General features: G+C 37.8%; 2 protein-coding genes across 2 annotated transcripts; both read left to right on the forward strand.

Moving 5' to 3' along the window:
- The first annotated feature begins 24,294 nt into the window (after positions 1-24,294).
- Positions 24,295-26,619, forward strand: LOC113311391 (aspartic proteinase CDR1-like). Its single transcript, XM_026560231.1, has 2 exons — positions 24,295-25,663; positions 26,483-26,619. The coding sequence occupies exons 1-2, from the start codon at positions 24,295-24,297 to the stop codon at positions 26,617-26,619; spliced, it is 1,506 nt and encodes a 501-aa protein (XP_026416016.1).
- A 1,113-nt stretch (positions 26,620-27,732) lies between these two features.
- Positions 27,733-32,336, forward strand: LOC113311392. Its single transcript, XM_026560233.1, has 4 exons — positions 27,733-27,896; positions 27,989-29,174; positions 29,550-30,227; positions 32,313-32,336. Exons 1-4 carry the CDS (start codon positions 27,733-27,735, stop codon positions 32,334-32,336), a joined length of 2,052 nt encoding a protein of 683 aa, XP_026416018.1.
- The last annotated feature ends 39,753 nt before the right edge of the window (positions 32,337-72,089 follow it).

A 72,089-nucleotide genomic window follows, 5' to 3' on the forward strand; every position in this document is an offset into this window, starting at 1 on the left:
ATTTGGATTGTTTTTAAATTCCTATTAAAGGGCAAGGCCTGGCCAATACAAGATAACGGTTCAGATTTCATCATCGCTCCCTTCTTGCCCGCCTTAGGAAAACGAAACTTAACGCGAACCCAAGCTTAAAATTTGGAATAGAACGAGACCGATAGGGTAACGAGCTTAATAGGAAACTCGTTCGAAAAATATTGGTTGCTCTTTAAGCACACTCCAAAGTTCATGATGGTTTCTGTGAGTTGAATGCGTGACTGCGCCGCCTTGTGATAGCGGTGAGGCCTTGGGTATCAAAGCTCCACTCATCTTCCCTCGCCTCAATTCAACTTACTTTGACTCGGATTAATTCCAGAGGGGTTTGCTCAAATTGCAACGAATTCCCTTTCGAAAGATAGAAGCTGGTCTAGAAAAAATCTAAATGGAGCCATCATGCTTTTTGTTTTCTAGAAATCTTTAGGCTTGTTTTGGTGGAGTCGAGTCGGCCTTGTTTGTGGTTGTGTAGAATTCCCTTGCAATTAAGAATGTCGAACTGGTCTGATAGAAGCCAATACAATGAGTATCGACCTGAATTTGAATATGGACATCATCAATTTTATGACCATGGTGGGAATAGTAGTTGGGAACGCCAACCTTTTCAAGGTTATGGTTCATACCATAGTGAGCCCAATTACTATCCACACACGAATTGGTCTTACGAGAAAGAAAATCAGGAATATTATAGTACTAGTTATGCGTTTTTGGAAAATTACTTAAAAACTAGTCCTGATTATGACATTTTTAAACCTGTTCAATCTCTAGAAGAAACCTACCAACAAATTCGAAGGGAGTATGAACGTGCAGTTAGTTCAATAGAAGAGAGTACACAACGGTCTAAGATATTCAATGAGACTTGTGAACGTATAAGTGTTACGCTCAGTGAAATTCAGGCACGTCTAGAGGCAGAAAATGAACAGTTGGCTAATGCTGCTCGAAATAATCTAAATTTCCAAAATAGGGTTTCTAATTCTACCCTTGATATCAATAGTGAATATTTGCCTAATTTAGAGGATGAGGCTAGAATAAAAGACACTACTTATTTAGATAAGGTTCAATCATCTTTGTATTATTATGATGATGAGGATAGTAGTAATGAAGAATCTGAAATATGTAGGCATAGTGATCAGGAATCTATTAATACAATTGAGCTTTACAATGATAATATTATTTCTATTTCAAATCCAAATAATTTTAATAATTATTCACCTATTCAAAAGGACGAGGATTTGACTAGAGATACTCTCGTTTTAGACGATGTAGTATTTCCTGTTTACAAAGCCGATAATGATTTAGAGGAACGAGTTTATTCTGAGAATAATGTTTTAGAGTCTAGCGATTTAGAAACAATAGTCTTAGACGAAGAAGATGAACTCGTAGAGCTATTAAATATGAGTGAGGATGCGTTACTTGAGTATAAACTCGAAGAAACAATTGACTATTTTCAGGATTCCAATGATCTAGAAATTAAGGAAATTGTATCTAGTCTATCTAGGTGATTATCATTCTCCTTGTGCCATACCTTTAGCTCTTACAGAGATCCCTCATTTTGGACTTGATATCTCTGCCTCTACCATTTTACAAGATTACCTTCATACTCGTTTTCCCGAACCTAATGATGTCCAGGAAGAAGTTCAGTCGTTAGAAACCCATCCTCTGGTTGATGTGGTTTGCCCAGGCTATGATCCCCAGATTGACTTTGTTTTCCCACCAAATAGTTTTCTTCCAACTGTGGGAACGTTTATATTCCAAATTTTTCGAATATTAAGTTGTGAGACTAAACCTAAATGCTTTAGGAAATTAGAATCGACACATTTTCTTAAGAATGACCACTACTCTCATTGTGGTCAATTATGCGACTTAGAGGATCCTCAGTTATTTAGGTTATTATTGTGTGCTTCTAAGATCATATTTGAGTTTTTCCAGACTCTAGGACCTAATGATTCGGATCCCACCTATGAAGAAACGCAGCCAATGAAAATTTTCTATTTAGACCCTTTCATAGAACCTGAACCTGAACCACAATTAGATATAAATTTCTTAATCAGGAAACTAAGTAAGGGCATGCTAGTCTTGTTCACTTTCTTGGTTCATTGCAGTTTCCTTTGGTCATCTCTATTTAGTTTCGAAGACCCACAGTTATTTCGACTGCTACTTTATGGTTCGAGTTGACTAATCCTTTCCTAAGTCTGGATGAAGACTTTAAACTTAGAACTTCTTGGGAGGTAACCCAATCTCATGCAACACGGTAATATCTTTCCTTAACTATTTTGCTTCAAATGGTAACAGTTTCTCCTTGTTCGTGCTTTTAATTTTATCTTTAGAACATTGAGGACAATGTTAGATTTAAGTTTGGAGGTATGGGAGAAACTTTTTAGTTGCAATAAATAAACTCCAGAGCCTAGAAATTTATGCGTATTTAGGATGGCACTAACCAATCTAAGTGGATGGAAGCATTTTGGTTGTAGGAGTTGAGGAACCAATCTGATTAGATGGAAACATCTATAGAGTCTATTCATAAAATCACAGAGCTCAGGTGTTAGAAATAACATGATAGTTGTACCATATCTCGTTGAGTCCTTTTCATTTTTTTTTTTTTTCATTTTAAACTATGTTTCTCTAAGTGATTAGGTGGGGCACGCGATTCAAGTTGTTACCACTGCTAGGGTGAATTAGAGTGTCTGAGTTACTAAAAAAAAGGCCGGATCAGTTAGACCAATCGGAATAAGTATTAACACTTGGATAGCATATGCGTGTGTTCTCCCTGTTTCCGTCGCCTAAGCAAGCGTGGAATGCAGGACCCGTGGGAACCATCGTGTAATCTACTGACAAGAAGCATGCGCTTGGATCAAAAAGATTTATTCATGCTGTTAAGTTAAAAAAAAAATAGTTATTGTTATGTGTAGTCAACTGCTGGTTCCCTTGTATTTGCCAGTTTGTTGATCTAGATTTAAGTTATTGACCATTACAACAAGAGTAGTAATACTACCATTCATAGATTTTATAGAAGTTGTGTTATGGACTTGCACTACACGTAATAGAAGTTGTACAAAAATTTTCAACCATTACAACAAGAGTAGTAATACTACTATTCACAACTTTTATAGAAGTTGTTTTATGGACTTGTACTACACATATTAGAGTTGTACATAAATTTTCAACCATTATAACAAGAGTAGTAATAGTGCTATTCCCAAAATTTATAGAAGTTGTGTTATTGGGTTTTACTACACTTATCAAATATTGTGAAAGCATGTATAACAATATAAATAGGAGTTGTGAAAGGATGTCATACAACTCCTGTAGGTATAGTGAAACACGGATTGACAACTCTTGTAGAAGTTGTATTAGGCTTCCAAAATAAAATCGAGAGAGAATCACAACTGAACCACAAGGTAGTCCAAACTTGAACCACAACTAGGTTTACGACTCTTAGCTGGAAGTTGCAGTAAATCGGGGACCTTCCGCAACCCCCCCCCCCCCCCCCCCTTTCCGCAACCCATCGATAAGTGTCATTGTAGATCAACCATGACACTTGTGGGGGGTTGCTAAAGTATGTTTTTCCTGTAGTGAATGAAATTATCATTTCTCTTATATCATGTTCGTAGATGAAAGATTGGTCATACTACTTAACTTTAACCCTATTTTCCGTTTCTCTATATCTATCTCTCTGTTAAATTGGTGATACCATTAATTTCATTATATCTTTTTTACTGTTGTATCGACTTTTGCTGAAAATGGTTAAATAGCTAAGCTATGGAGAAACTCCAATTGCCATCGGAGACACGATTTGTCTATTGAGGTGAATCTACTCTTATTCTAATTTGGTAATCAAAAGCTATTTCTCTTTGTCTAATTTTTACTCTCTTGGTGTAGGATCAGAATCTCGCAGCAATAATGTCTCAGCGAAATTATGAACAACACAACACAGCAATGTCGCAGAAAAACTTCAGAAACGAGCAAGATCTTTTCTGAGAGAGAAGCAAGTAAATAGGAGAGAGAAAATCTAGAGCAGTGGTTGTTTTTGATTCCTTTATCTTTTCTTGTAAGATTGTTCAAAGATTCATCAATAAAATTAAGATTATTAATCTAAAATGAGTTGAATATTAATGAAATCTTGTGAGGGGTGTAGTGTAGGATTTCCTGCAACTACATAATGGTGCTAGAAACAGGGAGAGATTAAAGATTATTCTAGAAAAAATTGAAGATTAATATTGAGATTTGTGAAGATTTGGAGTAATTGATTAAGAATTTTACATAATCTCTTGCAATTTGTTAACATTGAAGAAATGGCTATAAGAAGAAATACATCAGAACAACCAACTACTGTTAGAAGAAGCAAGAGAATTGCTGGAAGGGAAAGAAGTGAAATGGGAGAATCTACTAGAATGAGAAATAATGGAGAAAATAAAATTCAACCACCAGTTCAACAAAGACTAGTACAAGGAAGGAATACATATTATGATAGGGTGAGTATACACACTTGACAATCAAATTCAGCAGAAGAAGCAGAAGAAGAACAACAAACTAGAAACCATAGACAGGTAGAGAAAAATCAAGAAGCAGATGAAGGAATAATTCATGGAGATGAGGAAATTGGAGCGTTAGAAACGTTGAGACGAAGAATACATGAAGAAAGAAGAGCTGAGGCAGAAGAACGTGCAAATATAACAAGGAAAAATCATGAATTGAGGATGGAAAATATGGGACTACAGAGTAGAAGATCGATAAATACTACAAAATCATATTCAAGAATGACTAGAAGAGAGATGAGGCGAAATTCACCCACAATTAATGCTGGAAATAATATTCAAGAGAAATATCAAATCCTAATGAAGAACATCGCGAAAATAGAGAAAGGACTGATGATCGTTAAGTTCCACAAAATGAAACTTTTGATGATAGGCAGAATGATAGAAATCAAGAGAATGGACAACGTCAGGGACGAAATAATCAAGATGACGAAGGGAATCGAGAGGAAGGAAGGATAATTTTACATGAGAGAGAAGCTCAAAGAAATCAACAAACGATTGAAGAAGAAATTGAAAGACATTATGCTGAACAAGCACGTTTAATTTGCGAACGTGAAATATTGAGAGCGAAAATGGAAGAACAAGAGATTCAGGAGACAATTCGCCAGAACAATCATGAAAATCGAGAAAGAAGGCGTATGCAAAACCGGAATAACGGTAATATCAATGAAGAGTATGATAGAGTACAGAAGATGGCTGAAAGACAACGAATGGAATTGATAAGAAATGGACAAAATCATGGAGGGGAAAATAAGAGACATCATCATATGCGAATTCAAGATAGAGATGAGGAAGAGAATCGCAGAAGAAGACGAGATGAAGATGATGAGGAAGAAATGCAAAATTTCGCGAGAGAATAAAGATATGAACGCAGAAGAAGGGAGGCGAAATTAAAAAGACCAATGGATTAAAATTCAGGTGTAAATAAACAAATCTTAAAAGAATTAGAAGAAATGAGAGGAATGCTAAATAATAGAGGAGAAGTAGGCAGAAGAAAATCAAATGAAGATATACAAGAACCTACGAAAACTCCATTTACAAGGGAAGTACAACTAGGAGGAATACCTCCGAAGTGCAATTTGCCCGCATTAACCAGCATTTTTGATGGAACAACTTGTGCAATTCAACACATTAAAGCCTACGTGAGGTGCATGTTGCAATGGGAAAATCATGATGCCGTATTATGCAAGTATTTTGCATCTATCTTAACAGGGGAGGCGTTAAAATGGTTCAGAGTCAAGAATACGATCACAATGACTGAATTGCGAGAACTTCAGGAAGAATATATTGCTCTAGAGGAAAGGCAAAATAAAATTGAATTATACCCAGTTGCGAACACCAGTTCACAAACAACGAATAAAATCTTATTACCTAAACTAATAAACACAGTGGCGAGCACTTCGCAAGTACAACAAGAGAAGGTGACGGGCAACAATCAACAGAAACTGGTGGCTATGGGAAGCCGATATCAAGAGGAGTATGAAAGATAAAGAAATCTCTACAATCGTGGTGGAAATAACAAGATTCAAAGACTCGATCAGCCCCAAGAAACTTATAGAGGTCAAAGACAAAACTATAATAGAGGACAAGGAGGTCACAAGGTAGTATGGGAAGAAATCAAGATGCCACCTCTAAATGCAAGTGTGGAGAAAATATGCGAAGCTATAATTTTGATGGAGAATATACCAACGCCATGGAACATGGGAACGGAACCACCTCCAAACCACGGAAGTCATGAGTTTTGTTCTTAACATCATTTTCATGGACATACTACAAATGATTGCAGAAATGTAAAAAGAATTATTATGAGAATTATAGATCAAGGAAAACTAAACCACTTTTTGGTAGGGTACCCACAATCTCAACCATTGCCACCACCACCAGAGCATCACAAAGTAAACACGATGAAAAAGAAGGAAACATTCTTCATAGAAGTTGGTGCAAAAGCAAAGAATCTATTCTGTCACTCTATCGTACATTCATACAAGACAATTGAAGATTTTCATGACAATGTTTTGAGTAGAGTGTTCGCAAGAGATAATGATGGAAGAGAAATTATTAATATTGCGAAAATCTCTCCACTAGAGGAATGGCAGAAACAGATTATTTATTTTACCGCAGAAGAAATCCCCGAAACTGAAGAGGTACATGATAATCCATTGGTAGTAAAATTAGAAATTAATCCAAAACCGAAAGAAGATGAGGATGATGAAGCTGAAGATTGATGGGAAATTAATAGGATTCTAATCGATACTGGAAGCTGTGTGAACATCTTATTTTATCATACTTATAAAAATATGGGAGGAAGAGATGATGATCTTATACCATAAACATATAAGATATATGGTTTTAATGGTACTGCCAACAATCCTAAAGGGGAGGTTACTATGCAAATTCCATTGAAGGGAATATCTTCTGAAATCCTGTTCTGTATCGTTGACATAGAATCACCCTACAATGCATTAATTGGTCGACCTTGGCTACATGGGATTCTAGGTGTAGCTTCAACTTTCCATCAGTGCATCAAATTCCCTCACCCCAGCGGTGTAGGAATCATAAAGGGAGATTGGGTTGAAGGAAAGAGGTGTTACGAAACTGAGGTAGAATCCTGCGAAGGAAGAGCAAACAATAAGGAAAGTTGGCGACACAAAATCAAAGAGACACAAAGAAGTGAGAGGTTGATGGTGGATGCTATCGAACGAAAATAAGAAGAGATGTTGCGAAACTAATGCTAGCTCAGAATAAAAAATGGTGAAGATACCACTACCAAGGAAGCAGTAACAGAAAATAACAAAGAAGCAGAGAATGGAAAAGGTAATAAAAATAAGAAATGTATGAATGATTGATTTGTTGCGACACTCTCGCAATAAATAAGATTCTCAAAAATACATTTTATTGAATGAAAAAATTGAGATTGCGAAATGCAAATACGATATGATGATGTGCGAGAATCTCGCAGAGATAATGAATTCTATAAAAGACAATCAGAGAACAATGACAAAAGAGAAAGGGGAGAACCTTTATGGCGTACACCCTAGTTCGCGAATACAATTTCGCAAGACGCAAATGTAAGACCTAAAGTACGTCATATAAGGGGGTACCTGTTGCATTGCTCAGGGAAAGGCTACACCGCCACCGGAACCTGAATCATGGAGATTTGGGGTCAATAAAGCCCATCCGGGAGAGGCACCTTGGATTCTCAGCTTAAGAATTTGACTTAGGTTGGGCGACTAAGGTAATAAGGACTCTCCCAAGGAGTGCGGAATCTGACCAAGGCGCCGAGGTACACGTTTGAGTCAAGAGTTCCAGGGGCGTCTGGAGCATACCTTGCCATTCTTGACAAGTCTTGGCTGATACTGCACTCGGCCCGAAGAAAACCCCACTTAGGGTGCAGTCTCGTAACCATAAACCCTATAGGTAAAAGGGATAAGAGGCTGCGAAAACAACTGGTTGTTGTTAATACCGGATGGGAGGAACTAACCTTGTATGGTAGAATTACGCCTCCTTGAAGGGGAAACCAGGGGGGAGATAAGGGCGGCACCCTCCATTAGGGAGCTGATAAGTGTCTTAAGACGCAAATGTCATGAGGCTTTTTACTCGCAAGGGAAGGCTTGTCATATTTGTGCGACAATCCTGAAGAGGCAATAATACTAGACAAAAAGATAAGACGAGATCAATGGGTTTTCGCATGAAAGTACGAAGACGTCCTGCGATTTCGTTGCAAGACGACAATGTAATGGGGCTTTACTTTCGCAAGAATATTTAGGCCTGTCATATTGTCGTAACATTCCTGAAGAGGCAATAATACAAAAGAAAAAGTTAAGGCAAGATCAATGGGTTTTTGCATGAAAGTGCAAGGACGTCCTGCGATTTTGTCGCAATGACAAGAGGTGTCATAATAAGACCTTTAAATAGGAAGGCAAAATAAGACCACACAGGGATGAGATTTTGAAAAGAATCAAAATTCACTTCGCATATGATTGCGAAATTATACATAAACAAATGCGAAATTGAGGCACAAAATAAGAAAAATCTGCAAAATCTCTCATTTGGATACAAATAACAGAGGCAAGTATGGGAATGAATGAAATTAGAAAATGTTATTTGTCTCCACATGATAGATTTGCGCAAAAATTAAAAAAATTAATGATTATGTTGATTAACCGTATTGCAAGGAAGAATTGTTTTAATGAATGCAGGTCAAAATGAAAGAAACTCATATATTAAGGAATTTGGAGAACCAAAAGAATTCGCAAATATACAGAAAGAAGGAATAAATGTACAAGTATTACAGAAGATCAAAGAAAGAAACAAAGACTACTTCTTAGTTGATCCTTCATCATCTTCATCAGACTTGTTCCCTTCTTCGTATGCATCAGAACTTTTATCTCCATCAGAACCTTCATCACCATCAGATTCTTCATCATCAGCTTCGCTATCAGAGATGGTCAGACTAGGAATGTTCTTTGGGATCTCCTCCAAGAGACGAGGATAATCAGAGTGAGGAATACTATGGTCATCACAAACCATTTGAATATTTTGATTGCGAAAATGCAGAGCATCGTTCTTAAAGTTCGCAACAATGATCTTGATTTGACTCTTTAATCTAGAATACTTATCGTTGCGAGAAGAAAGATTCTTCGCGAGTTCTTTTTTTTCAGCTTCAAGTTCCTCAATTCTTTCACGATATCTACATTCAGAATCTGCGAGCAAAAGGCAATCAATTAATAACTTGATGAAAATTCATAAGAAACAAAAGATTAGTGAAGAAGAACAGTTAATGACCTTCTCTGTCAGAAATCATATCTCTAATCAAGGCTGTATGCTCAACTTGGAGATTAACATTTACACCTAAATCTTTTCTGGCATCGTCTAAGATTTTCGCAGCCCAAGCGAATTCATCCTCATTATTTATGAGAAGACGAGAACGAATTTGGTTTTCTCTCTCGTTAAGCACGGCATTTTGGCGGTTAGCTTCATCACGTTCAAGTTGAACTTCAAGAAGAATTTCTTGGAATTTCGCCAAAGTCTCAGCACCTTGGTTAGAAATACGATCCTTATCATCTGTGACACCGCTAATTTTGGTTCTTAGCTCATTGATTTTCTCTTTAGAATTACGAAAGAAACGCTTAAATTGGTTGTCTAAGCCTAAACTAGATCTATGGTCAATCTCTAAGAGGCGAAATTTGGATCCCAGTTCATTCAGAGAAAGAGATGAAATTTCATCATTTGAGAAACTATTTAAAGATTTATTAAGATGCCCAAGAAGGGTGTCATTATCCAACTCATTAGGAAATGAACGAAGAATGGTAGCTTCATCAGAAAGACCATACATGTATGCAAAAAAGATCAATCAAATAAGATAAAATAACAGGATGAATAAATGAAGGGAAAAGGAGAAAAGTAACATACCATAGAGTTGATTATTAGCTTGTTGAAGACTAGAGATTTTATTCTTGTGCGAAGAAGAATCAATTTATAGTTTTTTGTTCTTCTCGCGAAGACATTTGACTTCAGCTTCCAGTTCCTCATTCTTTGTACGAAATTGAAGATTCTTCTTTTCAAGAATTTCGCGTCTCCTCTCCAGATCTGAGGCAATAGCGAAAGAAGCTTTTCCAGCCTGCGAGAAAATGTAAAAAATATTAAAATAGAAAGAGATTTTGAGTTAAAATAATGTAGAAGTAAAAGGACGAAAGCATACCGGACTATTAAGAGAATGCACGAAGTTGGGAATCACCGATCTAGAAACTCCACGAAGAGAGTTATCACCATCCAATAAAGGAACATCGCAAATCGTAGCGATAGCTTTGCAGGTATTAGCGAATTGACTATCTCCCATTCCTTGCCAAGAATCATAAAAGAGGCCAGAGAGCTTAGCCATAGAAGATTCAGATGCAGAATCTTCATTCGCAGCAAGGTCATCATTATCCTCATTATCCTCATCACTCTCGGGGTTTTCATGAGAAGGAATATTTTAAGGAGAGGAAGAACGGATTTTTCTCTTCTTTGAAGGAGGAGCAGTTGGTTTTTCCCTGCGAAGAGCACCTTTGCCTTTATCACCACTCTTCGCAATATTGGCAGGCTCTTCTATTTCAGCAATAATCTTCACACACAGATAGAAATAAGAAATAGAGGGAAAAGTATACTGTTTAAAATCATAAGAGAATATTTCTTACTTCATCTGTGTATGAGCAAAGAGCTAACAAGGTACTAGCCTTCCCAGTCCTGTGATAGCTATCTTTCAGTTTCTGGATCTGTAGAATGTCGCAAGAATCAGAGAACAAAAGAATAAAGACAAATAAAGAAATATAAAGTGGGTGAAACTGGAAGATACATACCTCTTTCTCCTTCTCGGGCCAAGAGAATACCCAAGGTTGATAAGAAGCGAGATTCTCAGGAAGAACATTTGACCTAGCAATGTAAGGTCCTTTCAACATCAAGGAAAAAACATACCATTTATCATCTTTGGATTGGCGAGGAGTTGTATTCTTACCAGAGTGCCAATCAATGTCTTGCATGAGTATTTTATCTTCATCAATATTATCTTTCCTTTTCGAGCGAATACCTCAGCGAGTATTCTCTTTCTTTATGGATATTAATTCATAGTTTTCGAAGAAATTCGCTAATGTATATTTCTCATCGACTATCTCTAGATCTACAAATTTAGGGTCCCTAAGCTCTTTGGAATAAAGATATCCTTTACCAGCACCACGGTTAGTGAACTCCAGCATCAGACGGATGCAATCCCCAATCAATTGGAAGATAGCTCGCGAAAATCCCGAGTGAGCAAGAATTTCATAAAACAGAGGAATATCTGGGTCGTAAAGAGGAATGTGGAGACCTGCGAGAATTTGACCTAGCGAAACTATGATTGATTGATCATCACAATGTTGATCAGAGAAAAGTTTGATAGAAATAATTGACTTGGCACTTTCACCAGGAATGGTAGAAAGTGTGAAACCTTTTTTAGTAAGATCTTTTTGGACGTATTTTAAGGTTTCTCATGTTTTTGGCCACTTGGAGGAATATCTGAATATAGAGTATGGGAATGGATGAAAAGTAAAAATATTGAAGAGGGAAGAATTACGGTAGCAGAACTTACGGAAGAACAATAGAGTTGCAGAGATGAGAGAGTAAAAAGAGAAGAGAAAGTAAAAATAAAATGGAAAGAAGAGTAACAAGAATATATAAAGAAGATTTTTTTTTACTCAAATAAATAAACACCATTAATGCGAAAAGACGTGAGCGGTTGAAAAGCAGCGGTTACAGAAGACGTGTCAAGAAATAGATGGAAGAAAGGATACGTGTGATAAATGCAGAATATGAAGGGATGGACAGCTGCGGGATTTCTAAAATCATTCTCTACTTCGCAGAGAAGATATGAGAAGAGGCAAGATCAGAATCTCGCAGCAATAATGCCTCAGTGAAATTATGAATAACACAATACAACAATGTCGCAGAACAACTTCATAAACGAAATAATAAACGACGTCAGCTAAATCATGAGAAAATGTGATGGTCTTGCGAAAATTAGAGAGTTTGCGAGATTAACATTTGTAAGGATGCGAGAATGTCGCAAGTCATATCCGAAAATAAAGGACATATTAGATGTCATCCACTATGTAATTCCCTATGAATAGCCGCTCAGTTGTAAAGGAAAAGAGCAAGATCTTTTCTGAGAGAGAAGCAAGTAAATAGGAGAGAGAAAATCTAGAGCAGTGGTTATTTTTGATTCCTTTATCTTTTCTTGTAAGATTATTCAAAGATTCATCAATAAAATTAAGATTATTAATCTAAAATGAGTTGAATATTAATGAAATCTTGTGAGGGGTGTAGTGTAGGATTTCTCCACATTAATGGAAAAAGCTTCAATCTTATTTTCCCAGAAAATCAGCTGAAAACTCAAAAGTTTCCCATAATATTGGGCTTCTTCCACATTTCACCAAAGGTGCTTAGGCATAGAGGTATAGCTTTTAATAAATTTTCAGAGTTTTTAATGTTGTTTCCTTTGAGATGTTTGACAATATGGTAAAATAACTTGAGAACAAATATCAAATTTTCCCTGCGAAAGTAGGGTTCTAACTTTCCGTTATTCAATTTCTTCTACATAGATACTGGAATATAGATATTTGTAAAAGTAAAGTTCTAACTTGATAACCATGTATTGTTGGTGGTTTTTAGCTTAGGGTTAAAATCGTAAAACCATACATCTGACATGACGTCACTATGACCATTAGCGCATTTATTGAACCAATCAGCATGCCTACGTAAGAATTACCAGGGTACCTTTTTTTTTATATGTGTCATGTTCCATGGAAAAACCCTTAACATTGAACCAACCCTAATTCTTATGCTACCGTGCCAATGGAGAACCATGTCATCCACGTCTCCGCGCCAAGGCATGCCAACCATTCCAGCCGCACCACCGTGCCAATGAAAAACCATGTCAGCCATGTCTCCGCGCCAAGGCATGCCAACCATGCCAGCCGCACCACCGTGCCAACGGAAAACCATGCCAGCCACGTCTCCGCGCCAAGGCATGCCAACCATGCAAGCCACGTCTCCGCGCCAACGCATGCCATCCATGCCAGCCGCACCACCGTTCCAATGGCAAACCACGCCAGACACGTCTCCGCGCCAAGGCATCCCAACCATGCCAGCCTCACCACCGTGCCAATGGAAAACCACGTCAGCCACGTCTCCGCGCCAAGGCATGCCAACCATGCCTGCCTCACCACCGTACCAATGGAAAACCACGCCAGCCACGTCTCCGCGCCAAGGCATGCCAACCATGCCAGCCGCACCACCGTGCCAATGGCAAAGCATGCCAGCCACGTCTCCTCGCCAAGGCATGCCAACCATGCCAGCCGCACCACCGTGCCAATGGCAATCCATGCCAGCCACGTCTCCGCGCCAAGACATGCCAACCATGCCATCCGCATCACCGTGCCAATGGAAAACCACGCCAGCCACGTCTCCGCGCCAAGGCATGCCAACCATGCCAGTGGAACCACCGTGCCAATGGAAAACCATGCTAGCCACGTGCCCGCGCCAAAGCATGCCAACCATGCCAGCCGTACCACCGTGCCAATGGAAAACCAAGCCAACCACGTCTCCGCGCCAAGGCAAGCCAAACATGCTAGCCGCACCAGCGTGCCAACGACAAACCACGCCAGCCACGTATTTGCGCCAAGGCATACCAACCATGCCAGCCGCACCACCGTGCCAATGACAAACCACGCCAGCCACGTCTCCGCGCCAAGGCATGCCAACCATGCCTGCCGCACCACCGTGCCAATAGTAAACCACGCCAGCCACGTTTCCGCGCCAAGGCATGCCAACCATGCCAGCCGCACCACCGTGCCAATGGAAAACCATGCCATCCACGTCTCCGCGCCAAGGCATGGCAACCATGCCGTCCGCACCGCCGTGCCAATGGTAAACCATGCAATGTCGACCTTTCCTTCACGGCTACCAAAACGAAGGGTTGCAACAATCAACATCCACCCTTCCATCTGAGATGCAGATCTTAGCCGTCCAAGGTCATCAACCAACACATGGTAACCATTAGCCCAACGCCAAAACCCTACTTTTGGCCACGCATAAATCACGCCAAGGCATGCCGACCAAGACGCACGTGCCAATGGCATGCCGTGCCAGCCACCTTTCCGCTCCTAAACAATTCAAAGCCGACATTTCCTTCACGGCTGCCGAAGCGAAGGGTTGCGACAATCAACGGCCACCCTTCCACCTGAGATGCAGATCTTAGCCGTCCAAGGTCGCCAGCTAACGCGTGGTAACCTTTGGCCCAACGCCAAGCCCTAATTTTGGCCGAGCCCAAACTATGCCAGAACCCTAGTTTTTGGCCGCGCCTAAACTACGCCAAAATCCTAGCCCTGCCACGCAAAAATCCTATCCTAGCACGCCAAAATCCTAGCCTTGCCACGCCAACATCCTATCCTGGCCACGCCAAAATCCTAGCTCGAACACGCCAAAATCCTAGCCCGGACACGCCAAAATCCTAGCCTGGTCACGCCAAAATCCTAGCCTGGCCACGCCAAAATCCTAGCCTGGCCATGCCTTCATGTCGCCGGATGCCAAACGGAGGGTTGCAACAATCAACGGCTGCCCTTCCATCTGAGATTCAAATCTCAGCCGTCCAATTCTGCCACTGAACTAAAAGACTTGTGGCGACCTTTTGGCCACGATGCTAAATTCTTTGGCTTGTGCCACCAAAATCTAAATTTGGCCATCCACCATCCCTCCTGAATTCTTTCTGGTTTTTACTGTCGGGCTGTTTTCACCACCAAACGAGCTCAAAACATAAATATTCCTTCACCGGGAGATAAAGAATTTTTTTCCGACCGAAATGGAGGGCGGATCGTCAAAATCCGAGTCCGTACGTGAATTCCATGGCGATTCTACTAAAGAGCGCTAATTAGGGTTTCGGTATGTCAAACCCTAATTTAGACATAGCCGCACACTTCCGACAGCTCCCTTCCAAGCCTCAAGCGACTCCCTTGCAAGCCGCACACTACCAGCAGCTCCACTTCAGACCAAAGCCGTGCCGGCCATGCAATCATGCCGCTGGCTTTCAAACGTAGGTTTGCAACGATCAACGGCTACCTTTCCTCCTGAGATACGAATCTTAGCCATACAAACTTGCCACCAAAATATTTATGGAAATCCCTTGGTCACGATACCAACCTAGCTACGACGCCTGTCCTTTGGTCATGGCACCAACCTGGCTACGACGCCTGTCCTTTGGTCACGGCACCAACCTGGCTACGACGCCTATCCTTTGGTCACGTCACCAACCTGGCTACAACGCCTATCCTTTGGTCACGACACCAACCTGGGTACGACGCCTATCCTTTGGTCACGACACTAAACTGGCTACGACGCCTATCCTTTGGTCACGACACCAACTTGGCTACAAACGCCAAATCCTTTGGCATCGCGACACGTAGCTACATGTTTTCCACGAAAACACTCGAGACATCAACACATGTCACAAACTTGGGGATGCTCATTAGGGTATTTGTTTGGTGGTTTACAGCGTGCGGCGTACACTACGCCCGTTATAAGAAAGTATCATAAGAATGAGGCGGTTAGTAAATGATAGACGCATTTATGTGTCTATTTTGTTCTCAATGTTCTGTATTGTTAGACTCGATTAAGTACTTATTGTGTTATTTTGTGTTCTTGTAGGAAATTTTAGAGAAATAATCCCTTGCGGCGAAATGGGCTCAAAAAGCACTGTTTTATACCCCGGATAAGTGTACCGTAGGCACCCCAGAAATGCACCGGAAGCGTCCCAGAAATGTTCCGGAGGAACCCAGAAAAATTACTATTTCCACCCCAATTGATATTCGCACCCCATCACTCTGGATAAGGGGCACCTTCTTCAACAATTTGAATTTGTGTTTTTGGCAGGAAATGAAGTTTTCAACTGGCAGAATTTTGATTGTCAAATTGAATGGGTTAGAGTGCGATTCAATCGCTGAAAATTGGCAGAAAGATGTGATTTGGCATAAGGAACAAAGTTTGGGTGGTGGTCTCGATTAAATTTGGATGGAATACGTGTTTTGATTCTCGAGTTCAAAACAGGGCAAGCATGCACTGGAGGATGATAATCACGCGTCATGGAGAGTTATGGACGTGTTCTGATGATGTGGAATGGCTCGAGCATCACTTTGGGTCGTGAAGAATCGATTTGGAGCGTGGAGGGAGGAAGTTTACGCAAGAAATTCCAAGTTTGGTAAGAAAATATTCGGAAAATATTGTTATTCACTTCCCGCATAATGAAGAATTATATTGGAGTTATTGGCGAGATTTGGAGCTATTGTTGGGTATAAATAGGCTCTTTGGGTCTACTAGAGAGGGTGTCGAGAGTCTGGGGGGCTGAGGAGAGCCAGAGAAGAAGAAATTCGAGTTTTCCCAAACTCGGTTTCTGCTGCTGCTGATGTTGAACATGAAGAACACGAAGAATGGACCTGCACCAGCAGTCGTTTTTCTACAGTAGTAACGACTCACACCTGGGGGTCGTACATTAGGCAGACTTATTTGCTACAACGTTTGCGACACAGCTACAGCAGTCTTATTTTGTCACTGAGGGTCGTAGTTCTCTGGTTTTATTGTATTTCTCATATTCTCATCATTTTTAAACCATTTTGAGCATCAATGAAATATTTTGAGAGGTTTTCCAACATGATGAGCGGCTAATTCCCTCGTAACCAAGGCAATGGAGGAAGCTATTCACGCAACATAAATGGGTAACTATTTCATTTAATTATATAATTCACCTAATCGCTGCTTTTGCAGAGTTTTGAATTATTTGAATGATTGTCATAATTATTTGTTATTCAGTTTGATAGGTTATGCTTGGTTTAATCTCTTGATAATCTATGCTTAAGGTTTACAAATAATGTTTGAGAATCTGTATGATTGATAGTGAATTAAAGATAAAAGAGGACTTAAGAATTGAATAGAGTTTTGAAATATTTATCATTCAAGTTTGCATAATAGTGGAATCTAGTGTCTTGGTTACCTCTCGCACCCATTGTTAATATTTTTGTATATTTATTTTCTATTAAGCCTAAAAAAATTATCCTTCACAAGTCCGAGAGTTTGAACCTCATTACTACAACCCACGAAAAATCATTAATCAGTAAACACAAGGAATAATGCTGAAACGTTTCCTTCATTATGGAAACATCAATTCCAGGCGTTACCCATTACCATTTCCTTCCATTTATTCAAACCGTTTCCAATTCTCACGAGACCAAGGTACGTTTCGTTGCGACTTGTATAAATAGGTCTCACCTATTTCCACCAAAGGACAAGTTTTGGTCAGGAACATACAACACTCAGAAAACATTTGTTAGCTTTCCTATCTGTTAGCTTTCCACTTTCTGATACAAGTCGTTGAACAACTACTCTCCCAGAATCAACTATTTCTGGTCTCAATACTCTCTTCACTTCCCTCCCCAAAACCAACCCTTCTCCTTCACTTTGTGACCGAATCAAGTCTGGAACGACCATTTCTTGGTTTAAGCCGAATTTGTACAGATTGATCTCTCGAATCTAAAACACTCCCTTGCAGTACATTGTTAGGGTTTAGACTCATTTCTCACCCACATAGGTGATGCCCCGCCATGAATAAGTCATTTGATTGATGCTCTTCTTCCAGTCTCTTTAAATTACTTAATGTCACAACAAATAAAATATATGGCTCAAAGAAAAAGGTGCCCAATACCTCCCTCACCAAATTAAAAATGCATCACCAAAACGGGGCGGGGCGGGGCGAGGCGAAGCCGAAGCGGAACTTTACCAAATCAAAAAATGTATCGGGATGGGGCGAGGCGAAGCCGAGCCACACCTAATAAAAAATGTATCACGACGAGGCGGACGAAGCCCCAAGACACCTAATAAAAAAAATGCACGATGGTGCTAGGAGAAGCCACATGACACCAAATCAAAAATATGGTTAAAAGAAGAAGAAAATGCGCTCGGGCACAAAATCTAGTTATAACCTTATTAGTCATTCGTTTCCTGGGACTCCAATTTACGCAAACTCACACAGTAAGTCGAGTTATTTAGCTATATTACTATCGCATATTATTTCTCTTCTAAAATTTCATTCCTTTTTGTTAACAGCATGGACTGTCGCAGGAAAGTAGTTCTGAAACGAACACAGTGCATGTCATTGATATTCCGAGCATTGCAGCAGAAGTAGGGCCGACCCGGAACTTTTGGTGCCCCAAAATGGACTTTCAAAATGATGCCCTCATATGGAGTGAAAATTGGTTCTCTATTAAGTATGCCATTCTCTTTTTCATTTGATTTACAAAATGGTAATGTTAACAGAAGGGATCAAAGTCAAACACTTCGTTAGTAATTCATATGTCACGAATGTATATGGTATGAAGTTGTAGATGTCAATCTTTGATTCAATAAGGTATTTGATCGAGAATACTTTGCTCAGGGCTTTTGTTTGTCAAAGCAAGATAACCAGTGACTAAATGCAACCTCAATTAAGTTAAAATACAACCCTCGAGAAAATATTATAAACGCTATTAGTATGGGTAAACAAAACCCACTATCATCTTTAACACCGATACCCAACCATTTTTTGCAGGCGTTCAATTAATGGCGGAAACAACAAATTGATATCGATGATCATGGAAACAGTTTTGTGAGAAGTTTATCTAGAAAACAAAACCTTTGTAATCAAAACCACCTGATTGAGAGAAGAAAAAAAGAATCCGATTAAATCTCAACCCATCGAATCAAATTTCATCTCCGTCATCTTTAATCCGTGAATTACAATCAAGTTCCATCAATTTCCTTGTAAAATCACTGAGAATCAAACACTACCCTTAATTATGCAAATCAATAAATGAAACCCTTCACTTAACTGTAACCGTAAATTATTAAAGAATAGATTTTCAAATTCGGTGAAAAAAATCAGAATCCGTCCTCAAATTTTGGTTAGGGTTTGGTGAGAATTAGATCATCGGGTTTACCTTGCACTTACTAGTTGGATTCAAATGAAGAATGAAGACATAAAAAGAAGATGATAAACGGGATAACCTTCTACTATAAAAGTACCGGGTTGAAACATTCAATTGAAATATCAATTGACATTGATTTGAAATTAAGGTTAATGATTGATTTGAGAATACCAGACTCCAGAGATACTAGATGAAATAAAGGGAGAACAGAGAAGATGAAAAGTGTAAGTTTTGTTCACTCCCGTCAATGAAGTTGAAAATAATTTAGATGGGTTGCATTTAATCATTCTATGGGTTGCATTTAGTCAGTGCTTTTTAAAATCATCGTCTGATTTGGTATCTCACCCTAATATCATTTTCAATTTTCAAAAATTAGAACATAGCAAATCCAAGAAACACCAAGTTGCAGACCATGCAATTTCCGATATATATCAATGGGGATGACAACAACATTTGATTTTCATTTTCATAGAAAATGTAATTGTAATGGCTAGTATATCCTCACCTTGTACTTAAATTTACTGGATTGACTAGATAAAATAGAAGACTATTATTGGGGCGTCACACTTCAATAGAGGGGTTTCATTTGGATTCTTAATGTCCAAAAAAGTGGTTGTGGGATATCCTAATACATATATAAAATATCTAGATTACCCTTTAACTAGAAATTATTTTACGTTCAGGTTTGGATTAATTCCAACCTTATAATTTTATTTGCATGTAATTTTACGTCCAGGTTTGGATTAGTTCCAACCGTAGAAGCTCATTTTACGTCCAGGTTTCTTTTAATTCCAACCGTAGAATCCGATTTTACGTCCAATTTTCTTTTAATTCCAACTGTAGAAGTGATTTTGCGTCCAGGTTTGGATTATTTCCAACCGTAGATGTGATTTTACCTCTAGGTTTGGATTAATTCCAACCGTAGAATTTTATATGTATGTAGTTTTACGTCCAGGTTTGAATTAGTTTTAACCGTAGAAGCTCATTTTACGTCCAGGTTCCTTTTAATTCCAACCGTATAAGTGATTTTACGTCTAGGTTTGGAATATTTCCAACCGTATAAGTGATTTTACGTCAAGATTTGGATTATTTCCAACCGTAGAAGTTTATTTTACGGCCAATTTTTCTTCCCACAAAAACTTTGCCCCAGAATTCACCAAGTATACAACAAAATTCATTAATTTAATTTTTATGTAATTAAATTAAGTTAAAATTAACTAAATAAGGGTTATTTAGTCATTACAAAATTATTTGAGATAAGGGGTTTTTGATATTAGGTGACACCCCTCTAATGGAATGTGACGCCCCAATAATAGCCTTCATAAAACAGGAATGAATTACCCACATATTATGAAACTTACTTAGTATTTTAAGTTTGTCCTTTAAATCTACGATTATTTACAAAAACCTCCAGAAATAATTGAATTAAACAATAAATTTTCATGTAAAGCATGACTTTGCTGCCCCTATTTCGTGGTGCCCCGAAGTCAATTTTCGTTGACCTTCCCTGAGGGCCGGTCCTGAGCAGAAGACATCACCACTGAGCACAAATGTCCTCACTAATCCTCGAGTAGCTCCGCCACTGCATGAGATCCCACAAATCTAACAGTTTATTTTATGGATGATGTGGCACGTAATTACTTGTTTGGATCATTTAATAACAAAACGGTCAAAACATGACCACGGAATTATAGAAAAGAAAATACTGCAAGGTAGATCCCCTTCGGCGTCAACATGTTTACAAGAAGCCATCTGTCATATTCCAAAGGCTTTGAAAAGAAATCGAGTGGACAAAGGCTTTGAGTGCCGTCACGAAATTTTTTGATATACGGTAGATGAACAAGATTTAGATGTGTCGTGTCATTCCTGCTAAGATCACCACCGGCACGTCATCATAATCAACAATATAAACCTTAGATTAGATTCCTAGATTAGATTCCAATTAATTATTATAGTATTATAGTACACCTATTTCAACCCTGGTTCACATAATTGAAAATCCATTTTCTGATCAAGGTTTAATTTAGAGATTACTAATTAAGCTAATTAATTAATCATCAATATTCAAAGAGTAATTATTTTTAAGATTTTTTTTCATTAGAGAACTGGTTGGGCATCCATTAATGATCTCAGTTTATGGACGACTGTAAGAGACGACAGTCATCCAGTTATGTGAGAACAGCTTTTCGGTATACCCATTATGAGAGAATAGCTTTTTTTTTTTCTTAACAGAAGGTTATATTAAAAAAAAAAAGAGAATCAAGGATCAATCCAAGGTTAATATAACGAAAGTTACATACACATTAGAGTACCCCAATTACTCCAAATTAAACTAGGATCAACATACTTAAAAGTATCGTTGTCCCAAGACCATAAGACTACCAATTGTTTTACCAAATCAATACTTTCTTACACACTCTTGTGGGGTTCTCCAAAAACTCTTCCATTCCTCTCCTTCCACAAAATCCAACAAACCGCATAATGAAGGATTTGCCGTGCATCCTTACCTCTCCTTTGCAACACATTGTTAGACCAAGCTTCGAATAATTGAATCAAAGTATTTGGAAATGGCCAAGCTATCCTAAAGGATTTGATGAAATAATTCCAAATATCAAAAGAGTACTTACAATGAATGAACATATGATTTGCTGACTCCCTGACGTCGTTGCATAAAGCACACAACTCACTATCAATGTTTACCCCTCGATGTCGCAACATATCCCTGGTAAGTAACGAATCATGAAAAGTAGCCCAAATAATAAAGCTCACCTTGTTTGGAATGTTATCTTTCCAAAGGAACTTATCAAAACCGCACTCTTTCTAGGTTACCTGAAAGTCTTTCGTAACATCTTGAGGTATTAAAGTTCTCCGTAATCACCACCTCATCATCCGCTTCAACAAGCTCAGGGACACGATTTAAATCGCGCCTCAAAAGATCCCATTGTAATTGCTCATTAGAATTTAGGGGCCTCTTAAAATCACAAACCCAAACTCCATTTGCTATCATGTCATAAATAGTTGCATCCTTTGCCTTCGCTTTTGAGAGAATAGATTTTTGGTATATCGATTTGTCGTGTGGTTGCTTGTCAATAAACTAGTTGAGTAATGTGGCTGACCCAAATTTGCTAAGTGATAAGATTATTCCGTATTTGGATTAAAAGTAGATAGATTAGTGTCTCATCTTAACATCACATACATAGACCCATTGCACCATACGCTTAGTTCTTCATCACAGTAAAACAAATCAAATCAAATTTGAACATCAATTTTTTATACAATCACACATATATTGTGTTTGGATGTTGACTCTTTTGGATTTTATTTTGCTCGAAAAGTTAGCTGTTCTTCTGGAGGCATCCTTGCATAAATCAAAAAAGGGTTTGTGGTGTTAGTACTTGGGAAGAAGAAGAGGATACGATGGCGGTGAAAAGAAAAAAAGAGTAAGATTTTGTGGGTTTTCTTTTTTGTTTTTGATGTAGGGTGGTTTTACTGTTGGGCATAAATAAAAAGTCAAAAATAGCATTTAGGACATATGACAATTTTTATAGGTGGTATTTGGGATAATTGGGGATAGAAATTTAAGGGATGGGAAATAGGAAAAATGGGGATAGGAAATAGAGAAAACCATCCCCAAACCCTAAATCTATTATTGTCACACTCGCCAAGTTATAACTTGATTATCCTCTACTGACGTTAATTCTTCCCCTGAATCTACTATTGGCACCAAGCTGCCGCATGCAGAAACGTAAAGGTTCAACTGTGGAAGAGCAATCACATTAGTTGGAGTGAACAAATGCCTCAATCTATTATATACGCACCTCCCACATCTTTCATTCAAGTATCCAAACCAGTGGGTGGGATTAAAGATTCCCTTCCATGCATGATAACAAGGTCAACTAAGATCAAGGTGAGAAGCCCTAAAAAGAACAGCCATCTCTAAATTATAATCTAGTGTTTAGGGGGAGAATTCTAATCAAAGTTCTATTATTTTCTCCTGATTCAAAGTTTAGAAAATTTTATTGATGATCCAACGTATACTAATTTCATTGCTATTAATCGTTCCGAAATTTAATTAAAACATCCATGAGAAAGATCAATTTCAAACTTTTATACGTTAAAACGTAAATCAAAGAGATGCAAAAAATCACTACTATTCGCTTAACTAAATGATAAAATATGAAGACGAATGTATGCAGTTAAATATTTTCGGAAACTTCTTCCATTAAATTCCCTATACTTACGGTTGGTTCCTTGTTGAACGAATGAGCCAAACACAAACCAGACGTAAATTAAGTGCCTAGTCATCTAAAAATCAAGCCGTTAGATTTATGGGTTTGGATTTATGGGTTTGGACGGCTACTAAATTTTGTTGAAAGTGTTTGTCAAAACCTATTGTCAAGGAATCCCGATGAGCTTCTTTGATGGCATGTGTGCGGAGATAAATGTCAAAATCCATCTAGGATGCACATCCATTTTCTCTAAAATCATTCTCCAATCCGGATGTCAAAAATCAATGTATGCATGACTTTAGGTAAAAAATGACAACGGGAATGTCTAGTTTCTCACATTCCTCTTGACATTGTCTACCATGCCAGTCAACTTTTTTAAATTAAAAATATATTTTAATTAAAAAATTTAATTATAATACAATAAATAATCATGTTTAGATGTAATAAAATTTTAAAATTATTAAACATAAAATTTACATTTAATAAGAAAATGATCACAAACAACATCATTAGAGATGAATAAAGTTTTTCACCTAAACTTAAGGAAAATTTGGAATTAAAACGTCTTGTTTGTGTTGCCACATAGGAAATACATACAATAACCATTGGCAAAACAACTTTGCATATGAAGTATGGAGTATCTATAAGTTAGACCTCCAACATATAACGTCTAATGCATCAATTCGTATGATTTGTTGCTTCGAATAGTTAGAAGAAGTATGTCGACATGCTGAATCCTAATTAGGCAAAAGTTCCAAATCAGTAGACTACTTTCTCGATAAGGCTATAGTAAAATTTGACATTTAATGATATTTTCCTTAATGATATTTTCCTTAATTAATACACATTAATAAAAAAGATATTTCCATCATCAAAAGATTTCTTTAACTTTATTATAAGATCTATCTCTGTACAGTATTATAAATTTTAGTTCAGAATTGCATATATATGGCCGTGTCCATAAGAAATTTTCTATTTAGTTAAGAAATGAGGTGTTTGTTCTTGGTTTTTCTTCTAACAATTTCTGATGTTTCACTTCTATCAAACTCAATCATCGCGGTGAATCCAAATAAAGGGTTTAGCATGAAGATGATTCCTATACACTCCAAAGAATCACCATTATATATAGGTGATCATTTAACAAGGGTCGAGAAGCTTCAAAGACTCGTCGAACAATCCAAAGCCCACGCAGTTTACATCGAGTCACAAATATTATTCCAAAGGAATGGAACACGATCCATGAGTCCGAATGATGTGCGTATGCCTGCAATTTATGAACCATCAGGGTTTTATGTTGCAAAGGTTGGTTTGGGTACGTTTAGTGGTAGATGGAAACCATTTATAGACCACTACTTGATAATTGATACAGGTAGTGCGCAGACGTGGCTTCAATGTGAAGGTGCCATTAAAATTTTCAAACAAGATATGCCACTTTATCCTTGGAATTTGTCAGCTACATATCGCCCTATTCCTTGTAATTCGCATCATATCTGCATGGGAGATAAGTGCAATGCTGATGGCCAATGCGCTTACTCAGTAACGTATGGAAGTGGTTCAACTTCATCTGGTATTGTTGCTACAGAGAAGTTCACTTTGGGCTCCGATACCGGTGGCCTTAAAAATATTGAATTACAGATGGGTTGTGGTTTTTTCCAAGAAAATTTCGAGAAATTTATCGGCAATAATCATTTACATGGAAAACCTGATCTTATTACAGGAATACTTGGTTTGGGATCCGGACAATGGTCTTTTATAAACCAATTAGGTGCCGCTGGACAAGGTAAATTTTCCTACTGCTTTGAGGCTATTAACGGAAAACTTGAGGGATCCACCACATATTTAAGGTTTGGTGAAGACGCGAAAATTGGAGGTACATTTCAAAAAGTACATATAACTCCCATTGTTGTGACTTCGTTTCCGTCGAACTTATATTACTTAAATCTAGAAGATATTAGTGTAGGTAACAAAAGAATAGGATTTCCTAGAGATACTTTCAAGGTTAGCGATCAAAGAAAAGGTGGTGTTGTCATAGATTCTGGTACTTTGATGTCCATAATGCGTAAAGATTATTTTGATATAGTTGCAGAATTGGTAAAGGAACATTTTAACAGGCTCGGAATTGAATATATTGGTTCACAACTTGGCTTTGATGTTTGTTTCCGTCTACGTGGAAGATTTGATAGCAGTAACTATCCTTCTATTACACTACATTTTCAGCAGGCCGACTATGTTATTCAAGATTATAAAGCTAATTTCATGATGCTAACGGTAGAAATTGTCTGTTTTGGCATTCTCGAAGAGATTAAGACTAGTGGACCAGCTTTTATTTTAGGAGCAAACCAACAAGCTAATAAACGTATTTTATATAATCTCAATGATAACTCAGTCTCATTCGCTACGGAGTATTGCGAATTAGATTCATGAAGGGACAACCCAATGTAATTTTAAAATTATTCAAAAATAAAATTATTCAAAAATAAAATCATTTCTCCAGTAATTTATTTAATTATAATTAATAATTAAATTCTTTAGAACTCCCGCGTACTGGTGGTGGAGCTGGTAGTGGTGTTCGTGCTTTTACTCATTGACCTAAGGTAATTTCATCGAATGACATGATTTCCGATCTGTTTTGGGATTATTGTTTGTTGATTAAACAGTAAAAGAGAGATTTACGTTAAAGAACGATTTACTTAAGTGTTTTCCCCCTCATTTTGACGCTTATCAAGAATTGGATTTTCCAATTCTTACTAATTTTATCATTCGATACATAGGCGGACATATTATGACCAAAGCATCCCACAGTAAGTCAGTGGAGATGGTCTGCGTGTCACGTGAAGGGTTTCCTATTTACCAGGGTTTGTTGAATCCTTGCCGTTTGTATCATGCTGTACTGAGTTAAGGGGAAGACATGTTTAATTATCATGCTTGATTACTTTCCTGCAACACCGCCGCTTCTAATCAATGCATCAGATACTAAGAACTTGGCATTGCTGCTTAACTTCTCTTCAATCCCATATCTATTCTTTGAATAGTCAGAGCTATTATTTACTATATATGTTTCTACGATTTCATGCAATGTCTTTGCAAATTAGCTATTGTTGCTTATTCCAGCAGAGATTGCAATGTATAAGAACCATTCTGTCGTTAATTCAAGACCTGCACTAATTTGTTTCAGGTGGAGACAGTGAGAACGAGCTCATTGTTCTTCAAGCATTCTTTTTTACAGTTGCACTCCTTGTAATTTACGACTGCACTGGTGCTGAGATCCCTGCACTTTCAAACTCGTGTATTCGAGGATCCAGTGCTCAATGAGCAGAAACTCCCAGGCGAAGATCACTTTGGTGTTGTTCTCGGTTTCAGGAACAAGTTTCAGTGCCGCAACAGATGCCTTCTCTAGGACAACAAGAAATACAGCTTCCAAACCTAATAATTTACGGGTATACGCATTGTTGAGATATATTTCCTTCGTATCGTCTATAATAATGATTTTCCACCATCCTCACTCTATGCACTACTTGGTTAAACGTGTCTGTTCTATTGTGTATTAGTCTGTCCCTCTTATATACGGCTTCACCTTAACACCTATCTCTGTGCTTCTGCGAACTTTTTTGGGGTGATTGATACGATCTTGATTTTGGTATTCATTTCTGTTCTTTTTCTGATTGAACAACAATGATCCCTACTGATAGAAAGGAAAGTGCCAATACATGCTAGATAATGTTCCTACTTGGGCATGATCTACTTGATCGAGCAATGATTCTTGTACAGTTAAAGAGGACTAGCTGTGTACTGGTTGTTTTTTTTCTTGTCAGTTTGCATTTGTATCTCTTGTGTATATATTTTGTTTGCTTATTTACAGTTCAATATTACATATAAAACTCCTTGCTTCTGATTTGTCTGTTTTTCCCATCTATCCTCAACACATAAGATATCACTCAACAATGACAACTTACCCATAAAATGAAAATAATTGTCCCATAACTTCTTCACTGATTCTGCAAATAAGCTCGTCACATTTGTGCTTGCTTGGCCTGAAACTGTTGGAACAAAGGAGAATATTTGGTTTCTCTATTTATGATTGGCTTACACTGCAAGAAAATATTCTCTAGATATGTTGCTATCTATACGAATATGTGGCATGTATAGGATATATATATATACACGTCTTGTAAAACCTCCATTGATAATAAGAAACCCTAATCATTCTTCTCCCGTGGACGTAGGCTATAGCCGAACCACGTTAAACTGTTTCTTCTTTAATCTGTTTTAGTTAACTGCATAACATCTTATGCAGATCCAATATTGACTGCATAACATCTTAAGCATACTGCATAACATCTTATGCATAACAACATGGTATCAGGGGATCGTTGACGATCCTGGCCGTTTCTCTGTAATCAAGTTTCGTTTCTCTGTGTATTTACTATGGCACAATCAGATCATAATACTAGTTTGCGTTTAACCTCTGTCTTGCTGAACGATGTCAATTATGTCAGCTGGTCTAGGGCTGCTGCTCTTGCTCTTGGGGGTAAAAGAAAATCTGGGTATATTGGTGAGAATAGTACTTGTCCAGATGTTAAGGATCCAAAGTATGATGATTGGATTGTTGATGATCAACTTGTTCGCACGTGGCTTCTTCAGTCGATGGAACCACATATTTCAGAAATTTTCTCGTTCTCAGAATCTGCAAAGGATTTGTGGGGTCTGTTGCTAGTTTGTATGGCTTACGGAATAATGCTGCTCGGGTGTTTGAGCTGAAACGTGAGATTGCCGAGGCTGAACAAGGTACGAAAAGTTTTACTGAGCATTTTGGTTATTTAAAAAAGAAGTGGGATGAACTTGATACATATCGTCCTCATACAACTGATGCCAGAACTCTCTTGAAGAGGGTTGAGGAGGATAAAATCTTTGATGTGCTCAGTAGTCTCAAACCAGAATATGAATCTCTTAGAAGCACTATTCTCATGAGTGCTGATTTGCCAAGTCTGTCTAGTGTCTGTGCGACTGTGCATCGTGAAGAGACCCGTAAGAAAGTTATGAATCCTGTTTCTAAATGCACTGTAGATCTGGATGCTGCTGAATCCAGTGCTCTTCTGAGCTCCAGAGATGATAAACGCAGAGCCATGGACAAGAATTCTCGTGCTAAGGGTAAGAGAGAAGTTTTTCATTGTGATCATTGTAATAAAATTGGTCACACAAAGGATCGTTGTTGGGATATTTATCCTCATCTTAAAGCTAATTTTGACAAAGATAATCTTGCTCGAGCTGCTGTAGCGGATAATTCATCCTTTACTATAGACCAGTTGAAGGATTTCTTTCACCAGTTGGGTAATACGAATGAGCGCAAGGCCAACCATACTTCAGGTAACCTGCTAGCCTTTCTTACTACGCCTGTTTCCAACCGCCATATTTGGATTATTGATTCAGGAGCTACAGATCATATGGCAAATGATCCTTCGTCAGTTTATGCATTTATTCGCAGCTCTCACAAAAATGTGTCTGTTGCCAATGGCTCTATTGCTCCTGTGATGGGCAGTGGGAAAGTGCATTTTTTTCCAGATTGTTCGCCATCTAATGCACTTGTTGTTCCCTCGTTTCCTACTCAGTTGTTATCTGTTGGTCAAATCATTAATTCTCTGAATTGTGATGTTACATCTACCCCTACCTCGGTCATATTTCAGGATCGAAAGACGAAGAAGACGATTGGTAGAGGCATCTTTTCTCATGGATTGTACCTGTTACGCTCTAGTGACATGGCATGTCTCACTCACAGATCAACTCCGCAGTTTCTTTATCATCAAAGACTTGGACATCCTTCCAGTCGTGTTTTGTCTAAGATTTTTCCCACATTTTCTGTTCAGTCTCAAGTCTGTGATGTTTGCCAGTTTTCTAAACAATCTCGTTTTCCATTTCCTAACTCTGTGACTCGAGCTACAATGCCTTTTGAATTAATCCATTCTGATTTATGGGGTCCTGCTCCAATTGATGCTTATCATGGGTATAAATATTTTTTTATCTTTATAGATGATTGGTCACGTGCTACATGGATCTATTTACTCAAATCCAAAACTGAAGTTTCATCTGTATTTGTGAATTTTCATTGTATGATACGCAACCAATTTGATGCACAGGTTAAAATTTTTAGATCAGATAATGGCACTGAGTTTGTCAAAGGACCTCTTCCAGGTTATTTGCGTAGTCATGGTATTATCCATCAAACTAGCTGTGTTGGTACTTCACAGCAAAATGGTGTTGCTGAAAGGAAACTCCGTCATATTCTGGAAACAACCCGTGCTCTTTTGATTCAGATGCATGTTCCAAAGAAATTATGGTCTCATGGTTCTCTGACGGCCACTTACTTGATCAATCGTCTGCCTAGTCGTGTGCTTGAGTTCAAATATCCATTAGAGGTTTTAAAACATCATCAGCCTGGCATTTCTCATCTTAGAGTTTTCGGTTGTGTATGTTATGTACATTTACAGGAAAAGCATCGTGATAAACTGGATTCACGGGAAACTAAGTGTGTGTTCTTTGGTTACTCTTATACAAAGAAAGGATATATTTGTTATCATCCACCCACTAGAAAGCTACAGATTTCTCGTGATGTTGTGTTTGATGAAACAATGGCTTATTTTCAGTGTGATTTTGGCAGTCGGTCTCAGGGGGAGTGTTATACATATTTGGCACCACTTCCAGTTATTAATGAGATACCTACTGCAACCTATTCCCACAGAGATAATGGTGATGGGGTAGAGTTGGTGGACTTACCTACTGCAGTGTTGGATGTGCATAATGAAGCAGTTCATGAAGAAGCTTCAGACAATAATGTTAATGTTACTGATGATAATACAGGACTACAAGATGTGCTGCATCAAGTTCCGAAAACTGAGGTTTTGGTTCCACAAGATCATCAACCAGTGGTACCAATTGTCAGAACCTCAAGTCGTGAGAAGAAGGCTCCAGAGAAATACAAAGATTTCTTTACATATCATTCCGCTGCGTATCCTATACAAGCACATTTAACTTATGATCATGTAGGTTCTTCACACTCTGCATTTCTAAGTGCTATATCCAGTCATCAAGAACCTAAAAACTATAATGAAGCAAAGTCTAATCCAAAATGGAGGGCACCAATGGAGAATGAGTTACGTGCCTTATATGTAAATAATACATACAGTATTGTCAAGTTGCCTCCCGGGAAGAAGACTGTTGGATGTAGATGGGTGTACAAAATTAAATACAGAAGTGATGGAACTGTTGAGCGTTATAAGGCAAGATTAGTGGCAAGAGGTTTTACTCAGAGATATGGAGAAGACTACACAGAAACTTTTGCACCAGTTGCAAAGATGAATATTTTTCGTGTTCTTATGTCTCTTGCAGTTAATTAAGATTGGAAATTGTTTCAAATGGATGTGAAGAATGCATTCTTACAAGGTGATCTAGAAGAAGAGGTGTATATGAGTATACCACCTGGACACCATCGAGAAGGAGAGAGCAATATGGTTTGCAAGCTTAAGAAGGCAATATATGGTTTAAAGCAATCACCACGTTCATGGTATTCAAAGCTAAGTTCAGTACTCATCCAGAATAAGTTCAAAAGGAGCTCTGCCGATTCTTCCTTGTTTATTAAAAGAAGTAATCTTGGTACAACTATAGTTCTAGTGTATGTTGATGACCTTGTGATTACACGAGACAATCAACAAGAAATTAGAAATCTTAAAGCAATGCTTCACTCCATATTTGACATCAAGGATTTAGGAATACTGAAGTATTTCCTGGGATTAGAAGTTGCTTACTCAAAGAAGGGTATTTTTCTGAATCAAAGAAAATATGTGTTGGACCTGCTGAAGGCTACAGGAAAAATGGGAGTAAAGCCTTGTGATACTCCTACAGAAATTGGCAACAAACTTGATAATGATGGTGATGTGTTAAGTGATATTGGGTCATATCAAAGGTTAGTAGGAAAGTTAATTTATCTCACTGTTACCAGACCTGACATAGCACATGCAGTAAGCTTAGTCAGTCGTTATATGCATACACCTCTTGTTAAACATCTGAATGCAGTAACTAGGATTCTACAGTATTTAAAAGGATCACCAGGAAGAGGAGTTTTGATGACAAAGAATGAAGCCTATTCAATTTCTAGCTACTGTATAACAACATATTCAGATGCTGATTATGCTGGATGTCCAGTTGATCGTAAATCAACAACAGGGTACTGCATATTCTTTGGTGGTAATCTGGTTACATGGAGAAGCAAGAAACAAAATGTTGTTTCTCGATCAAGTGCTGAAGCAGAATACAGAGCCATGGCTTCAACAACTTGTGAGATTGTTTGGCTGCGAGCATTACTTAAAGATTTGGGTTTTCTGTCACCTCAGCCAGCTAAGATGTTTTGTGATAATCAAGCAGCGATACAAATCGCATCAAATCCCACCTTTCATGAGCGTACAGAGCACATAGAAGTGGATTGTCATTTTATTAGAGAGAAGGTATTGGCCAAAGTAATATGCACTCCCTTCGTTCGTAGTCATCAACAACTGGCAGATGTTTTTACTAAGGGTTTACCTGTCAAGCAATTCAATGGAATTAATATTGATGCGCTTCTCCTTGACTGACATAATGCGTGTCATTTTTTGTTGTTGTAAACGGTAAAAAAGAACAGGTTCATTTTAGTTAAATCTAAATGGTGGTTAAAGATGCGTTAGTAACTTTTAGTACATACTGCCAGAAGCTAATGGTGGCTATGTCCAGTGAGTTTTAGTCTCTTTATTAAGAAATTCCAGCAAAAAATTTAAAGAGGACAGATCCGTTGGTAATTACAGTCACAGCTGAGCGAGGAGAAAACATTGTAATGAAGAAGGATTCGGAATTCTTTTAAAACATTCGAAAGGAAATCTTTTAATAAAGAGACTAAAACTCACTGGAGGAGTTATAAGCTAGCGGGTTAGTAGCCCTCGGGTGATAATAGATAAGCTCTGTTAGCTGTTGAGATTTATATACAGCTGGATCATGGTCCTTTACTTTAATTTGGCAAAAGTAAAACAACCCTTGTAGATTTCCATATTTCAATAACAAGACCTTTTAATTGAGAAAAACAAAAAAAAAATCACCACCACTTTTAAGCACACCATTTTCATCTTTCTTCTCCTTCGGATCCAACGACATTAACACCAAACTGATGTCCAAAAATGAATAAATAATAACACCGAATTAATCCAATCATTTAAGAACTTGATTAATCAATCAATAACACCTTATCATGTGTCCCATTAAACACACAAATTATTCTATCATAGGAAATCGTCAAAGAGCTGCAGCTGATCCTAGTGTTTGTGGGTTTAATTAATTTGCCACTGATTTTTTCTGTGGGTTTTATTGATTTTTTGATAGATTTGAGTAATCTTCAACGATGATGCTTTTTATTAATCTTACTGAATCTAGCCCTTCACTATTTTTATTTTTATTTTTATTGTTGGGGGTTTGTATGGTGTTGCTATTGGCCGGGATAGACTGCATGAACCATCGACATGTGGTGGTAAAGATCAACCGAGAATCTATCGGTTGCATGTGGTGGTGATGGTTGCATGAACCATCGACACACAAAAGATTAGATGGGGTTCATGCTTTTAATTAGTCTAGGATGGGGGATATGATAAATTTGGAGGACCTGCTAATATTTAATTTTAGTACCACATCTATCTTTGTTTTAGAGATATGAATTTTGATAATCTGATGGTAACAAACATGCTAGCTTATATCCATACCCAGCACAGTCGTGCGGGTAGCATTAGCCTTATTTGTATGGCTGCTAAAAAGATGTACTTGGAGAGGATACCAAATTCAATATAAACGATATGAATTGATAAAAAATTTGTGCCCACCCATTAATAATAATCCGTTAAGGCCAGGGAAGTCCATGAAATCTCTAAGAGCCTGGCGGAAGATAACAAGCCACATGCCATCAGGTACTCTATACACAACCTTAACCCTCCTCCTACCGCTTCCTTCAAATTCAATCCACTGACCCGTGATTACGTGTTTTATTTCTTAGTGGGAGAGAGAATCTTATTGCCCAATGGAAGCCCTAGATTCATGTAAGAGCTAGCGAGAACAACAACATTATTTTCAATATCATCACCCACTCCAAAGATGCAATCTTCTTCGAAGTTGGTACGAAAAGCGAGATCAAACGAGGAAAGGTGTAATTAAGGAACATCAACTGAAGAATGCTTGCTTCTAGAAAAAGCAGCGTATCATCCGCGTAAAAAAAGCTGAAAAAAACCCTTGAGCCCAACTATTTACCATGGGCTGGTTCCGCCACGTTGGCCAGGACTATGCACTTCAAAATTTCATCGACAGGAAACTAATTGGCGATGTAACGCGTCGGCCTTCCGGGAAACTTCCTAAGCCTATTTTGGTAATTTTAAGACAATCACTACATTGGCAACCTTATCATACTTTCTAACAAGAAAAGTAAGCACTTTAATCCCACACAACAATTATCCCAACACAGTGTCCACCATATAGAGTAACTTATAAGTACCACATCACTTCACTTCATCTATTATAAGGGGAATATCTCTCGCTCATTGGAAAATCTGATTGGTTAGTAAATTCATTGCGGGTTGGGTTTGATAGAAAGAATGGTGAGAAAGTGTCAAGATTATGTCATTATGACCATGCCATTGGATCATATCCCTATTATATATGTATTTGTAAGAAGTCATACATGTTGGAAAATGGGTTCAAATAGAGGATGAAATAAACACAAAGAAATTGTTGTACTCCTGACTTTCAAGGATCGAATAGATTTCTTTTAGACGATTATTTCTACCCTCCCAATATTAATTGGCGATTACAACAGGTATGCGAAATAATGCCTTTGGGATACAATGAAAGCCCTACAACAATGAAATTTGATTCAAGGTTTGTACCACTTGAACCAATCAAGAACACACGAGAGATATTTCTGATGATGCTTTAGATAGAGAGAAAACAGGTTGAATTAATTGTAAAGAATGGGAGGATACCTTCACTACTTATAGGGATACTTATGCTTGTTGGAGATGCCTCTTCTCTTCCAAAAGACATATAAGGTGTCTATTCGGAATGGTTGTGTCTTTTATGAACCATCACACCTATTAGAGGTGTCCCTTCATCTCCAACTAACATCCATTGTGTCTATTCAACACAGAACACTTCCCCGTCATAGCGGCAAACCAAAACAGAAAAACATTTTATTTTCGAAGATATTGAAAATATCCAACAATCTCCCCTTATTTTCAATAACAAAAAATCAAAGTAAAAGAACCTTAAAATCAGAGTGGCTGCATCACTCAAGTGACTGCCTACGTACCCGGTGAGACCAAGCCAACGTAGTTCAAGTTAAATTGAGACTAAGCATCATCGTTGAAATCAATACATAAATGATAGGTATCTTTTGGATTTGAACTTCCACTTAGTGTAAGAAATTCAAAGTCTTATCGGGGTTCAGTGGTTAACCCAGTCTTGAACCAAGTACCCCATGTGATAAAATCGGAATCTTCACACATATTGATTTTATAAAATCATATGTCCTGTAGCTTAGCACGTTAATGGCCATGCACTTATATCCTGGATTCATGAGTCTTCTTTAGAGGGCGGTCTTCTTCTCTTAGGAAACGACTTGATTTCCATACTCATATAGGTAAGTATCGAAGGTGTTTCTGTGAGACACCTTGTGATAAAAGTTAGACTTATTAAGGATTTTCATCCATCATGTTTTCTTGCAGAATACCTGCACTAAACATAAATGAGAAGTTTTTTACTTAGTGCACCATAATCACATCCATAACTTGTTGGTACCACATTGAACCTTGTTTATCTTTTTCAAAACATAGGTTGGGTTTCTGGAACGGGTGATCAACCTTCCTTCACAGACCTTGGCCCCATTTATGTATACTTCATTGAAAAAAATTTCCTTAGGGAGACGCTTCATAAATAGGTCTACCAAGTATTTCTCCGTTCAATGGTCAACTGCAATTACTCCTTTCTTGAGTAATTGACTTACCTTTCAATGTACAAGACTTGTATATCTTGACTTTTCATTATAAGTCTTTGTTAAAGACGTTATAGATCATAACCTGATTCACAATTAATCAAGACCGCTTGAAATGGCTACTTCAGGCAGTAGGGATCTCTATAAGTTAGAAGGTAATCCATTCATCCTCATTAATTGTATCTACTCATGCAATCAATCCTGAAAACATTATTAAAAATGTTCCTATTCGATTTTACAAAATAATTGTAACTTCTCTAGTGATCCTAATTAACATTTACGGTTAATTCACACGAAGTCATTACAGACTTGCATACACTGGAGGCATAGAAAATTTGTAGGCAACTTACTTGCTATTTCAACAAGTATTTATCACGATGAGTAAGTCCTCTACTCATACCCAATCTTCTACAAATTTATACCCAAATACATAGACAATGCTTATTTAACATTTTACATTATGTAATACAAATGTTCATAGTTTATGTGTCGGCAATATATTATAATACCTCATTGTTGGATATTTGGTCGCACACCCAATCTTCCAATATAATACATACTCACTGGTATTCCACTTTCCTTTCGATGTCATTTAAGATATGCCAATTTCCAGATTTGGAACCATATAATTCTTAATGCAAGAATTATGTTCACATCTAAATGTTTCTCAACATTTATTGAATGATTTCAGCCTTTTAAATTTTCAATTCCTACCGTAAGAATTATACACGTACCAAAAATTGTAGTCTCAACAAGCATTGGTGATCTCTATTGGTTTTCTAATCTCAGAACATTCATGACAATACTCCTCTAATGTCACGCGACCAATGTTATGTCAGATGTATCACTTGTTTGATGAGTATCAAACATGTACAACGGTAATATCTAAAGAAATCTTCAAATCCAATCTCTTGGACTTGGAATGAAATTCTCATATTGAAATTTTCCCTTCCCTTTCATCACAAAGCTCGAATGGTAAACAAGCGCACCCATAATTTCTTAACAGTAGGAAAGAACTTCAAATCCGTTACACCCATACAGGTACCATCCCTTTTGGATTTGGCTCTCTTTGAGCACTATAATGGTGGTTACATAAGTCATCCTTCACAGTAACTCAACCAACCATGAAAGAGGACAGAAGATAATCACAGATACATACAATTTAATTGTATTCTACTCGTTATGTACGTTGACTACTAATTTTTTAAAGTCAACCAATAACCACATGCATGCATTGTAATTCATACTAAATTCGGCTATGTAATAAGACAGAAGCTTATGTGATACAGAGAGAACAAGGAACCATATAACGACTGATCGATCCTTTACCCAAAATAAAAACAAGATTAAAAAACATGTAAGAAAAATTATTTCTCTTTGGTCATAACTCTAAAATAACTCTAAAAAACATGATCAGCCGCCGAAAGGGAACCATCGTATGAATCCCACTCATCCATGTTCCTACTTAATTCCTAAGAAGGAATCTTTATTCTAATTTGCCGTAATCACATGATAGCAATATCAAACAACACTATGAACTGATATCAGTCATTATATTCAGAAAAGTTATGTTATATACTAACCGTTTTCCTTGTCGTTCCCAAGAATCAGTCATTTTTTTTGATACTGTCTCTTGAGATATATCGTTGACATCATCAGGAGGAGTCACAGTGGCCTTCTCCATATTTTCTCGTTCTGCTTCTTCTAGTTTAATTTCCTCTGGCCATAAAAATAAAATATCAAACCGATTAGTCAGAAGAACTTTCCTGAGTTATTTATATAAATACTAATGAGTTAAAGGGAAAAGAAGATTTGAATGGAGTTGAGAGTTAATAAGTTCCAGAACTCCAAACGCTAAGCCCTGATGTGCACACGATCCATTATGTATTTGGATTACTTCCAAATAATAAAATCGTGTGAACTGCTTGCAACAATCTTCCCTCGTTTGAATCAATTAATAATGCTATAGTTGCACGAAATCCCACAACTAACATCCCTTAATATTTTCAATAGATCTAAACATATTTCTCACAAAAAGAAGGTAAAAGTGCTAAAATTGTAAAGATGGACACAAGGATTTTTACATGGTTCGATCAATGTGATCTACATCGATGGTTCTTCATTAGTGATTATTGTAATTACACGAATATTACATTTATAATCTCCATTAATGAGTATTTGGAGCTCTCTAGATCTAGTTTTTGGGGAAGAAGATGATAAAGAAAATAAAGTCTCTCCTTAAAAGATGTGTGTCCCTCTACAAAGATGTGTCTCCTCCTTTTCTCTCTCCTTCCTTTCTCTTTACATAGGTGTTTACATAGTGGATGACAGCTAACATGTAGTGGGGTACAACTAATATTTCCTCTATTTTCGGATCTGGTGTGCGTTATTCTCGCATGCTCACATAGATATTTATTGCACGTACTCTTCATTGCCGCACGACTCTTCATGCTTTTAGTGTGACTTTGTGATGTCATCTTTAGTATCCTTTCTGCGATCGGCTTCGTTTGGTAATGAAGTGACAACTCCGCATAGAAATAAGAGGTGCGATATTTTGCCCCTACATTTTCTCTTTTTTCTTGAATATTGCTTGAAGAGCGATCTTTAAGAAACATCCGTTGTTGTAGTTGTTGGGGCGAGATGCGTGATGTTGGAGTAGTCTTTGATCTTTGTTGATGAAGGAACTACGCGAAAGAATACTTTTCTTGAAAAGTACGTACTTGCCTCTATTCTTTTGTGAAGTTCTGAATCTTTGAGAAGTATATATGAAGTATCATTTCTTGAAGTATGCGAAGTATGAAGTATCCTTGAAGAAGTATAAGAAGTACTAATCCTCGAAATATAATAAGTATATGTCCTTGAATATGAATAAAAAGTATTGCGAACTAATTATGCGAAATTATTGTTGTTGTTGATCACAACTTCTTCATGGAATGATTCATTGCTTTCGATTTTGCCTCTGCATAGTCGGTGTTGGAGTAGTTGAGATGATGCTGAACTTGAGTGTGTTTGATCTTGCAAAGATGATGTTTCATTGGTTATTGATGAACTATTGTATGTGGTTTCTATAACATGTCTTCTATTTTGCTTACTCCATTGTTGGTGAGAATTCTTGTTATTCATGAATGAGGTTCTTCTATGGAAATAATTCTGACCGAGAAGATAAAAAACAAAACATTTTTTCTTGATAATCCATAGTTGCCTCTGTTCTTTATCTATGAGGGGAGAATCCTTGAGAAAGTGTTGGATGAGAGAGATACTGGCTCATGCGGTATAATGGCTGTGCCTCTGCTCTTTACTCTTATCTTGCTTCTGCCATATGCGAAATAATTGAGCGAAAATACTTGTGGGATGAAATGTGTATGCGATGCTTATTCCATGAAATGTGTATGCGATGCTTATGCCATGAAATGCTTATGCGATGCTTATATGATGAGAATGCTTATCTATTGTTGATGCAATGTATAAATAATGTTGGTGTTACATAGCTTATTTTGCAGCCCTAATGTTGATGTCACTTCAAATTGCTTCCATTCTTCATTTCTTTGGGCTTGTCTTTAGTATAAGCGTTCAGCTTCGCGCACTTGTTGTTTCTTCTCTTCCTTATTTCTTTGGATTTGCCTCAATCATATTTATTATGCGATCTTCTTCGCAATCTATCCGCTCTTTATCAATTCCTGCAAAACAATATTAACTTGTGTTCTATTTTTCTCATGAGGTCTTATTTTGCCTTCCTAATTAATGGTCTTATTTTGCCTAAAGATTTCTTTGCTCTTGTGCGACGAAATCGCAGGAAGTCTTCACACCATAGTGTACTGAACCATTGATCTCGCCTCATCTTTTTCTTGTATTATTGCCTCCTCAGGTTTTTCTTGTGCGTAAATATGATAAGCCTTAATACTCCCGTGAGTAAAAAGCCTCATGACATTTACGTCTTTTGACACAATTCAGCTCCCTAATGGAGGGTGTCGTCCTTATATTCCCCTGGTTTCCCCTTCAAGGAAGCTTACCTCTACCGGGTTAAGGTTGGATCCTCCCATCCGGTAATACAACAACCAGTTGATTTCGCAGCCTCTTATCCCACCACAGATAAGGTTTATCACTAGTACAAAAATGAGTTAGGTGACAGTTAAAAGTTTTGAAATTTTTTCGCACTGTCACTAAAGGCTCTGTTACGAAAGGTATTTAAAAAACTGTTACAAAATCATGACTATAATATAACAGTTTATTCTTTAAACTGTCATCGTTGACAACTTATGGTGTCATTTTCTAAATGAAATTGTCATTAGAAACTTAATTATTTGTGCTAAGGAAACAGTTTCTTCACACAACTGTCATTGTTCACAAGTTATCGTAACATTTTTTTGATAAAACTGTCATCGAAAACCCACATTTTCTTAAGGAACCTGTCATGGAGATACGATTTTCTACACAAAACCATCACCACAAATGTTACATTACTCGTTAAAATGTCATCATACATTCAGTTGTTAGGTGCTATGATGAGTGAGATAACCAATATCAAAAGGAAAATAACCATAGAAAGATTTTTTTTATTGAAATACAAGTGAAATATAATAAGTGGCACAAAACTAGGCATTCCGAGATAAATAAGTGAAATAAAGTTAATGCACATAATTTGATTGACCTATTCTTAGTGCCGAGTCTGCTGCGAGTCTCACACTCACAGAATAGACTCTACAAGATAAGTCTCATGATTGGAAGGATATTGTGTCTGAATATGAGAATGGAAGATCAGACATGGAAGTGGCACGCAAGGTTAGGACACATAAGTTTCAGAACCTTAAAAACTATGTCTCAGAACAAGATGGTTCGAGGGCTACCACAGATAAACGATGAATCAAGGATCTGTGAATCATGTTTAGTTGGGAAACAAACGCGTCAAGGTTTTCCAAAAGCAACAACATTCAGAGCCCCAAAGCCATTAAAGCTTCTTCATGCTGATTTATGTGGTCCTATTACACCACAAACCCTTGCAAATAAAAAATACATATTTGTTATTATAGATGACCTCTCAAGATATATGTGGTCTATTATTATGAAAGAAAAGAGTGAAGCATTTGACAGATTCAAAACTTTCAGAAATCTGATAGAGAAAGAGTTAAAAGAGGAGGTCAAAATGCTTAGAACTGATAGAGGAGGAGAGTTCACTTCTTTAGAGTTCAACAAGTTCTGTGAGTCAAATGGAATCAAAAGAAAACTCATAGCACCATACACACCACAACAAAATGGAGTGGTGGAGAGGAGAAACAAGACTTTAATGGATATGACAAGAAGTTCTTTAAAGGCTATGCAGGTACCTAATTATCTATGGGGAGAAGCTGTACGACACTCCACATACCTAATAAACAGGATACCTATGAAATCTCTGAAATACATGACTCCATATGAAAGTTTGCGAAAGATAAAACCAAACATAGATCATTTAAGAGTGTTTGGTTGCAAAGAATACACAAAAGTTGATTCTGCAACTCTTAAGAAACTGGATGATCAATCTCAGACTCTTGTGCATATAGGAATTGATCCTGGATCCAAAGCTTACAGATTATTCAATCCAACAACGAAAAGAGTAATAGTGAGTCGAGATGTGGTATTCGATGAAAAAGCAAACTGGAACTGGAAATAAACTAATGATGGACCAAGTAGGGATCCAGGAATGTTTCACATGAGATGGGGTCAAGTAATTGATGAAGGCGAAGGACCCATAATCATCAATACCAATGGAAACAATGATGTTAATCAAGAAGAAGAAGAGAATAATGAAAACACTGAGAATAACGAAGAACTAGTAGAAGAAGAGGAGATCGATGAAATAACTCAACCCATTCCACTGCGAAAATCAACAAGACAGATACAAAAGCCACGGTATCTGGAGGATTATGTTCTTCAAGCTGCAGAAGAATGTGAGATTATGCTACTTTCTGTTAATGATGAACCAAGGAATTTCAAAGGTCTCGACTAAATGGACACAAGCATGTAGAGAAGAAATTATTTCAATCAACAGAAATAATACTTGGTTTCTAGTTGATAAGCCTCGTGGGGTAAAAGTGATTGGCCTCAAGTGGATCTTCAAGGTTAAAAGAAATGCTGATGGAACTATTAACAAATATAAGGTAAGGCTTGTAGCTAAGGGATACGTTCAAGAATCAGGAATAGACTTTGATGAAGGTTTCGCACCAGTTGCTAGACTAGAGACAATTCGTCTCTTAATAGCAGAAGCTGCATCAAACTCTTGGGAAATACATCATTTAGACGTAAAAACGGCATTCTTGCATGGCGAACTAAGTGAAGATGTGTATGTTGAACAACCAGAAGGTTTCAAAGTAAAGGGACAAGAACATAGAGTTTACAAGTTGTCAAAATGTCTCTATGGTCTAAGACAAGCCCCTCGAGCCTGGAATACAAAGTTAGATCAAATCTTAAAGGGAATGAGATTCATAAAGTGTTCTTAACAAACTTCGGTATACAGAAAAGAAGAAAAGGGGACACTACTAGTAATTGCAGTATATGTAGATGATCTATTTGTGACTGACAATTCTCTCAAGGTGATCTGTGAGTTCAAGAAAGATATGTCATCTAAGTTTGAGATGTCTGATCTTGGGAAACTCACATATTATCTAGGGATAGAAGTTCATCAAGGGATAGATGGAATTCAGATCAAACAAGAAAGCTATGCAAAGAAAATTCTACAGGAAGCAGGACTTGAAACTTGTAATCCAACAAGAGTTCCAATGGAATTTGGACTGAAAATTTCAAAAGCACAAGAGGAGCCTGAGATTGATCCAAGTTATAGAAGAAATGTTGGATGCCTTAGATACTTATTATACACAAGACCAGATTTGGCTTTCTATGTGGCAGTAGCAAGCCGTTATATGCAGAGTCCACGCAAATCTCATGGTGATGTAATAAAGCAGATATTGATATATCTAAGAGGAACAATCAGCTGTGGATTGAAGTATGGTCGAGGAGGATCAAAAGGAATTATTGGGTATAGTGACAGCAGTCCTAATATTGACCAAGATGATGGAAAAGGTACAACTGGTCATATATTTTATCTAGGTGAAGCACCTATTACATGGTGTTCACAGAAGCAAGACATTGTAGCCCTCTCATCCTGTGAAGCTGAGTTTATGGCCGCAACAGAAGCAGCTAAACAATCAATATGGCTTCAAGAAATGTTGGGTGAAATCAAAGGAATAGAACCTGAAAAAGTTCTCATCAAGATTGATAATAAGTCTGAAATTGCACTCACTAAAAATCTAGTGTTTCATGGGAAGACGAAACACATTCACAAAAGGTATCATTTCATACGAGAATGTATCGAGAAGGAGATCATCAACGTTGAACACATACCAGGAACTGAGCAGAAAGCAGATATATTGACAAAGGCATTAGCTCGGATCAAGTTTGAAGAAATGAGACAACTGATTGGAATACAAGATATGTCACGGGTAAGGTTGAAGCTTAACGGGGAGAATGTTGGTTAAACTTCAACATTAAGCCTAAGATAATCCCTAACAAGTTGGTTAGGATAAGAAAAGGCAATTGATGTAATCCTAAGGGAATTAGAAGTCATATAGTTCTAAGAAAAGGAAAGACATGTAATAAGGTAATAGGACTAGGAAAAGGAATTCATAGTTCTATATATATATGATCACCAAAGTTCTGGTTGATCATATGAGCAAGATTAGAGCCTGTGTTTAGTTTTGAGAGATTTTCTAAACATCAATAAAGAGAGTTGTCTTTATATAAGCTAAGTTTCATCTTACAGTTGCCATTAATCTTAGCCTCTCTTCTTTATGCCTTCATATCGGCATCTTCTTTTCTACTTTTAGGAAATTTTGCTGGGATAATTCTTGTTGCAGTCTCCCTTCTAGTGTGTATTTTCCTGATAATCATTGTCGGTTTTGTATGTGGTTATCATACGGATGAGATTTATGTCTGTATAACTTTTTTTCGTAGTTCTTTTAGAGGACCATCCAATAGTAAACCTTTTGGGTGGGAAGAATAATTCTTACGTATTCCCTTAGGTCAGCAGATGCATTAGAAAAGAGGCAAGGTCGTACAAGTCTTCCAAAACTTGGTTTTTGGGCCTTCCTCCAGCTACTAGAAATTATTTATATACAAGTTCTGTAAGCCCGTTGTAGTTGCAGGAAAATCCTACACTACATCCCTCATATGATTTCATCAATACTCAACTCATTTTTAGATTAACAATCTTAATTTTATTGATGAATCTTTGAACAATCTTACAAGAAAAGATAAAGGAATGAAGAATAACCACTGCTATAGATTTTCTCTCTCCTATTTACTTGTTTCTTACTCCAAAAAGATCTCTCTCTTTCCTTTACAACTGAACGACTATTTATAGGGAAGTACATAGTGGATGACAGCGAATCTGTCCTTTATTTTCGGATATGGCTTGCGACATTCTCGCAACCTTACAAATTTTAATCTCGCAAACTCTCTAATTTTCGCAGGATCATCACATTTTTCTCATGATTTTAGCTGACGTCGTTTATTATGTCATTTCTGAAATTGTTCTGCGACGCTGTTGTGTTGTGTTGTTGATAATTTCGCTGAGACATTAATACTGCGAGATTCTGATCCTACATCTTGCCTATTTCTCATATCGTCTCTGCAAAGTAGAGAATGATGCGAGAAATTCCGCAGCTGTTCATCTCTTCATATTTTGCATTTATCACACGTATTCTTTCTTCGATCTGTTTCTTGACACGTCTTCTGTAACCGCTGCTTTTCAACTGCTCATGTCTTTTCGTCTTAATGGTGTTTATTTCTTTGAGTAAAAAATCTTCTTTTATATTCTTCTTACTCTTCTTTCCATTTTCTTTTTACTTTCTCTTCTCTTTTTATTCTCTCATCTCTGCAACTCTGTTGTTCTTCCGTAAGTTCCACTACTGTAATCCTTCCTTCTTCAATATTCTTACTTTTTATTCATTCCCATATTCTATATTCAAATATGCCTCCAAGTGGCCATAAACATGAGAAAAACTTAAAACATGTCCAAAAAGATCTTGCGGAGAAAGGTTTCGCACCTTCTACCATTCCTGGTGAAAGTGCCAAATCAATTCTTTCTATTAAACTTTTCTCTGATCAATATTGTGATGATCAATCTATCATAATTTCGCTAGGTCAAATTCTCGCAGGTCTCCCCATTCCTCTTTATGATCCAGATATTCCTTTGTTTTATGAAATTCTCGCTCACTCGGGATTTTCGCGAGCTATCTTCCAATTGAGTGGGGATTGCATCCGTCTGATGTAGAGTTCGCTAACCGTGGTGCTGGTAAAGGATCTCTGTACTCCAAAGAACTTAGGGATCCTAAATTCGCAGACTTGGAGATAATTGCTGAGAAATACAGTAGCGAGTTTCTTTGAAAATTATGAATTGATCTCCATGAAGAAAGAGAATACTCGCTGGGGTATTCGTTTGAAAAGGAAAGATAACATTGATGAAGCTAAAATACTCATGCAAGACATTGATTGGCATTCTGGTAAGAACACAACTCCTCGCCAATCCAAAGATGATAAATGGTGTGTTTTTCCCTTGATGCTAAAAGGACCTTATTGCTGGGTCAAATGTTCTTCCTGAGAATCTCGCTACTATCAACCTTGGGTATTCTCTTGGCCCGAGAAGGAGAAAGAGGTATGTTTCTTCCAGTTTCGCTCACTTTATATTTCTTTATTGTCTTTATTCTTTTGTTCGCTGATCTTGCGACATTCTACAGATCCAAAAACTGAAAGATAGTTATAACAGGACTGGGAAGACTAGTACCTTGTTAGCTCTTCGCTCATACACAGATGAGGTAAGAAATATTCTCTTATGATTTTAAACAATATGTTGCTTCCATTTCTTATTTCTATCTGTGTGTGAAGATTATTGCTGAAATAGAAGAACCTGCCAATGTTGCGAAGACTGGTGATAAAGGCAAAGGTGCTCTTCGCAGGGAAAAACCAACTGCTCCTCCTTCAAAGAAAAGAAAATCCGTTCTTCTTCTCCTTCAAATATTCCTTCTCATGAAAACTCCGAGAATGATGAGGATGATGAGGATAATGATGACCTTGCTGCAAATGAAGATTCTCCATCTGAATCTTCTATGGCTAAGCTCTCTGGCCTCTTTTCTGATTCTTTGCAAGGAATGGGAGATAGTCAATTCGCTAACACCTGTAAAGCTCTCGCTACAATTTGCGATGTTCCTTTGTTGGATGGTGATAATTCTCTTCGTGGAGTTTCTAGATCAGTGACTCCCAATTTCCTGCATTCTCTTAATAGTCTGGTATGCTTTCATCCTTTTACTTCTTCATTGTAACTCAAAATCTCTTTCTATTTAATACTTTTTATATTTTCTCGCAGGCTGGAAAAGCTTCTTTCGCTGTTGCCTCAGATCTAGAGAGGAGACGCGAAAATCTTGAAAAGAAGAATCTTCAATTTCGTACAAAGAATGAGAACTGGAAGCTGAAGTCAAATGTCTTCGCGAGAAAAAGACAACTAGAAATTGATTCTTCTTCATAAGAACAAAATCTCTAGTCTTCAGCAAGCTAATAATCAGCTCTATGGTATGTTACTTTTCTCCTTTCCCTTCATTCATTCATCCTGTTGTTTTATCTTATTTAATGATCCTTTTTGCAGACATTTATGGTCTTTCTGATGAAGCTACCATTCTTCGTTCATTTCCTAATGCCTTGGATAATGATACCCTTCTTGAGCGTCTTAATAAATCTTTAAATAGTTTCTCAAATGATAAATTTCATCTCTTTCTCTGAATGAACTAGATCCAAATTTCGCCTCTTAGAAATTGACCATAGATCTAGTTTAGGCTTAGCCAACCGATTTAAGCGTCTCCTTCTTAATTCTAAAGAGAAAATCAATGAGTTGAGAACCAAAATTAGCGGTCTCATAGATGATAAGGATCGCATCTCTGATCAAGGTGCTAAGGCTTTGGCGAAATTCCAAGAGACTTTCTTGAAGTTCAACTTGAACGAGATGAAGCTAACCGCAAGAACATCGAGCTCTGCGAAAGAGAAAACCAAATTCGTTCTCGTCTTCTTATAAGTAATGAGGATGAATTTGCTTGGGCTGCGAAAATCTTAGATGATGCCAGAAAAGATTTAGGTGTAAATGTTAGTCTCCAAGTTGAGCATACACCTTGATTAGAGATATGATTTCTGACAGAGAAGGTTATTAACTGTTCTTCTTCTAATCTTTTGTTTCTTATGAATTTTCATCAAGTTATAATTGATTGTCTTTTGCTCGCAGATTCTGAAAGTAGATATCGTGAAAAGATTGAGGAACTTGAAGCTGAAAAAGAGGAACTCGCAAAGAATCTTTCTTCTGCAACGACAAGTATTCTAGATTAAAGAATCAAATCAAGATCACTGTTGCGAACTTTAAGAATGCTATGCATTTTCGCAATCAAACTATCCAAATGGTTTGTGATGACCATAGTATCCTCATTCTGATTATCCTTGTCTCTTGGAAGATCCCAAAGAATATTCCCAGTCTGATTATTTGATAGCGAAGCTGATGATGAAGAATCTGATGGTGATGAAGGTTCTGATGGTGATGAAGTTCTGATGACGACGAAGAAGGGAACAAGTCTGATGAAGATGATGAAGGATCAACTAAGAAGTAGTCTTTGTTTCTTTCTTTATCTTCTGTAATACTTGTACATTTATTCCTTCTTTCTGTATATTTGCGAATTCTTTTGGTTCCATATTCCTTAATATATGAGTTTCTTTCATTTTGACCTGCATTCATTAAAACAATTCTTCCTTGCAATACAGTTAATCAATATAATCATTAATTTTTGAATTTTTGTAAATCTATCATGGAGACAAATAACATTTTAATTTCATTCATTCCCATACTTGCCTCTGTTATTTGTATCCAAATGAGAGATTTTGCAGATTTTTCTTATTTTGTGCCTCAATTCGCAGTTTTATGTATAATTTCGCAATCTTATGCGAAGTGAATTTTGATTCTTTTCAAAATCTCATTCCTGTGTGGTCTTATTTTGCCTTCCTAATTAAAGGTCTTATTATGCCACCTCTTGTCATTGCGACAAAATCGCAGGACGTTCTTGCACTTTCATGCAAAAACCCATTGATCTTGCCTTAACTTTTTCTTTTGTATTATGGCCTCTTCAGGAATGTTGCGACAATATGACAGGCCTAAATATTCTTGCGAAAATAAAGCCCCATGACATTGCCGTCTTGCGACGAAATCGCAGGACGTCTTCGCACTTTCATGCGAAAACCCATTGATCTCGTCTTATCTTTTTTTTTGTATTATTGCCTCTTCAGGATTGTTGCACAAATATGACAAGCCTTAATACCCTTGCGAGTAAAAAGCCTCATGACATTTGCGTCTTAAGACACTTATCAGCTCCCTAATGGAGGGTGCCGCCCTTATCTCCCCCTGGTTGCCCCTTCAAGGAGGCGTACTTCTACCATACAAGGTTAGCTCCTCCCATCCAGTCTTAACAACAACCAGTTGTTTTCGCAGCCTCTTATCCCTTTTACCTATAGGGCTTATGGTTACGAGACTGCACCCTAAGTGGGGTTTTCTTCGGGCCGAGTGCAGTATAAGCCAAGACTTGTCAAGAATGGCAAGGTACGCTTCAAACGCCCCTGGCACTCTTGACTCAACCGTGTACCTCGGCGCCTTGATCAGATTCTGCACTCCTTGGGAGAGTCCTTATTACCTTAGTCGCCCAACCTAAGTCATATGCTTAAGCTGAGAATCCAAGGTGCCTCTCCCGGATGGGCTTTATTGACCCCAAATCTCCATGACTCAGGTTCCGGTGGCGGTGTAGCCTTTCCCTGAGCCATGCAACAGGTACCCCCTTATATGACGTACTTTAGGTCTTACATTTCCTCTTGCGAAATTGTATTCGCGAACTAGGGTGTACGCCATAAAGGTTCGCCCCTTTCTCTTTTGTCATTGTTCTCTGATTGTCTTCTGTAAATTCATTATCTCTGCGAGATTCTCGCACATCATCATATCGTGTTTGCATTTCGCAATCTCAATTTTGTCATTCAATAAAATGTATTTTTGAGAATTTTACTTATTGCGAGAGTGTCGCAACAAATTAATCATTCATACATTTCTTGTTTTTATTACCTTTGCCATCCTCTGCTTCTTTGTTATTTTCTGCTACTTGCTTCCTTGGTAGTGGTATGTTCATCATTTTTATTCTGAGCTAGCATTAGTTTCGCAACATCTCTTCTTCTTTTCTTTCGATTGCATCCACCATCAACCTCTCACTTCTTTGTGTCTCTTTGATTTTGTGTCGCCAATTTTCCTTCTTGTTTGCTCTTCCTTCGCAAGATTCTATCTCAGTTTCGTAACACCTCTTTCCTTCAACCCAATCTCCCTTTATGATTCCTACACCTATGACCTACAGCTGGGGAGGGAATTTGATGCACTGGTGGAAAGTTGAAGCTACACCTAGAATCCCATGTAGCCAAGGTCGACCAATTAATGCATTGTAGGGTGATTCTACATCAACGACACAGAATAGGATTTCAGAAGATATTCCCTTCAATGGAATTCGCATAGTAACCTCCCCTTTAGGCTTGTTGGCAGTACCATTAAAACCATATATCTTATATGTTGATGGTATAAGATCATCATCTCTTCCTCCCATAGTTTTATAAGTATGATAAAATAAGATGTTCACAGAGCTTCCAGTATCGATTAGAATCCTATTAATTGCCCATGAATCTTCAGCTTCATCATCCTCATCTTCTTTCGGTTTTGGATTAATTTCTAATTTTACTACCAATGGATTATCATGTACCTCTTCACCTTCGGGATTTCTTCTGCGGTAAAAGAAATATGTTTCTTTTCTGCCATTCCTCTAGTGGCGAGATTTTCGCAATATTCATAATTCTCTTCCATCATTATCTCTTGCGAACACTCTACTCAAAACATTGTCATGAAAATCTTCAATTGTCTTGTATGAATGTACGATAGAGTGACAGAATAGATTCTTTGCTTTTGCACCAACTTCTATGAAGAATGTTTCCTTCTTTTTCATCGTGTTTACTTTGTGATGCTCTGGTGGTGGTGGCAATGGTTGAGATTGTGGGTGCCCTACCAAAAAGTGGTTTAGTTTTCCTTGATCTATCATTCTCAGAATAATTCTTTTTACATTTCTGCAATCATTTGTTGTATGTCCATGAAAATGATGATAAGAACAAAACTCATGACTTCTGTGGTTTGGAGGTGGTTCCGTTCCCATGTTCCATGGTGTTGGTATATTCTCCATCAAAATTATAGCTTCCCATATTTTCTCCACACTTGCATTTAGAGGTGGCATCTTGATTTCTTCCCATACTACCTTGTGACCTCCTTGTCCTCTATTATAGTTTTGTCTTTGACCTCCATAAGTTTCTTGTGGTTGATCGAGTCTTTGAATCTTGTTATTTCCACCACGATTGTAGAAATTTCTTTCTCTTTCATACTCCTCTTGATCTCGGCTTCCCATAGCCACCAGTTTCTGTTGATTGTTACCTCACCTTCTCTTGTTGTACTTGCGAAGTATTCGCCACTGTGTTTATTAGCTTGGGTAATAAGCTTGCATTCGCTGTTTGTGAACTGGTGTTCGCAACTGGGTATGATTCCATTTCATTTTGCCTTTCCTCTAGAGCAATATATTCTTCTTGAAGTTCTCGCAATTCAGTCATTGTGATCGTATTCTTGACTCTGAAAATTTGGACATACAATAGGTTGGTTGCAAACATAGCATTGATAAATGATAAAGATATATCTCTCATCTACACGGCCAGCCATTTCGCTACACATAGTCCTCCATCTTTTAGTTAGGTGCTTCAAACTTTCGCCAATCCTTTGTTTTAATCCAAACACGTCTTCAATACCAGGTCGCGAAGAATTATTACTTATATATGCCCCAGGAATGTAGTCTGCAAATGATTGAAGGATGTTATTGTATTCTTTGGTAGACCTTCGAACCATTTTAACGCCTCCCCTGTTAAGCTGGATGCGAAATACTTGCATAATACAACATCATGATTTTCCCATTGCAACATGCACCTCACGTAGGCTTTAATGTGTTGAATTGCACAAGTTGTTCCATCAAAAATGCTGGTTAATGCGGGAAATTGCATTTCGGTGGTATTCCTCCTAGTTGTACTTCCCTTGTAAATGGAGTTTTCGCAGCTTCTTCTATAGCTTCATCCAATTGTCTTCTGCCTACTTCTCCTCTATTATTTAGCATTCTTCTCATTTCTTCTAACTCTTTCAAAATTTGTTTATTTACACCTGAATTTTGATCCATTGGTCTTTTAATTTCGCTTCTCTTCTTCTGCGTTCATGTCTTTCTTCTCTCGCAAAATTTTGCATTTCTTCTTCATTATCCTCATCTCGTCTTCTTCTGCGAGTTTCTTCTTCATCTCTATCTTGAATTCGCATATGATAATGTTTCTCATGATTTTGTTCATTTCTCATTAATTTCATTCGTTGTCTTTTAGCCATGTTGTATATTGTATCATACTCTTCATTGATATTACCGTTATCTCGGTTTTGTATACTCCTTCTTTCTCGATTGTCGTGATTGTTTTGGCGAATTGTCTCTTGAAGCTCTTCTTCTTCCATTTCCTCCCTCAATCTTTCACGTTCGCAAATTAAACGTGCTTGTTCAGCATAATGTCTTTCAATTTCTTCTTCAATCGTTTGTTGATTTCTTTGAGTTTCTCTCTCATGTAAAATTCTCCTTCCTTCCTCTCGATTTCCTTCGCCACCTTGATCATTTCGTCCCTGACGTTGTCCATTCTCTTGATTTCTACCATTTTTCCTATCATCAAAAGTTTCATTTTGCGGAACATAATGATCATCATCCCTTTCTCTATTTTCGCGATATTCTTCATCAGGATTTGATATTTCTTCTTGAATATTGTTTCCATCATTAATTGTAGGTGAGTTTCGCCTCATCTCTCTTCTAGTCGATCTTGAATATGATTTTGTATGCTTCTCGATCTTCTACTCTGTAGTCTCATATTTTCCATCCTCAATTAATGATTTTGCCTTGTTAGATTTGCACGTTCTTCTGCCTCAGCTCTTCTTTCTTCATGTATTCTTCGTCTCAACGTTTCTAACGCTCGAATTTCCTCATCTCCATGAATTATTCCTTCATCTTCTTCTTGATTTCTCTCTACCTGTCTATGGTTTCTAGTTTGCTGCTCTTCTTCTACTTCTTCTGCGGAATTTGATTGCCAAGTGTGTATACTCACCCTATCATAATCTATATTCCATCCTTATACTAGTGTTTGTTGAACTGGTAGTTGAATTTGATTTTCTCCACTATTTCTCATTCTAGTAGATTCTCCCATTTCACTTCTTTCGCTTCCAGCAATTCTCTTGCTTCTTCTAACAGTAGTTGGTTATTCTGATGTATTTCTTCTTCTAGCCATTTCTTCAATGTTAACGAATTGCAAGAATTTACGTAAAATTCTTAATCAATTACTCTGAATCTTCACAAATCTAAATATTAATTTCAATTTTTTTCTAGAATAATCTTCCCTGTTTCTAGCGCCATTATGTAGTTGCAGGAAATCCTATACTACACCCCTCATATGATTTCATTAATACTCAACTCATTTTTAGATTAACAATCTTAATTTTATTGATGAATCTTTAAACAATCTTACAAGAAAAGATAAAGGAATCAAGAATAACCACTGCTCTAGATTTTCTCTCTCCTATTTACTTGTTTCTTACTCCAAAAAGATCTCTCTCTTTCCTTTACAACTGAACGACTATTTATAGGGAAGTACAAAGTGGATGACAACTAATCTGTCCTTTATTTTCGGATATGGCTTGCGACATTCTCGCAACCTTACAAATGTTAATCTCGCAAACTTTCTAATTTTCGCAGGATCATCACATTTTTCTCATGATTTTAGCTGACGTCGTTTATTGTGTCAATCCTGAAATTGTTCAGCGACGTTGTTGTGTTGTGTTGTTGATAATTTCGCTGAGACATAAATGTTGTGAGATTCTGATCCTACACCTGTGCAAATGCACGGGCAAGTTGATTAACTGACCCAAACGAAGAAGTGATAAGACTCATACCATCTAACATAGAACATTATGTTAACAAAAACTAAGCAATTGCGTATTTCTTATTCTATCTTTACGAATCTTAAATTGCTGGTCAAACAGAAAAACAAAAGAAATTAGAAAATATACAGTGGATATGAGAACATATGTCATTCAAGTTTATATATTGAACGATTATGGTTCTTTGCTGGTAAGTTCGACAAAGAAACTGAAAGAACTACCGACATATGCGCATGCATTGGTCCCCTCAATGCGATGATATTATGCTTGTGAAATCTTTCCTCTTATACATAAAGTCATCAAAGGTGAAGCATCAGCATATTTGTACATTGCCAATTATTAATTGTTATCTTGGCTTGCTAAAGAGCCTTTCCTAATACCTTTCTTTGACTGGTAACTAAAGAGCTTTTGTTTCTCTGTGGCTTTGTAAAAACAGGGTAAACTACTGTTACCTTAATCGCATGTTGCTTTCCACTCCTAATGCTTCTGTAATCTGTTGTACAGAAAGATAGTGAAAGTTAACAATTTGGAAAAGGAAAGACCAATAGTTTCTACCACCAAGAGGGGGAAAGACAGAATAATAGGAAGAGAAAATACCGTTAATCCCTCAATCCTTACAACTTTCCAGTAACTTCCAGAGCCGACCTTACGTAGTCGAACATACTCATTCACCATTTTGTTCTCATTTTCATCCTAAGCATGCATTCAAATTACATTTTACTTTACACTTCTTGAGACTCCAATACTACGTCAGGACCCTGCCGTGTGATTTCTATTAAGTTCACAACACGATTTCAATTTTAAAGTTAGCAATGAAAAAAACCAAACAGAGCAAAGTACTGTAACGGATCAGGTATACTTATTTGTTTCTATTGGCATCTCTTTCTTTTACTTGACCGATCCCAAATTTTCCATGTTCCCATTTTCCATCAAAAAAACATGTGTCTTCGTTTATTTGTCCACACGCCGCTTTAGTTTTTAGCATTATTGAGGAGGGACGTGGTGATGCCACTTCGGATTTCACATCTCTACACTAACTCTTACAGCTCTCCAAGGCTTTTTGCCCAGTGTTTGCTTATGTCTATCTGCTGATTCTTTCCGGACTATAAGTTTGGTAAAAGAATAAATAAATCAGAAAGCCAGCTATGAATCCCTCAAAAGGAGTTGCCAGGATTGAAAAATGGCTGCATATGAAAAAATGAAGTATAAGAGAGGAATTTTAACGCAACCAAAAAGAAAGTAAGAAATGGCCTTAAACAAAGTTGAGAATTCAACTTCCTATGATGTGCACAAAATGAAATGTACACAGATGTCAACCAAAAGAAAATCCCCTATTAGAGGTTAACATTAGGGTCTCTAGTTTTAAACATTCTCTTGGAGACACCGAAGAGGTTTGCTAGAGAAGATTGTTCTTCTTCTTATTATGCACCAGAAGATTAAAATGGAACATACCTAACATATGATTTATCGAAACAGATTGAGGGAGTTGCTCCTTTGAATATGATTTACCCCTTGACATTAGGCGTTATCCAGGCTACACATAAGAGAGTTGTCTAACCAATCTTAATGAAACCGTTTAGTACTCCACTCTATCCCCTGAAAAAGGCATCATAACCATTAGATTTTCTGAGTTTAAAAACAAAGTCCACACGTTGAGTTGCACCTTTTCCTATGACATTCGATAGTAAACTTATGAGATTTTCCTCTAATTGGAAGTGACTTGTGATGTAATTGAAAGTGACTTGTCATATAATCTTGACTTGTGGCAAGCAAGCGAATAAATACCAACTTAGAAGTAATCAAAATGGGTGCAAATCTGGAGATTTTATAGAGGATTGTAACATGACTGTTGAGACGTGCAACTTCGCTGCAATTTTGACGCTGACTTTCAACACCTGTTCATAACTTTCTCCACCGAATTATTCAAAACCTCGTTACACATTTGATCAAGCAAGTTATGATCAGATTTTTTAATCCCAAACATTAATATTTCATTTACATTCCACACATTCAGAGCAGGTAAAAATAAATTCGATCTTACAAAATCACTTATCCTCGATATGCAGAAATGAGAGTATTCGACAATATACCGCCCTGGAAGAGTCTGTGTATACATAAGAGTACGAATTCAAGGCTTTCCAAAAATTTGATGAACTTTTACCTTCCGTTGATTGAATAGAAGGTGGGAACGAACAGGAGTTCGCTTCATGGTATTTGGTCAGAGCGTTGAATCAAAACATGAGCATCATGGTTCATGGTAATCAAGCTCACGCAGCATGAGCATCAACCTATTTACAGAACATTTGGGTAAGTACGAGCTGTAATGAATTCCCCTTTTATCTTCTGAACAATGACTTCATATTCATTAGAGTTGGCTAATTTTTTTCCACACGCAGTTACTCTCCATGAAAGCATTGTTACAGTGAAATCCATCCATATTTTATATGATCGCCTGCATCATTATAACCACCAACTAAATCGGCCAAATCATCAAAAACAGTACAAACAGATCCAATTCAGAAAACCAACAGTGATTTACATTAAAGCCATTTTTGCATACCACTTGTTCCAATCCGTCGGAGATTCCAGAATTATATCTCTTCAAAAATTAAAGAAAAAGAAGAAAACGGAAAAGAATGTATCCTGCTTGGCAGTGTTGGGATTTCCTTGAAGGAATCCTCAATATTACTTCGATCACCTTGAAGATGGTTTTGTTGTATTCAGGGACGGACCCAAGATTTTGTGTTGGATAGGGCTATACTTTCAAGGTTGTGTTGGCGGCCGAAGGGCGCAATATTTTTTTTTTGTTCTTCTGTCAAGAGGGTTCGGTTGTATATTCATAATGGAGTCTACAAACTTTTCGAGTTGAGCATCATTAGAATCTTCACCACAAGTTCTAAGAAAATATCAATATTGTAGACTTTTGGCTGAGGCAAACTATGAAAACACTAAAATTTTAGTTAATTCTGTGTTTATTAGCCAGTGATGTTGACAACCAGTGGGCTAATATAATTAAGTTGCAATCGATCAAAAAAAAAAAAATTTAAGTTGCTGGGCTAAGTTTAAAAATCACCCAAATAAATAGCCTAAAAAAATTTCTTGCCAAACTAAGGGACGGGCTATAGCCTCCTTTAGCCCCTTGCCAGGCCCGTCCCTGTTTGTATTAATAAGTGATTTGCATCCGACATACTTTAATATATATGCAACTGAAAAATCACGTCCAAAGACCAAAGGCGCGCAAGAGAAAGGCTATCTTCTCGTACATTCTCAGACTTATTTTAACTTACGTCTTTCAACCAAAAGACGCATGTCTTCGTACTTGTGTGCTGACGTGGCAGTCTATATATACAGCAAACTTGGAATTGAATCTGCATTCAACACGTCAGCATTACTATTCCCCTTTGTATAAAGAAGTATTGATTAGTGGAAAAATCTAATGAGATTCAAAAATTTACTTATTGATGCTTTAGATACCTTGCTTTATTCTTGTAACAAACTCTAAAAATCACTATGGCCGGTTACTTTTGCCCTTTTCTTTTTTCTACACCTCCTTTATAAAAGAACTTCTTAAACCCTGTAAAAATGGGTAATCAAACACTATTTCTTTTTATCCCAAAAAGTGGTGCTCATGTGTTCGAATATATTATCACCATCAAGAGTCTTGGAAACTTTCATGCCCGTGCATTGATGCACGGGCCAGGGTCATAATGTATGACGCAATCTAACTTTTTTATATGCAAGTATGATGCGCCCGATGAAGAGTTTAATTTTCTTTTGTATGATTCTAAAGATAAAGCAAGTGGGTTTGATGCCCCTTCGATTTCTAATGCGTCCGCTACGATTTATCTTTGGTGCATGAAATTATTTTGTGTTCCTTTAAAGAGTTGGACTGGGCCACACTCAGTTGGGTTTTGTAAGTTGTAACACCCTGTTACCTTCAATTGCATCATACACTGATGTAGTTTAACTCGTATATAATTGCTTTGCATGCCATCATGAACATGAAGTCAAGAGATTGCATAAATATAACTATATAAGTAAACAATTTGAAGGCAAGATAAGTATGGAATCTCAAAGAATTTGCACTTGTAAAGATTATCGAAGATAATTCACAAAAGAAGTGCTTTTGGGCTTCGTATCTCAGAAGTTCCTGTTACGCTAAAACCCTGCGGAAGCGATTTGCACAGCTACACAATGGTACTCAAAATACTGCAAATAACACAAACTAAAGAAGAAAAGAGACGAGAATTTAACAAGGTTGAATCCTTGGAAAAAATAAGTGATTTATTTATTATCGCAAGGGAGAATATAATAAACCCTGAGAGAGAAAGAAGAATTTTTTGGTGTAATTTTCTAGGTTCTCTACTAGGCTATTTATATAGGTACATTACTTAGCCTACAAGACTAGGGTTTCATAACTTGTCCACAAAGTTCCTAGAATTTAGGATCAAGTAAACCAATTAAGAGTTATCATAAAACTCTTAATCCTAATCCTAACTCATAACTTGTCCACAAAGTTCCTGCACAACACCCAAGTCATCTAGCAAACCATGTAACCATATAGCCTCCTTAAATGCTTCAGCCACTGCCATATACTCCGCTTCAGTAGTTGAGAGAGCCGCAGTAGACTGCAAAATCGATCTCCAACTAACCGGTGTTCCAGCCAAGGTAAATACATACCCTGTAGTTGAACGCCTCTTGTCCAAATCACCAACATAGTCAGAATCCACATAACCAACACACATCTGATTGTTCCCATCTTCCTTCACAAACTCCAAGCTAACATCAACAGTACCATAAAGATACCTTAAAATCCATTTCACAACTTTCCAATGTCCTTTACCAGGATTATTCATATGATGGTTGATCATACTTACTGCATGTGAAATATCCGGCCTTGTACATACCATCGCATACATCAAGCTACCAACAACACTAGCATATGGGACTTGGGACATATACTCACGCTCTTCTTCAGTAGTGGGAGACATATCAGAACTCAACTTAAAATGAGGACCTACGGGAGTACTTACAAATTTAGTTCCTTCACAGATACCAAATTTCTGTAACACTTTCTTCAAGTATGCCTTTTGAAACAAACAAACTTTACCCTTTTCTCTGTCACGTTGAATCTCCATGCCAAGAATCTTCTTAGCTTCTCCTAGATCTTTCATCTCGAACTCAGTTGACAATTTCTGCTTCAAATTATCAATCTCTTTCTTGTTATTCGATGCAATCAGCATATCATCGACATACAAGAGCAAATATATGAAAGACCCATCACGTAGCTTCTTGAAGTATACACAATGGTCATAGTGACTTCTTGTGTATGTCTTGGCCATCATAAGCTGATCAAATCGCTATACCACTGTCTTGGAGACTGTTTCAGCCCATACAACGATTTCTCAGCTTGCATCACAATCTTCTCTTCCAACTTTGAACCCACTCGGATGAGTCATATAAATCTCCTCTTCTAGATCATCATGTAAGAACGTCGTCTTCACATATCTAGCTGAACTAGGTCTAAATCATTTGTTCTACCAAGGCCAACAAAATTCGGATTAATGAGTGTTTCACACTGGAGAGAACACCTCATTGTATTCACCCTTCCTTTTAGGAATAACCTTTTGCAACTAACCTTACTTGTAGCATACTTGATTCATCTGAGATCCTTCTTTCTTAGCATATACCCTTTGCACCCATGGCCTTCTTACCGTTCGGAAGCTTCGTAGAATCCATGTGCCATTTTGTAAAGAGACTCCATCTCATCCGCATAGCAGCTTCCCATTCTTGATGCTCTACACTGTGTATAGCTTCAAAATAGGTATTAGGAATACCTTCCTCAACAACTGGTAATGCATAAGCTATAAAATCATTCATCCAACCAGGTTTCCTGATTGATCTTCTCGGTTTGCTGGTTGCTATGGTCTCAGTGACCGTAGCTTCTGTATCTTCCACCTCTTCATGTTCCTCTTCATAAACATCGTCACTATCATTTGGAACTTCAGTAGTTACCTCCCTTGTAGACGTCACGCCTTGAAGTAGTCGTAACAGATACATACTTAGCTGGAATTAGTGGAGTTGCATCAATCTCCACCTGCTGCAAAGGCTCACTAGTATTGGTGCTTCTGTTCTCCACCTGTTGAGAACCCCAACACTTTACCATAGACGCTTCATCAAATGTAACATCTATACTCATGAATATCTTCTTCTCTATTGGATACCAAATTTTGAACCCTTTCACTCCTTTCTTCACACCCATAAAGATCCCTTTAACAGCACGGCTATCAAGATTGTTTTCACTAACATGATACCAAGCAGGGAAACCAAAGATATGAATTGAGTCATAGTCATAAGCTGGTTTACCATACCACTTCTCCATCAGAGTTTTACCTTCTAATGAAGCTGATGGAAACCTATTAATGAGGAAGCACGCATATGTAACTGCCTCAGCCCAAAACGCTTTACCTAATCCAACATTATATAACATACATCGTACCTTCTCCAGCAAAGTATGATTCATGCGTTCAGCTACCCCATTTTGTTGCGGTTTCTTCTTAACTGTGAAGTGCCTCTGTATTCCCTCAACCTGATATACTTGCAAGAATGGATCACTTTTGTACTCTCCACCATTGTCCGAACGTAGTACCTTGATCTTTCTGCCAGTTTGAGTCTCAGTTGCCTTTTTCCACCTCACAAAGACTTCTAGGACTTCATCCTTATGCCTCATGGTGTACACCCATACACGCCTAGAATAGTCATCAATGAAAGACACGAACCAATGTTTCCATCCCAATGATGCATTCTTGGAGGGACCCCAAACAACTAAGTGAACATAATCAAGAACTCCACTAGTGTTGTGGATTGTTGTGCCAAAGCTTGTTCTTGTTTTCTTGCCTTTCACACAATATTAACAAAACCCTAATTTGCAGGCAATATCACCTTTCAATAAATCTTGACGAATTAAAGAGTGTAACGACTTATCACCTGGATGTGCAAGTCGCATATGCCATAACTTCGTGGTCTCCATCGCTGCAGTCTCGATGTGTTCAGAAATTGACACAACTCATGTTACTGTACTCCCAGTTAAGTAGTACAAGTTATGATGCCTTGTTCCCTTCATGATTACCAACGATCCAGAGATTATCTTTAGAATGCCATTTTCAGCAACTAACTTGTAGCCCTTAGCTTCCAAAGTTCCGAGCCAAATAAGATTCTTCTTCACAGCAGGTACGAACCTTACTTCCTTCAGTTCCCAAACCATACCATCATGCATCTTGATTCGAACACTACCAATCACGATCAACCTGCAGGTATGATTATTCCCCATACGTACTTCTCCAGCAAACTTCTCGAAGCTTGAGAACCAGTCCCGATGAGGACATATGTGATAAGTAGCACCAAAATCTAGTACCCATGTACCGTCAGTTACGATACAAGCTGATGGTTTCACAGTCAGTGAGAAATCCGAAGCTACATCTGAATCATTACTTGCCTTAGAAATGTTCACCTCGGTCTTGTTGTTATATCCTTCTCTATCTTTACGCTTGGTACAATCCTCAGCCCAATGGACAAAGTCATGACACCATGCACATTCATCCTTCTGCAGACGCGCTCTTGACTTTGAACGCCCTTTAACTTTGCCACGATCACCATTCTTCTTTCTCCTGTCTGTTGTACGACCTCTTGCAAGAAGAAAGTCACTGTTAGCTTCACTTGGCAGGTCTTCACGGTCCATCTTCCTGAACTCCTCACTACGCAATGTTGTAGTGACCTCAGTTTATGTCATCTTATCCTTGCCATGCATTAAAGCCTTAATCACGGGTTCATACCTTTCAGGAAGAGAGTTTATCAAACACAAAGCTTGTTCCTCGTCGTTGATCTTCTCATCATAGTTAACTAACTTAGCAAGAAGTTTATTATATGAATCCAGGTGCTCTGTTAGAGTTGCACCTTTCTTCATGTTATAGCGATACAAATTTCTCTTAAGATGTATCCTATTAGCCACGTTCTTCACAAGGTACTCCTTCTCTAGCTTTTCCCAGAGATCCTTAGCTGAAGTCTCGTGCTGATAATTAACTCTTACTGACGTTGCTAAACACCCACGAATCGAACCCAAACATAATTTATTCATCTTGTTCCACTGCTTGTCAGACATCTCCGTTGGCCGACCTTCTAGAGCTTCTTCTAGGTCAAGATGAACAACTCTGTTCTCCATAAACCAAAGTTATTGGTTCCGGTGAATTTTTCAACCTTCAGTTGTGATCTATGAGAATGCAATATTTCTTCTTTTGTTTCTTTATCTTTACTTGTGGACTCCGAATGTTCTCCTAAAGGATCTTTCGGATCAACTGTATCTTTCCCGTCAACCATTGTTCACAAACAACCAGATATAGATAAAAACTAAACTTTGATATCAGAATATCGAATAACTTCAGAAAAAATACTTCCGCTGCAATATTATGAATACCGAAAATTCCAAGAACCTAACCCGAGCCCTTGGTGCTAATTGTTGCGCTAAAACCCTGCAGAAGCGATTTGCACAGCTACACAATGGTACTCCAGATATTGCAAAGAACACAAACTAAAGAAGAAAAGAGATGAGAATTTAACGAGGTTGAATCCTCGGGAAAAATAAGTGATTTATATATTATCGCAAGGGAGAATATAATAAACCCTAAGAGAGAAAGAAGAATTATTTGGTGTAATTTTTTAGGTTCTCTACTAGGCTATTTATATAGGTACATTACTTAACCTACAAGACTAGGATTTCATAACTTGTCCACAAAGTTCCTAGAATTTAGGATCAAGTAAACCAATTAAGAGTTATCATAAAACTCTTAATCCTAATCCTAACTCATAACCGATTAAAATTGGGTTTATCCCAATCTTTGGTCCACCGACTAAGTTTGGTGAGAGTTATCTAAAAACCTCCGTCACCGACCTGACCCATATCCAACAGTTCCAACTGTCATATTTCATAAACCATGCAGTACCAACATAAAAGTGGCAAATGCATCTTGCATTACAGGGATCACAAATTGGTCACAAAATTCTGGCAAATTTATCTTTTGCTTCATGATCGACTACTTTACAAATTTCATAGTCCTTGTCATCAAATCCCATCCGCGATGGGAGAATATAACATACTTTAACTTACTGACATAAAAATCCATCAAGCATGCACAAATAGATAGTCCCAAATCGTCCTCCTATTAATCTATGGATCGACTTAGGAGTATTTAATTTATTTCGCCCTTTATTTTCTTGAGGTCTTCTTATTAGGAGATGAATCCATGATTTTTCTCTTCCATAAAATGGCAAGAGAAATCTTTTCCAAAGAGAATGTTCAAGTCTTCGTCTTTATTACGAAATCCTTTTTAGCCAGTACTCCGGAATTGTTGACATAAGTGTGATGCATATTTGGATCCTTCATCAAATCTCCATGTGTATCTGTGGAATCCAATTTCAAGTTATAAACCAAGTCTTTACCCATTGCAACTTCTTCCCTTGGAGGCATTATATTATGCGTTTCCATAATGATGTTCTCATTTAAACAAAATGATTCCCACTAATCAAATAACCATAATACTTTTGCAACCTTCGTTGAGTAACGGTATTGAAAATTTCACTTGAATTAAGTGTTTGTTGCATAAGCCAATATCCCAATTACAACACCAACGGTTAATCTGTACCTAACCAGGAACTAATGGTCAGAGAATCAGGAAAGTTTTATTTTGCTTCATTCATGATCAACTACTTTACAAATTTCATACACACAAACCTGAACTTAGTGACATAAAAATCCATCCTGAACACACTCCCTTTCTGAAAAGTTGACATAACAACACTCATCCGATTCCCATACTCGTCCAACCGCATTTAGAATCTGCACACGATGTTCAAGCTGCTTTCTTAAGCATACAGTAGCATATATCTTCCTCCAATATAAACCGATACTGTAGAAACCAACATAACAATTCATCAGTGGTTGCATCACATCATTAACATAATTCTACGTTTAAAGAAGCATTATTTAGTTACTTACAGGAACGACCGTGTCTTCATAACTTTTTAACCAATTCATGCATCATCTTGTTTCTCCTCTCAAGATGGGCAGGCTTCAAGAATCGCCTAAAAAGAATCCTTTTATGGTGTATAGTGATTTCACTGCAGAGAGTAGATTTCCAATCAATAGAAACAAGGTGGGATCTAGCAACAGAGTTTCATCGACAGTTTCTGAGGATATTAAAGCTCCAGATGCAAATGAAAAATTAGTGGAGGAAAGGGTTTGTAATGATCTTAAATCCGTCTCCTGTGAAGATAAGACAAGAGAAAGAGAACTTAACAGAATCAAATGGAATGGAAGTCCGAACAAGGATAATAAGGAAATGCTGGGAAGGGGGCAAAGATTTCAAGTGAAGAAGAAATTTTCCTCTTAGTCTTCTTAGTTTTCTGGCTTTGTTTTTTGTTTTTTTCTATTGGTGTGATTAGACTTTATGTGGAGTTTGGCTTGATTGCCTTCTCTTGTGTCGTTTAGGCTTTGTTTTTGCTTTGTGCTTCTGCTCGTGAACTTGTGTTAGAGTAGGCTTTTTAATCTCTCATATTCAATCGCCTAGGCGTCTTCCCATCTTGTTTTCCTTTTTCTTTTTTCAATAAAATTTTAACCTTTTCAAGTAAAAAAGAAATGAAGATGGTTAAATTTAATGTTATCTGGAAAAGGAAAAAAAGAAAATAAAATTTGCAAATTGATAGAAAATAAATATCCAAGCTGAGTCATTAGAAGATGGGAAGGTTTTCAAATAAGATTACCTTACGAGGTTTTTATTGATGGATTTCACGGACGTTACATAGTACCGGTATGCCAGACAGGTGTGGGGTTTTAAGCGAAAAGGTCTCGGTACTATATAGGGAGATTCCACACCTTATTAGTCTCCACCTAGAACTCTGTATATCCCATGTGGGACTAATCTCATGGGCTTGGGTCGAGCCAAATCCCCAACAATCTCCACCTTGGTGAGATCCAAGCTATCTCACCAACTATCGTTGTACGATCACCGTTATGAAACATCTTGAGGTACACCTTACTCCTTCATGTCCACAACTCCACATTGATTGGCACCATTTAGGTGTACTGCATGTCAACGCAATCTTACGTACACGATCGTCATCCGTATATTACCGTCGAACCTGGTTACAGTCAATATGCGTCCTTGAGCCTTGCCCGCCACTTCGAGCTTGCTCCACACCTGAGTTAGAAAGGGAGACGATCTAACTCCACCATGAGCCCTAGCTTCGGCTTGCCATACTCCACCCGATTTAAAGTATTCTGCACCACCTAACTCCACCTTGCGCACCTCATCCTTCCTTAGAGTTGACATCCATAACCATTTGATCTCTTAGTAGTCCTAACTCTGATACCATATTGATGGATCCTACGGACGTTACATAGTACCGATATTGTCCCCACTTTCACCACCTTCAGACAGGTGTGGGGTTTAATCGAAAAGTCCTCGGTAATATGTAGGGAGATTCCACACCTCATTAGTCTCCACCTAGAACTTTGCATATCCCATGTGAGACTAATCTCATGGGCTTGGGACGAGCCAAATCCCCAACATTTATCTCATATAAAGATTTATGTTTTAATATTTCGTGCCTTGATGAAGAAAGGCGCGTCCTTCAAAAAATCATATTCCAAACAAAGTTTTTTCCGGGTTGAAGATGGTAAGGGTTGAAATGAAACATCTACAAACAGTTTTCAAATCTGCGAAATCTTTGAGTTGTTCCTTACGGCAAAGTGCCTTCAAATTTCCTCACTCATTGCCCGATAAGATTGCAACTTTTCAAACAAAACTCTTCGGAACTAAGAGAAAAGGTTTCCAGGTAGCGTCTTATTACTAAAACCATTCCATGGGTCGTTTTCTTTCAATTTTATCTAACTATCCTGGAATGTAACATCCTCACGTCAGACTAAATAATCTGAAACTTCATGTAAGAAGGACATGTCAGTAAAGTTATTCTTCTTTGTACAATAAGGAATCGATATATATCCGGGATTTTTGATTTTTTGTAATTTATATATCACTGAAACTTATTTAATGCATTAAAAGATTCTGGTGATCTCAGTCGTATTTGATTCAAAATTACGGCCAAGTTAACTGAATTCCAGTTACGATTTATGACATTTGGTGATCAATCCAATTAATAATAAACAAAATTTGTTAAAAAGACCAAAATCAACAATTTCTGTGTGAAAAAGATATGTAAAATTTGATAATGTTTAAATGGACGAGAATGTAAAAATATCCAGGATGTAAACAGTTTCATCCAACCCATTTTCAAATACTTTTTCTTATTTTTAATTCACATAAGGATGCATCCAGTTTCATCTCGTTCTTTTTTAAGTTTAATCCAGGATGAATCTAGTTTCATTCTTACTAATTTTTTGGTGTCCATTTCACCCATACTAATTTTTACTCGTTCATTAGAACCACGCTTTAAAAATATTTTGACAAATGACCCATTTTCCATTAATAATATTGATACATGCACAAATAGGGTGTCCAATCCAATTGGACCTGGTCGAGTTGGGCGAGTTTATTCAGCCCAAGTTTAAACCATAACTACCTTTTCTAAACCGAATACACTTCAGAGAGTGGGCTTGTTATGGTGCAGTGATATCTTACTAATATAAAGAAAGAACTATTTTTTGGGAACCATGGTTTTTTTGGGGACCATGGTTTTATTTTGGGTAAAGACATTAGAAGTAATTCTAGGTCATCCCATATCTAGTTATTTATTTAATACCTAATCTACCCTTTTAATTAATTTAGGTTATGATTAGTGAAATAATTTGGTTAAAAATAATTAGTGAGATTAAATTAAAAGATGGGTTTATTATTAGTTGAGTAGAATTATTGTGAGAGTAGAGTTAGAAAAGATGAAGGAGAAAAACATGGAAAATAAAAGTTTTTTCCAATTCACCCCCTTTGAGTATTCAAGTGATGAAAACTCATCTGATTCTTCATCTCCATCCTCTCCTAGAATATTTGTTAATCTTCAAAATGATCCGGATTTGGCTTATTTCTTAGATGGTGATTGTATTCTTCCCCAAAATGAAACTCAAGATGAAAATGATGGATTTTATCAACCACAACCGGAGGAAGAGTGTTTGGGTGAACAGGTATGCTCAAACTTAGATAATGTATGTTGAATTGGTAAAAGCTTCCCCAAAAATGTAAAATTTTAAACTGGATTTTGCAAAGTTCTGGTACATTATATGAAGAACATGTAACCGAACTGTTGTGAAGGTGTAGCTCGGTTGCCTTGTGAGATGAATAAGTAACCGAACTCATTTGAAGATGTAGTTCGGTTACTTTATCCAAACACGCAGGTTACCGAACTCCACATTAATGGAAGTTCTAAGATGCAGTGATATGTTCGGTTGGTTCGCAACTAACCGAACTTTACGTAAAAATAAAGTTTAACCAAGTGTATTGATGAGTGCTAAAAAGTGCATATTTCTATATATTTTTCTTGGCATTTAACTCATCTTTTGTGCGTTAATTCTACATTTTATCCCATATTCTGTATTTTCACTGTTTTCAAGAATAAATATTTTTCTTACTTAATTTTTGCATTTTTAGGTAATAAATAAAGTCTGGATAACTTGCGGAGCGGAAAAGAGTTGAAGAGTGGTGAAAAGCCGGAAGAAATTACGCAAGGAAGCCGCAAAGAATGGAGCGCACGTCCAAAAAGCTAGGAATGGGCTCAAGAAGGAAGAATTGTTCTTAAAGAAGATATGGGCTTGGCATACCCAAGGCCCAAAACCCTTACCCAAACCCATTTTCTATAACCAAAACCGCCTCCATCTTCAGCCGTCGGATTGGATCCATCTCATCATCCGATGGTCGCTCCTTCATCGCGCATCAAAATCTGAAGCTCCTGCAAAACACCATAGTGCCTAAATTCCAAGCCTTCAGATTAGATCACATTTAGATCCTACGGTCTCTTCTTTGCCTGCGCATCAAACCTCGATACTTCCGCTTAACACTACAACACCTAACTCCATCCGGCACCGTTAGTTTCGTTGTATATCTGCATCCAACGGTCTCTGCCAGCCTCTTCACTTTTAGCCGTTAGATTGATCCATCATCTCCACATCCCACGGCTCATCATCGCTGTTCATCCCATTTGCTACAACCGCCCAACACCCGAGCACCCGATACCTATACCCAAACCAAACATCCCCTTCTTCCCAAAACCATCGATCTCATCTTCTCCCTCACCTCTGCAGAACCACCTTCTCCACTGCCATCGCCACCACCTACTCCATAACCACCTCCAATTCAGTAAACCCATCATCCCATACTGCAAAACCTATTCACCTAGCCAAAATTATTTCATCAAACCCACACTCACGCCACTGAACCCTAGGGTGTGGAGTTGATGAAGCAATTCAAGCTAGACACGGCAATTGACAGCGGAACAGTGAGCAAAAGAAGAAGATAAAGCATGGGTCGAAGAAAAATTCAGAGAATTAGGTGAGATTTCTCAACTTTCAAAAAACCCTAATTTCTTAATTTTTGGGGATATTTATAGAAAACCCTAATTTTCTGTTAGGAAGGCATGGAGGAGCTAGAATAGGGATGTGGGTTCGAATTAGACCCATTACATTAGGTAAAATCATATACCTAATTTTACTGTTCAATTGGGTAAATTTGGGAATTGGGTGTAAGAACCCTAAAATGTAAATTGGGTATAAAAGGGAACTGTGGGTTTGTGTGTGAAGTTTTATGCTGGACTAGCCAGTGTCCAGAACTTTGTTCTGTTAATGTTCATTTTTTTTGATGTTAATGTTCACTTTATGCTGGAATAGCCAGTGTCCAGAACTGTTATGTTCTGTTAATGTTTATATTTGCTGTTTTCCATTTTGTTCTCTGTTCCTGTTAAATGTGTGTTGTTCCTGTTAATGTGTGTTGTTTACATGTGTGTTACTGTTTTGCCATTCTAAATGTGTTCCTGTTAAATGTGTTGTTCCTGTTGATGTTTGTGTTCCATGTAATGTTAATGTACCTGTCATGTGATACATGTTTAGTGGAATGTTAGGCTAGAAACCTCAGTGCACTGATTTGATTGAGCAATGGGAGAAATTAGTGCTCATAGCAAGCTAATTCTCTTTCCATTCCATTTGTATGCTTAGGATGCATTGTTTTGATTGAGCAATGGGAGAAATTAGTGCTCATAGCAAGCTAATTCTCTTTCCATTCCATTTGTATGCCTAGAGCCACTGCCTTGGCCTTGCATTGTCACCACTGTTAGCTTCTCATCTTCCCTGCCCTTGGCTTAGGCCTTGGTTCACTCCCATTGTTCTCTGCTTGTAGTTGCAGTGTCTTTTGTGCTGTTTGCTTTTGCCATTGTAAATTTTCATCCTTTTGCCCTGTGTTGCTTTTGCCCTGTGTTGCCCTGTGTTGCTTCCATTGTAAATTTTCTCCATTGTCTTTGACTTAGGCTAACTGCCTCTGTATTATTGCCCCACTGTTTTCTTCCCCTTGGCTTGCTGCCTCCCTTCCACTGCTTGTGCTGCTGCTTCCTTTTCCTTGCTACTACTTGCTGTTGTTGTGCTGCTCCACTGCTACTCCCTTTTCCCTGTCTGCTGCTGCTCCAAAGCTCACTTCAACACTGAGCCCAAGTTCAGTTCATTGAAACCAAAGGCTAAAAGCCCAGGTTCAAAGCCCACTCACTGGTAATTCCAAAAGCTGAGCCCAATTCACAGTTGAACTGTTGAGCCCAAAGCTCAAATTAGTTCACTGAAACCAAGCCCAGTTCAATTCACATCAGAAACCAACTGAACCCAAGTTCAGCCCATCAAAACCACTGAAAGCCCAACTCATTCCAAGGGTATTCATAACCCATTAGCACTCAAAAGCCCATTGATTATTCATAGCCCAATAGCAAAATTTAGAACCCAAAATAGCTAGAAACTACAAAACACTCCCAATCTCTGTGGATCGACCCGTACTTGCACGAGCTACAACCGACGACCGTGCACTTGCGGTATTACTGTAGGCCCGCGTTTCATTTCGCTTCAATTTTACACGTTCCCGGGTCCACCAAGTTTTTGGCGCCGCTGCCGGGGAACGTGTATAAAATTTGGTGGGCCCGGGAACGTGTATAAAATTAAGCGTAATAAAACGCGGGAACGTGTATAAAATTAAGCGTAATAAAACGCGGGCCTCCAGTAATACCGCAAGTGCACGGTCGTCAGTTGTAGCTCGTGCAAGTACGGGTCGATCCACAGAGATTGGGAGTATTTTGTAGTGTTTAGCTATTTGGGCTCTAAATTGCTATTGGGCCTAATGGGTTTGTTTTTAACAATGAAATGAACTGAGCTTGGGCTTTGGTCTCTGAATTAGGCTTTTGATTAAGCCTGAGTTGGATTGGGCCTTTAATTGAGTTCAGGCTTTTGGATTAAGCCCACAGTTGACTGAATTGGGCTTTGAGCCTTAACCTAAACTGTGGCTGGGCCTTAATGAACTGGGCTTTGAGCCTTAATGAACTGGGCTTCAGTTTGTACAAACAATGGACAGTGGGCTTCAACTTTTGGTTCAAACCTGGGCTTGGTCTTGAACTGAGAACTGAGCTTGGGCTTTTGGATTGCTGTGAGCCAAGCTCAGTTGCATGTATACAGTTCGGTTGGTTCGCAGACGGCATGTACCAACTATCTAACCGAACTATGTTTAATAAGTTCGGTTGTTTCGCAAACTTGAACCTAACATCATAACCAATCGAACTTAACAAACAAAAAAAATCTGAAGTTCCAGTGTCTAGTTCGGTTGTTGCGATAAAATTCACATGTTACCGAACTCGGTTCCTTTTATTTGTTCGGTTGCTTTGCAACTTTCTTAACCAACCGAACATTGAGTTCGGTTTCCCGATAAAATTATTATGTGACCGAACTTATTTGTGATTGCATTGATGTTGTTACATTTCTTGTAGATGGAATCACAACCTATACCAATGCATGATCAACCTTCTCCGATTGGTATGTTGCTCGAAGATACATCTACTCACTATGCGAATGAGTTGGTATTTGACTTACCTATTGATGCGAAGAATTGGGCTAGAGAACATGCCAAGAGAGTCAATTGCGTCTTGGTTTTGAATGGAAAAGAAAGCAACACTCATTTTGAAATGGTTTGTGAGAGAAGTGGAGATCCCGATGTTAGTCACAAGAGGAAGGGTTATGAGTATAAAAGAAAGACGACGAGGAAGAGCACAACGTTCTCAAAGAAAATCAAATGTTCGTTCAAGCTAGTATTTAGCAAGAGCAAATTAACGACGAAATGGTTTCTATCTATGGATAAGGTGGTAGGTCGTCATAACCACCCTCGTCCGGATGATCTTGAAGGGCATGCAATGGCTGCAAGGCTCACTCCTCGAGAAATGGAAAAAATAGCCGAGTATAGGAAATTATGTATTCCACCTTCCACAATGCTTCGCTTATTAAAGCAAGATAACCCGGGTAACGTATCATCTTTGTACACCATTTACAATGCAATTGAGACGATTAAAAGGAATGAATGGAAGGATAGAAAAGTAATGCAACAATTATTTTTTTTGTCTCAAAAGAGAAAGGCTACGCGGTTCAAAAGAAGGTAGGTCCGGAAGAAGAAATAACTCATCTCTTCATTGCCCATCCGAAGAGTGTTCAATTGGCTCAATCATTCCATGAAGTTCTTATAATGGATTGCACTTACAAGACAAACAAATACGAGATGCCATTGTTGAACATTGTTGGTCGTACGTCGACGAAGTCACCGTTTATCGTTGATTTTTGTTTTCTAAAGAACGAGCAAGAACCAAGTTACACTTGGGTGCTACAACAAGTGAAGGCGATCTACCGAGATGATGAGATCCCCTGGGTTATCGTGACGGACAATGATGTAGCATTGATGAACGCAATAGAGAAAGTCTTCCCATTAGCACATAATATGCTTTGTACATTTCATATATGGTGCAATGTGATGAATAGGTGCAATCCTCAACTTTTTCCACCTAAGAGGAAAGGATTGGAAGAGATTAGTAAGCTACCGGAAGATGAACAAGCGGATGCAAAAGAAGAATTCGATAAACAATACGCCATAAATCATGCTAAATGGGTTGCCTTCTCCGGGGAATGGGAGGCATTGACTTGGTCTCTCACCGAAGAAGAGTATTATCTAAATCTTGCCGAATTTAGAGAACATTGGTCTAGCCCCGAATATCCGGAGGATATAATAACGTATGTGGTGGAGCAATGGTTGGAACCGCACAAAGAGCGCTTCGTTTATGCTTTTACCAACAACTATAAACACTTTGGGAATCAAGCGACAAGTTTGGTAGAATCGTCTCACCACCGGTTGAAGAAAAATCTCTTTGTATGTGTCGATAATTTTGTGGTTGTGTTTAACGCAATGGAGAGTTACTTCAAACGCGATATTGAGAGAATTAAAGAGAAGTTCCAAAAAAACCGCATCATGAAGTACACAAAGATTGTATACAAAGATGGTAACGACAAGAAAATGGCGGACCTTCGGTTGTTTAAGGGACTCCACTATAATGTTTCACATGCTTGCATGAAGAGGTTAATGGTTGAGGTGAATTTGATTGACATATGGGGAACCAAGCCGGACGAGGTGTGTGTTTGCAACATGATGAAGTCTATGGGACTCCCTTGTCGCCACATGATAGCTAAGTATGAACATGGAATAATCCCTTTAAGCGATATTGATCCACATTGGCAACAATTAAGTTTTGTCCCTCCTCCAAAGGGCAATGTCGGTGAAGAGTTTGGTGACAATGAAATGGGAAGAGCGGTTATCGAAATGTAACGGAACATGAACAAACTCGAAAGGCAAATCTTTTGGGATGACATGCGGCCAATAGTTTTGCAAAGATCTTCGCATCCCATGGGTTTTTGTAGCCCATCAATACCTCCCCGCCATCTCTTGGAGTACCATATGTTGGATTCTTTGGCGGCAAACACAAATACTTATGAGGAATGTACGAATATCCAGCACAAGGCTTTTTAAGTGTCTTTCTAGGTCTCTTTACCACTATGTCTGCTTGTTCCTCTTCTTCTTCCTCTTCATCCGAGCCCTCCTATGATTCATCATCATCCTTATCTCCATCCTTGTCTCCACCTTCCTCATCTTTTTCACCCTCATCATTGCCACCCTCATTTCCTCCTCCTTGAGCTAGTTCATCTTCTCCACCATGATTATGTTCTTGACTGCTCATCTCTTCCACGATCTCTTCATTAACTTGTTGGTTTACGTTGTCAACATTATCTCTATTGACACCATCTTGGATGAGAACACCCGGTAATGACCCACCTCCATACTTAGCATTTTTGGTTCCACGCTTATCGACACCTAAGTGTTTTGGGCCTCTAGGCGTGGGAGTTCTCAAACCTTCCGGTAATGGTTGGTTAGATTTCTTACCTTTGCCACTAAACAAAAAAACAAAAGAAATAAGGAATAATTCACGAAAAAAAAACCAACTCAAGAAAAAAAAATCGTGTTCCAAGGTAGAGTTCGGTTACTCAATTATTTTTTCGAGAAAACCGAACTCCAC

The sequence above is a fragment of the Papaver somniferum genome, chromosome 9, assembly GCF_003573695.1.
Source record: "Papaver somniferum cultivar HN1 chromosome 9, ASM357369v1, whole genome shotgun sequence".
Classification (NCBI taxonomy): Eukaryota; Viridiplantae; Streptophyta; class Magnoliopsida; order Ranunculales; family Papaveraceae; genus Papaver; species Papaver somniferum.

Excerpts from the sequence above, each read along its gene's own strand:
- LOC113311391 (XM_026560231.1), top strand. The coding sequence starts at position 24,295 with ATGAGGTGTTTGTTCTTGGTTTTTCTTCTAACAATTTCTGATGTTTCA. Across the intron at positions 25,664-26,482 it reads AAACCAACAAGCTAATAAAC|GTGGAGACAGTGAGAACGAG; the intron begins GTATTTTATATA and ends AATTTGTTTCAG.
- LOC113311392 (XM_026560233.1), top strand. The coding sequence starts at position 27,733 with ATGGCACAATCAGATCATAATACTAGTTTGCGTTTAACCTCTGTCTTG. Across the intron at positions 27,897-27,988 it reads CCAGATGTTAAGGATCCAAA|AATCTGCAAAGGATTTGTGG; the intron begins GTATGATGATTG and ends TCTCGTTCTCAG. Across the intron at positions 30,228-32,312 it reads CACAAGATCATCAACCAGTG|CTGGATCATGGTCCTTTACT; the intron begins GTACCAATTGTC and ends ATTTATATACAG.